Source organism: Arachis stenosperma, chromosome 5 (assembly GCF_014773155.1).
Source record: "Arachis stenosperma cultivar V10309 chromosome 5, arast.V10309.gnm1.PFL2, whole genome shotgun sequence".
NCBI classification, from domain to species: domain Eukaryota; kingdom Viridiplantae; phylum Streptophyta; class Magnoliopsida; order Fabales; family Fabaceae; genus Arachis; species Arachis stenosperma.
In genome coordinates this window covers 127373622-127445710 of record NC_080381.1, presented here as the reverse complement: position 1 = coordinate 127445710, position 72089 = coordinate 127373622, and the positions used below count along the sequence as shown (strand labels likewise).

General features: G+C 32.7%; 2 protein-coding genes across 3 annotated transcripts; one reads left to right on the top strand and one right to left on the bottom strand.

Moving 5' to 3' along the window:
* The first annotated feature begins 43319 nt into the window (after positions 1-43319).
* Positions 43320-48039, top strand: LOC130979063 (uncharacterized). 2 transcript variants are annotated; one of them, XM_057902418.1, is made up of 5 exons: positions 43320-43686; positions 44340-44401; positions 44490-46643; positions 46774-46843; positions 47113-48039. In XM_057902418.1, the coding sequence occupies exons 1-5, from the start codon at positions 43566-43568 to the stop codon at positions 47760-47762; spliced, it is 3057 nt and encodes a 1018-aa protein (XP_057758401.1). In that variant the 5' UTR covers positions 43320-43565; the 3' UTR covers positions 47763-48039. The 2 variants fall into 2 exon arrangements, with proteins under 2 accessions (XP_057758401.1, XP_057758402.1); XM_057902419.1 differs by having other exon boundaries at positions 43448-43686; positions 44501-46643.
* A 1043-nt stretch (positions 48040-49082) lies between these two features.
* LOC130979639 (beta-amylase 1, chloroplastic) lies at positions 49083-53646 on the bottom strand. Its single transcript, XM_057903125.1, has 4 exons — positions 52835-53646; positions 50446-50656; positions 50245-50355; positions 49083-50131 (listed from the first exon to the last, which is right to left on the bottom strand). Exons 1-4 carry the CDS (start codon positions 53461-53463, stop codon positions 49325-49327), a joined length of 1758 nt encoding a protein of 585 aa, XP_057759108.1. The 5' UTR covers positions 53464-53646; the 3' UTR covers positions 49083-49324.
* Between the last annotated feature and the right edge of the window lie 18443 nt (positions 53647-72089).

Sequence of the window (72089 nt, the reverse complement as noted above, 5' to 3'; positions counted from 1 at the left end):
GAAGAAAAAAAATCCAATTTTTTTCAGCAGCAGGAATCAGCAAACAGCTCAATAATCTAATATTTTTCAACAATCTTAGAGTCTAATCTAACCTATTCTAACCTATCCTAACCATCTAAATCTACTAAAACACAAAATTAAACTAACTATACTCTACTAACTACTTAATTAACTTGATATAACCGAATTTGAAATAAACAGAGTTTAAACAAAAAACCTTGAATATAGAACAAGAAAAAATAGAGAAAAGGTATATAGGTATAATGGCGGCAGAAGCTGAAGCGACAAGGGCATTGCAGCAGTGGCGGCAGGGACGTCTGTAGCGGCAGTAGCAGAGGAGGTTGACGGATAGGAGAGATAAGAAGGATAGAGAGAGTGGGAGGGTGAAAGGTTATAGAGAGAGAGTGTGTGTGAATTCAAAATGAAGGAGGAGGGATTTACAGTTCTAATTTAGGGCACGGTAACTATCGGATTTACTGGCGAATATTTTCGACGGTAACATGGTACGGATCACCAAAACGCAACGTTCCATTAAACGTGTCCACCATCGAATTCTTCTGATAGTAACTATATATGACGCTAAAGTTGGCGCCTATTTGTTGTGGTTTTCCACCAAAAGTTACTAGCGATTTTAACATCGGAAGTGATTATCCGCCGATAATTATTTGACATGACGAATTCTTCATCAAACGCATTGCTAAATCTAACTGTAATCGTCGCCGCTAAATCCGACTGTTTTTAGCGTTTTTCTTGTAGTAACAAGTTTGACGATTGGGAAATTACCTCGAAAGAGGAGGAAGATGATAAACTAGAGGAAGAAGATGATGAATCTGAATAAGATTAAGCTAAATATAGTTTAACTAGCTTGTTGTATGTTTAAATCTTATTTTAGTCAGATCATATAATTACAACACACACTAGCCTTAGTTCTATGTTATGTATTTGTTCATTTCTTTCATGTTTTTATACTCTATGTTTGATCTTTCACATCATATATAAATCACTTTTTTTCAGATAAATTACTAATTTATACTTTACTTATTGGGAGTTGACAATCATTTATTAACTTTCGGGGTCCATTATAGATTAAAAAATAAAAAAAATTTTGACGTTTCTGTCTCCGACGATAATGATTTTCCAATTTTTTATTTAAAAAATTAAAGCTATCGTAAAAAAAATTCTATAGTAATTAGACGCAAAATTTCAACGTTTGGCGCCACAGTTACCGTCGAAAAAAATCCAACGGTATGCAGCATCAGATTGCCATTAATTAAACCCTGTACTTCCTTAAAAATTTTGCCGCAACTTACCATTGGATAAAAAATCTGTTGGTAAACATTTACTGGCAAGGTTTATAATAGCGAATACAGTTCGACACAAAACCAACAAATTCAGCGTGTTTCTTGTAGGATATTCTTCCGTCATCTTTATTATTACAGAGATTATTTAGGTAGCACATTTGGGTCATGAGCTGACACGTTCAATGTCATGTTGTCATTGTCAAATTAGTTAAGAACCTATCTGTCCTTAAATTTAAATTAGTCAAAAACCTATTAATTCTTATTCATTTAGACAAAACGCATTGTTTTAAAGTCAAATTAATCAAGTACTTATTTGTCAAGAACTAAATTGTCTTAAACAAAACTTGATGCAATATTTTTTCAAATTAATTTTTTTATTATTAAGATATACATTATATTATTGTTATTTTTAATAAATTATTGCATGGACGGTATAATAAATATAAATTAATTAATAAATTATTTAAATTTAAAAATATTATTTATTATGAAATAAAATAAATAATTTTTAGTGTATTTTATAAATATATAAATAAGTAATTATTCAATCAAGAACAAAGAATATTAATAAAAATAAAAAACTAATTTGAAAATTAATGAATAAATTAGTTGACATATGTGCCATATATAATAATAATTATAATATTTATATTAGACTTTGATATGCACAAAATTTTTTAAGTAATGACAAACTTAATATATCATTTTTTTAAAACTGAATTAATAGTTGTGTTTGATATTTCTGCATTAAAAACACTAATAACTGACTACTAGTATTAAATGAGATAAAGTATAATGATGAATTTTAGTAAACAGCTTAATTAAATTATTTTAAAAAAAATAACTTAAATAATAAATGATTATATTAAAAATAATTTATAAATAAATTATTTTGTATTTGGGTTTTTAGTTTTAAAAGTGTTTGTTTTAAAAGAAATGTGATAAAAAAAATTTATTATGAAAAAAATTATTTTTTTAATTTTTTTATAAATTCTTAAATAACTTTTTAAAAAGTTACAATTTGATTTTAAAAATTATACCAAACATTAATATTACTGAATTTTTATAAATCAAAAGCTCAAAAAAAATTATTTTTAAAGCTTTGCAAAGGGACATAAATTGATAGTGTTCACTCTAACTTTTACATTAATGGGCTAAATTAATATTGACTCGTTAGACTTTTCATATGAATATATATCACTTCACCTGAATCTTGGGGTGTCAAAATTATTTAGAAAAACAAAAGCTGGTACAATACCAGATGATAGACTACATACATGTCATCAATACGATAATTAATGACATCCTCTTTTAATTTTACTGAAACTTTCATATTCAAATCTTTATCTACTATCCGATTCATTTATATTCTCTACCAGCACTTGATTGCTGCGCTAAAGCATTTAATTGCCTTTTGTTTTCTTCCCTGTTTACACGTTAATTTCTCTGCAAGTGATTGTGGGGGTTGAGCTTTATAACTAGCTAGAAAGAAGCTAGCTAGCTGTTTAATTTCATTATATATGGTAGTCATTTACCATCGTGCCACCCAGTGGTGGAGCTTAGTTCAAACAAGGGGGGGCCATGGCCCCAAACTTTTTATAAAAAAATTAGTAATACTTTACTATGACTTAAAGTAATCAATAAGTTCAATAAGCAACACTTTCTCTATCTTTAAGTTCAAATATAAAAAATTAGATATTTTTATTTATTTAATTTAATATTATTTTATATTTTACTATTTATTTAATTTAATTTTTATATGATAAAAATAATAGAATATTCAATAAGTATTAATATTATTGTATTTGTATAAATTGATAAAAAAATTCAATAAATATTATAAATTTAATATTTGTCCTTCTAACTTCTTCTTTACATATTTAGGATATATTCCAATTTTTATATAAATAATAATAAAAATTCAAAAATTGATGATTTTTTAAGAGGAAGGCTAATATTAAGAAGGAGAACATATAACTTTTACAATATCACACATGTAGATAGTTCTTCTACTTTAATGAATCACGAAGAAAGTAAGATACAACCTTCAAAAGTTTAAAAGTTACATCTGATGAGTTTGACCTTAATTTTTTGGAACGAGACATTGAAAAACGGCTTTAAATTTGGCAATATTATCCAAATCAGAGAGATGAAATTAGACGAGTTTATCTTAAATGGAGTTTATATCAAAAGCTTTTTAACAATTATTTTCTATCATGACCCCCCAAAATTTTGTTTCAAGTTCTGCCACTGGTGCCACCATCATGAATCAATGTTTGTTCATGAGGGGAAAACATGGCATAAATCAACAGCTGCGGATTTAAGTTTTGGTGATATTTAAAAAAAAATACTACTAAATTTATTAGGTCGGATTAGTTGAGACTTTGTAGTAATTAATATGACATAGTAAATTGATTGCTTTTTACTAAATAAATATAATAATGTTTTTTTGTTTATGCAAAATTCTTAATTAATAAGCTCTACACCTCTAATAAGTCTAACCCTACTCCAATTATGGTGGTATTAGTATCATTATTCACTTTGCTAAATAAAGCAAACCAATTTCATTAAAGTGTGGATATCATTGCTAAACTCGTGAATTGATTATTATCATTATTATTTTTAAAACTTTATGATGGTAGAATTGGATCCTATGTGTTTGTAATTAACAACTTGGGTGTGTCTGATTTCAAGTTACTCATTTCATTAATTAGGTTATATCTTGTGGTGTGCGCTTGGGGTTTTTATTATTATCTTCGATATGTAACGACATGCATTCTGCAAATGTGGATCATTGCTGTCTTAATATAGTATACTGGGAGAATTAGCACTAGGTACTAGCTTCTAGGCATGAGGTAGAAAATTAATAAGCTTAGAGACTTGGAGTATATTTCTAATAATGAGTACTTTAAAGTTATTGAAATGATCAATTTCTAATAATTAAATTACATTTATAAATTTTTAAAATTTATTCACTATACAAACTATGTACAGAAATTATTTTTAATATGGAAAGCGAGATAGTGTTTTAGTTGAATATTGACATTTGAAGTGTTTTACGGTATTGTAGATATTGTGCAACACGCCTCCCACGTGGTGCAACACGCCCCCCACGTGTTGGCTAAGATGCTGCCACGTGTTGGCCAGAATGCTGCCATGTGTCCAACACGCCCTCCACGTGTTGCAACATGCCCCCACGTATTGACTTCCCACCTAAAAAATTCACTCATCTATAATTACATCAAATACTTCCATTTTTAACAAAAATACCAATATTTTTTCATATAAAAAAAATTAGCCAACTATGTACTGCCCTTTTTTATTTTACATGAAAAACTTATATTACTGCTTTTAGTAATTGATAAATATTTTTAAAACACTTGTTAAGTGTTAACAAATATATTAGTTTATTAAAAACTAGATAAAGCATTTTTTGGTTACCTTTTTGTTTTTCCATGTATTGAAAGAGTTCAAGTTTGACTTTTTGATGAGAATCATTCATTCTCTGTCTCTCTTTCCCCCTCCTCTTTTTCCGTCTTTGTCCGAGTTAATTAAGACATTTAATTATTTATTTAAAGGCAACATTTAAAATTTGATACCACTATTATTGGTTATTGATTTTAGATTTCATATAGGGTTTGTTTATTTATTTTGTATCCTAAGGCATATATTAAATTTATAAATTAAAAAAATTTTAACTAAAAATATAAAAAAATTTAAATTTTTAATATGTTTATATTATATTTATTAAATAAAAATATTTAAAAAATTTTATTAACAATAAATTTATTATATATTTTTTAGAGACATATTAGCTAAATCCTTTTATATATGATACCCAAAAGTTATTAAATGTGACCTTAGAATTATTAATGAAAGAAGATAATTATACATTATGAATAATCCAAAGAGTAAAAGCTTATGAAATGAGCTTCTGTAAAAGTATTTTTATTTAGAAGTAACTACTAATTTAGTATTCGAAAGATTTAGATAGTAATAAAAAAATTATTGAAAAATATTAAATAGCTCCTAATTTTAAAATATGACAAAAGTAATAATTAATAAATATAATATTATTTATAAGTGATAAAAAATTTTGTATTTAGTAAATAACTTATAGATTTAATTTAAATTTATGTGACAATATTTGAATAAATATTTAAAAAATGTATAAAAAAATTTGAAGCAAAATTTGATCTTTAGATTTTTCTTATTTTTCAAAAATATGGGGTCATTCACAATAATTTAAAATAAAAATTCACTTGACATAAATTTATCAATTAAGAATGAAAAGATTTTATTTTTCTAATAATAATTGTAAAAATTTACATCAAAATATGATCTCTAAAGTATGTTTTATAGTATATATTTAATATCTATTTTTTGTCGTATTTTTAAGTCTTTTAAAAACTTATTTGTCGCTAGCATCTTTTGAGATTTTTTTTGTCAACGATGTAAATTTTTTAATACTATTTTAATAGTTTACTCTACTCTTTAATAGTAGTTAAATATTATTTTATAAAAAAATTAACTAACCTCTTATAAATAATATAATAATTTTTATAAAAAAATGTTATGATTATTTTTTTTAAATTTTTTATGATATTTTTCAACTCTAAAGATTAATAATTAATTCATTACAGATATAAATTATATGTAAGAATTTATATTGTTGACCAATAAATTATTAACTAAATAAAATAAAATTTAAATTCTTAATACTTACTTAATTAACTAGATAAATGAACTTATTACTTAATTAACCTAAGTCAGATATGCATAGATAGCATTACTAGTGTTATGACAACCATATGTTAAATAAATGCTTTCTACACGCATTGCCTTTTTCTTTTCATTTTTAATTTTTTTAATTAATGAGTAATTGTGAACTCTCGTCACACATTAACTAGGGTTGCAAGTGAAATAATGACTCAGCGTTACATCATATTCTGAAATCTAATACATTACAAAACGTATTAACTAAAAAATTATTCAAATATTTCTAGGTGCTCGCCTAAATACTTAAGGACCACGTTTCAAAAGCGAGGTGTTAATCATAAAAAATGTGAACTTTTATCAAAGGCCACACTTTGAGTAAAATAAATAGACCAAACTTTTCGGGTGTTGCCATTACGACGACTCATTTTATAGATAATGATAAATTTAACCGTACGATTAGATATCCTTTAAAAGTGATTCTTTATTCTGCAGAAATTAATAAAACTAATTTTAGAAAATAAATAAATAAATAATAACTAAATAAAATGAAAAGTAATAAATAATTTTAGTTTATAACCTTAAAATTTTAATGGTTGAAAAAGAGAAGAATTATATACCTCTAATTGACGGATGGTTCATGGTGCGTGAATTTTGACTTCGCAATATTCGTACAGAAAGACCGACAAGTGCACCGGATCGTCCAAGTAATACCTCATGTGAGTGAGGGTCGATCTCACGGAAATTGTTGGTTTGAACAAGCAATGGTTACCTTGTAGATCTTAGTCAGGCGATTCGAAAAGATGATAGTTGTTGTGAAAAACGCATAAAACAGATAAATAAATAAAACGTTACTAGATAGGTGTGAAATCAGTGATGAGAGAACGGCTGAGGCTTCGGAGATGCTTCTTCCTTCTGGATCAACTTTTCTCACCATCTACTCCAACTTCTGATGATTCATTCCATGGCAGGTGGTGGACGAAATTGTGATTTATACTTTCACACAAATCAAATAATATTCCTCGGTAATGGCTCCAAAAACTTGGTGCACAATACCATGGGTTAAAATCAACTTCACAGTCTCGTTCAACTAACCAGCAAGTGTACTGGGTCGTCCAGTAATAAACCTTACGTGAGTAGGGTCGAATCCACAGAGATGTTGGTATGAAGCAAGCTATGGTCACCTTGTAAATCTCAGTCAGGCAGATTAAAATTGGCTTTTAATAAGTTCGAAAATTAATAATAAAAAGAAAATAATAAAAAGGATAGAATACTTATGCATTCATTGGTAGGAATTTCAGATAAGTGGATGGAGATGCTGTATGACTCAAGGACGCCTGCTTTCCCACTGCTCCTACTCAATCCTTCTTACTCCTTTCCATGGCAAGCTTTGTTTAGGGGTTCACCATCAGCTGTGGCTACTTTCAATCCTCTCGGGGAAATATCCTATGCGGCTGTCACTCGCACAGCTAACCAGTCTGGAGGCATCACCCATGGCTGATGGCTACATCCCATCCTCGCAGTGAAAGCTAATGCTCACGCACTCTGTCACAGTACGGCCAATCACCGGTTGGTTCCCGCTCCTACTGGAATAGAATCCCTCTTTTGCGTCTGTCACTAACGCCCAGCAGGTTACAAGTTTGAAGCACGTCACGGTCATTCATTACCGGAATCCTACTCGGAATACCATAGACAAGGTTTAGACTTTCCGGATCCTCATGAATGCCGCCATCTATCTAACTTATACCACAAAGATTCTGTTGGGGAATCTAAGAGATACACATTCAAGCTCTGTTGCATGTAGAACGGAAGTGGTTGTCAATCACGCGCGTTCATCAGTGAGAATGATGATGAGGGTTATTGACTCATCACATTCATCATGTTCTTGGGTGCGAATGAATATCTTGGAATAAGAATAAATGAAGTTTATAGGATTATAAATAGTAATTGCATTGAAACTTGAAGTACAGCAGAGCTCCACACCCTTAATCTATAGTGTGCAGAAACTCCACTGTTGAAAATACATAAGTGAAAGAAGGTTCAGGCATGGCCGAATGGCCAGCCCTCTCCATGATCAAGTGACCGAATGAATAAAGACTTAGAGTGGTCAAAAGATGTCAAATACATTAGTTAAATGTTCTATTTATAATAAACTAGCTCCTAGGGTTTACATGAGTAAGTAATTGATGCATAAATCCACTTCCGGGGCCCACTTGGTGTATGTTTGGGCTGAGCTTGATCAATCCACGAGCTGAGGCTTCTCTTGGAGTTGAACTCCGAGTTATGACGTGTTTTGGGCGTTCAACTCCGGATCATGACGTTTTTCTGGCGTTTAACTCCAGACAGCAGCATGAACTTGGCGTTCAACGCCAAGTTACGTCGTCAATTTCCGAATAAAGTATGGACTATATATATTGCTGGAAAGCCCTGGATGTCTACTTTCCAACGCCGTTGAGAGCGCGCCAATTGGAGTTCTGTAGCTCCAGAAAATCCATTTCGAGTGCAGGGAGGTCAGATTCCAACAGCATCAGCAGTCCTTTTTGTCAGCCTTCTTCAGAGTTTTGCTCAAGTCCCTCAATTTCAGTCAGAATTTACCTGAAATCACAGAAAAACACACAAACTCATAGTAAAGTCCAGAAATGTGAATTTAACATAAAAACTAATGAAAACATCCCTAAAAGTAGCTTGAACTTACTAAAAACTACCTAAAAACAATGCCAAAAAGCGTATAAATTATCCGCTCATCACAACACCAAACTTAAATTGTTGCTTGTCCCCAAGCAACTGAAAATCAAATAGGATAAAAAGAAGAGAATATACTATAAATTCCAGAATATCAATGAATATTAATTATAATTAAATGAGCGGGACTTGTAGCTTTTTGCTTCTGAACAGTTTTGGCATCTCACTTTTTCCTTTGAGGTTCATAATGATTGGCTTCTCTAGGAACTTAGAATTTCGGATAGTGTTATTGACTTTCTTAGTTAAGCATGTTGATTCTTGAACACAGCTACTTATGAGTCTTGGCCGTGGCCCTAAGCACTTTGTTTTCCAGTATTACCACCGGATACATAAATGCCACAGACACATAACTGGGTGAACCTTTTCAGATTGTGACTTAGCTTTGCTAAAGTCCCCAGTTAGTGGTGTCCAGAGCTCTTAAGCACACTCTTTTGCCTTGGATCACGACTTTAACCACTTAGTCTCAAGCTTTTGCTTGGACCTTCATGACACAAGCACATGGTTAGGGACAGCTTGATTTAGCCGCTTAGGCCTGGATTTTATTTCCTTGGGCCCTCCTATCCATTGATGCTCAAAGCCTTGGATCCTTTTTACCCTTGCCTTTTGGTTTTAAGGGCTATTGGCTTTTTCTACTGCTCCTTCTTTTTCTATATACTCTTTTTTTTTTTTTTTTTTTTTTCGAATGCTTCTTCTTTTTCACTGCTTTTTCTTGCTTCAAGAATCAATTTCATGATTTTTCAGATCCTCAATAACATTTCTCTTTGTTCATCATTCTTTCAAGAGCCAACAATTTTAACATTCATAAACAACAAGATCAAAAGACATATGCACTGTTCAAGCATTCATTCAGAAAACAAAAAGTATTGTCACCACATCAATATAATTAAACTAAATTCAAGAGCTATTTTCGAAATTTATGTACTTCTTGTTCTTTTGAATTAAAACATTTTTCTTTTAAGAGAAGTGAAGGATTAATAGAATTTATTCATAGCTTTAAGGCATGGTTACATACTAATGATCATGAAATAAATAAACATATAAAAAAAAAACGAAAAGTAGGAAAAAGAAAAGAAAAAAAAATTTAGAACAAGGAATGAGTCCACCTGAATGAGGGTGGCGCCTTCTTGAAGATCCAATGGTGCCCTTTTTTTTTTTTTTTGAGCTCCTTTATGTCTCTTCCTTGCTTCTGTTGCATGATTCCTAGTGATTTTGGTGTTTTTATCATTATTTGCTCCCAATAGTTGTGTGGAGGATAATTTATCCCCTGAGGTATCTCAGGGATCTCTTGATTTGTAGCCACATGTTCTACCACTGAGCTATGACGGCTTATATTTAGTCTTTCCATCTCCCATGACTTGGAGGTGGAAGCTTTTTGTCTTTCCTTTTTTTCTTCTTTTTTTTTTTTTTGCAAGCCTTTTTCCTTGTTCCTGCTCATATAGGGAAGAAGAGAACAAGAAAAGAAAGAGGAATCCTCTATGTCACAGTAAAGAGGTTCCTTATTGTTAGTAGAAGAAGAAAGGAATAAAAGTGGAGAATCCAATCACAATGGTGAGGATAGAGGCAGTGATTGGAGATGAAGAGAGGTGAAGAGAAGTGTTAGTAAATAAATAAAATAAATAGAAAGAGATGAAGGGGAGAGAAATTCGAAAATAATTTTGAAAAATGGGTTAGTAATTTTCGAAAATTAAAGATAAGATATAATTAAAATTAAAATTTAAAACAATTAATTAATTAAAAAGAATTTTTGAAAAAGAGGGAGGTATTTTCGAAAATTAGAGAGGGAAAAGTAGTTAGGTGGTTTTGAAAAAGATAAGAAACAAACAAAAAATTAATTAGTTAGTTGAAAAAGATATTAAAATCAAATTTGAAAAGATAAGAGGATAAGAAGTTAGAAAAGATATTTTTAAAATCAAATTTTTGAAAAAGATAAAATTTTGAAAAAAAATATGATATAAAAGATATGATTTAAAAAGATATGGTTTTGAAAAGATAAGATTGAGATTAGTTTTGAAAAAGATTTGAATTTTAAAATCACAATTAATGACTTGACTCACAAGAAATCACAAGATATGATTTTAGAACTTAAAATTTGAATCTTTCTTAACAAGAAAGTAACAAACTTGAAATTTTTGAATCAAAACATTAATTTTTGATGCAATTTTCGAAAATATGATGTAAAGATAAGAAAAAGATTTTGAAAATATTTTGAAAAAGATTTTGAAATTTTCGAAAATGATGAAAAAAATGGAAAAGATATGATTTTGAAAAGATTTTAAAAAGATAAGATTTAAAAAGATAAGATATTTTTTTGATTTTTGAATTTTTTTTTTTTGATGAGAGAGAAAAAACACTAAAAATACTCAATGCATGAAAAATTTGGATCAAAACACATGTTGCATGCAAGAACACTATGAATGTCAAGATGAACACCAAGAACACTTTGAAGATCATGATGAACATCAAGAACATATTTTTGAAAAATTTTCAATGTAAAGAAAACATGCAAGACACCAAACTTAGAAATTTTTCATGTTTAGACTCTATGAATGCAAGAATGCATATGAAAAACACCATACAACACAAAACAAGAAAATATAAAGATCAAACAAGAAAGTTCATCAAGAACAACTTGAAGATCATGATGAACACTATGAATGCATGAATTTTTTGAAAATTTTATGCAAGAAAAAGATGAACATGCAATTGACACCAAACTTATGACTTGACACAAGATTCAAACAAGAAACACAAAATATTTTTGATTTTTATGATTTTCTAATTTTTTTTTTGTATTTTATTTGATTTTTTTTTCGAAAAACATATAAGAAAAAGAAAATAAGAAATTCAAAATTTTAATATGAATTCCAGGAATCATGCAATGTTAGTCTAAAGCTCCGGTCCAAGAATTAGACATGGCTTAATAGCCAGCCAAGCTTTTGTGAAAGCTCCAGTCCAAAACACTAGACATGGCCAATGGCCACCCAAGCCTTAAGTGACAAATCAAGCATACAGCAGTTGATATTTCATCCAACTCTATATACTTATTATTGGAAGCCTCAGTCCAAAAGAATTAGACATGGCTTTACAGCCAGCCAGGCTTCAACATTTTTCATGAAGCTCTAGAATTCATTCTTTAAAAATTTAGAATAAATTTTCGAAAACATATTAGAAAAGATTTGAAAGAATTTTGAAAAATTTTTTTTTTTGAAAAATAAAACAAAAAATAAATTACCTAATCTGAGGAACAAGATGAACCGTCAGTTGTCCATACTCGAACAATCCCCGGCAACGGCGCCAAAAACTTGGTGGACGAAATTGTGATTTATACTTTCACACAAATCAAATAATATTCCTCGGTAATGGCTCCAAAAACTTGGTGCACAATACCATGGGTTAAAATCAACTTCACAGTCTCGTTCAACTAACCAGCAAGTGTACTGGGTCGTCCAAGTAATAAACCTTACGTGAGTAAGGGTCGAATCCACAGAGATTGTTGGTATGAAGCAAGCTATGGTCACCTTGTAAATCTCAGTCAGGCAGATTAAAATTGGCTTTTAATAAGTTCGAAAATTAATAATAAAAAGAAAATAATAAAAAGGATAGAATACTTATGCAGATTCATTGGTAGGAATTTCAGATAAGTAGATGGAGATGCTGTATGACTCAAGGACGCCTGCTTTCCCACTGCTCCTACTCAATCCTTCTTACTCCTTTCCATGGCAAGCTTTGTTTAGGGGTTCACCATCAGCTGTGGCTACTTTCAATCCTCTCGGGGAAATATCCTATGCGGCTGTCACTCGCACAGCTAACCAGTCTGGAGGCATCACCCATGGCTGATGGCTACATCCCATCCTCGCAGTGAAAGCTAATGCTCACGCACTCTGTCACAGTACGGCCAATCACCGGTTGGTTCCCGCTCCTACTGGAATAGAATCCCTCTTTTGCGTCTGTCACTAACGCCCAGCAGGTTACAAGTTTGAAGCACGTCACGGTCATTCATTACCGGAATCCTACTCGGAATACCATAGACAAGGTTTAGACTTTCCGGATCCTCATGAATGCCGCCATCTATCTAACTTATACCACGAAGATTCTGTTGGGGAATCTAAGAGATACACATTCAAGCTCTGTTGCATGTAGAACGGAAGTGGTTGTCAATCACGCGCGTTCATCAGTGAGAATGATGATGAGGGTTATTGACTCATCACATTCATCATGTTCTTGGGTGCGAATGAATATCTTGGAATAAGAATAAATGAAGTTTATAGGATTATAAATAGTAATTGCATTGAAACTTGAGGTACAGCAGAGCTCCACACCCTTAATCTATAGTGTGCAGAAACTCCACTGTTGAAAATACATAAGTGAAAGAAGGTTCAGGCATGGCCGAATGGCCAGCCCTCTCCATGATCAAGTGACCGAATGAATAAAGACTTAGAGTGGTCAAAAGATGTCAAATACATTAGTTAAATGTTCTATTTATAATAAACTAGCTCCTAGGGTTTACATGAGTAAGTAATTGATGCATAAATCCACTTCCGGGGCCCACTTGGTGTATGTTTGGGCTGAGCTTGATCAATCCACGAGCTGAGGCTTCTCTTGGAGTTGAACTCCGAGTTATGACGTGTTTTGGGCGTTCAACTCCGGATCATGACGTTTTTCTGGCGTTTAACTCCAGACAGCAGCATGAACTTGGCGTTCAACGCCAAGTTACGTCGTCAATTTCCGAATAAAGTATGGACTATTATATATTGCTGGAAAGCCATGGATGTCTACTTTCCAACGCCGTTGAGAGCGCGCCAATTGGAGTTCTGTAGCTCCAGAAAATCCATTTCGAGTGCAGGGAGGTCAGATTCCAACAGCATCAGCAGTCCTTTTTGTCAGCCTTCTTCAGAGTTTTGCTCAAGTCCCTCAATTTCAGTCAGAATTTACCTGAAATCACAGAAAAACACACAAACTCATAGTAAAGTCCAGAAATGTGAATTTAACATAAAAACTAATGAAAACATCCCTAAAAGTAGCTTGAACTTACTAAAAACTACCTAAAAACAATGCCAAAAAGCGTATAAATTATCCGCTCATCAGCAGGCTGTAAATGATTAACACTAGGTCAGCGGTCATTAATCTCCTCTGGTTCAGATCAAACGCCAGGTCAGCGGTCATCCAATCTGAATGGGGATGAAGCTCCTGCAGTCCATTTCCTTAGTGATCCTACTCAAAGCTTCACAGACAAGGTCGGATCTTCCGGATCAGAGAATGCTGCATCTTGGTTCTAGCCTATACCACAAAGGCCCTAATCGCCCCATACCTCGGTTGCACTGATGTCTCCAAGTACCCAACGAAGTCGTGGATTAACCGTCTAAGAGATGTATAATTAAGCTTGTGGTTCATTACTATTCCATCAAGGACTCGCACGAACCCATGTGAAATAGGGATGCGGTCAAGTTACACTCCCAACTCATTAGGATGAAGAACGAAGATACATCTTAGAATGGAATCAAGCATAGATTGAATAAAATAGTGATATTATTAATTCATAAGAATCACCAGAGCTCCTAACCTTAACCTAGGAGGTTAGTGACTCATAGTGTACATAGAATAGCATTCGAAAGTAAAAGTGGGAAAAGAAGATCCTAAACAAGGGTGATCTCTTCCTATATATACTAATCTGATAACTAAGAATTACAGAAATAAGATAAACTAGTCTAATAATGCAAAAATCTACTTTCTGGGTCCACTTGGTGAGTGTTTAGGCTGAGCTTGAGTGAAGCCACGAGTTGGTACTCTCTCTGGGACGTTGAACGCCAGCTTTGGACTCCTGAATGGGCGTTGGGTGCCATCTGCTCCCTTCTGGGTGTTGGACACTAGGAATGAGGTTAGTGGCTGGCGTTGAACGCCAGTTTTGGGCCTTCATTTCCAAAGTAAAGTATGGACTATTAGATATTTCTGGAAAGCCCTGGATGTTAGCTTTCCATAGCTGTTGAGAGCGCGCCATTGAACTTCTGTAACTCCAGAAATGCTCTTTCGAGGGCATGGAGGTCAGAATCTGACAGCATCTGCAGTCCTTTCTCTGTCTCTGAATCAGACTTTGCCAAAACTCTTCAATTTCAGCCAGAAAATACTTGAAATAATCATAAAACACAAGAACTCAAAGTAGAATCCAAAAAATATGAATTTTGCACTAAAACCTATGAAAATATAATAAAACTTAAACAAAACATAACAAAAACTATATGAAAATGATGCCAAAAAGCGTATAAAATATCCGCTCATCAGTTCACATTGAAGAGACTCACCTATAAATTGAGTTTTTCTTTAATTCATTTCAATTAAGTCATCCTGATAGAATAACATAATATTTCTTTGAGTAGTTTTCTCCTATATATATAGAGAGAAGTGTGTTCTCCTTTTGTCAAGAGAGAGTGTTATTGTAATCTCCATGTGATAGAGAGAAGTTGTAATTCTCAAAGAAAATTATTCAATTATTTCCATATTTTATACAAATTTCTAATTTTTCATCTCTATATTTTGCTGTGTCATTTGTCTGGTACCTAATAGTGAAATCAGAGCCAAAGGTTATTGATTAATATTTTTTTTCGATGCGAGTTATCGTCTAAAAAAATGGCAGCAAAGTATGAAATTCCAAAATTCAGTGGGAGTAATTTTTCTGTAGGAAAATTGAAGATAAAAGCCATTATGAGAAAAGACTATTGCGTGGCAGCAATTGAAAGTAGACCCAGTGGAATTACAGATAAAAAATAGAAGGAGATGGACAACAATGCTGTTGCAAACTTACACTTGACACTAGCTGACTCAGTTTTATCAAGTGTAGCAGAGAAAAAGACAACAAAGAAAATTTGGGATGCTTTCACCAAATTATATGAATTCAAGTCACTTCACAACAAGATATTCTTGAAGAAAAGACTTTATACTCTTTGAATGAGTGAGTCTACATTGGTAACAGATTACATCAACAATCTAAATATGCTATTTTTTCAACTCTCGTAGTTGGAATATACCATAGCAGAAAATGAACGTGCAGAGCTCTTACTTCAAAGTCTACCAAATTCACATAATCAGCTTATCATTAACTTAACTAATAATGTTTTGACTGATTATCTTTCTTTTGATGACATGGCCACTGCAGTTCTTGAAGAAGAATCTAGGCGCAAGAATAAGGAAGATATATTAGAGAACTCAAAACAAGCAGAGGCTTTATTGATGACAAGAGGAAGATCAATGGAGCGTGGTTCCAGTGGGAGTCAAAGTAGACCAAAGTCACAATGTAAGAAGCAGGTCAAATGCTACAATTATGGTAAGAGAGGGCACTTCAATAAAGATTGTTGGAATAAGAAGAGTATAGAGACGGTTTCAGAAGGATCAAGTTCTCAAGAATGTGTTACGAACACCTCTGATGATGGAAAAATCCTGTATGGCAAAGCAACAATTGGTTCTAAAGGCAGCAAACAGCTTACTGATGTTTGGATTCAGGTACAACATAGCACATGACTTCTCATCATGATTGGTTTTGTACATATGAACCTGTCTTGGAAGGATTGGTGTTTATGGGAAACAATCACGCCTTAGAAATTGTTGGAATGGGTACTATCAAAATAAAAATATTTGATGGTTCTATTCGTTCACTTCAAGGGGTAAGACATGTGAAAGGCTTGAAGAAGAATTTGTTGTCGATTGGGCAACTAGATGAACTTGGTTGCAAGACCCATATTGAAGGTGGGATCTTAAAAGTTGTTAAAAGACCTCTTGTGGTAATAAAAGTAGAAAAGACTGCAGCAAATCTATACATGCTTGTGGGAGATACTTTACAATAGGCAGAGGCATCAGTTACTTCAGCAAGCCAAGAAGAAATAACAATGACATGGCATCGCAAACTGGGCAACATGTCAAAACGAGGCTTGAAGATTCTTGTGGAACGTAATCTCATTCCCGGGCTCAAAATCAGTAAACTTACCATTTTATAAGCACTGTGTTACAAGCAAGTAACATATATTGACATTTGGTAGATCAACTCCTCGAAGCAAGCACATATTGAAGTTGATTCACTCTGATGTATGGGAGTCACCAGAGATGTCTCTAAGAGGAGCAAAATATCTTGTATCATTTATTGATGAATATTCTAGGAGGCTACGGGTGTACCCAATCAAGAAGAAGTCAGACGTGTTTGCGATGTTCAAAGAGTTCAAAGAAAAGTTAGAACTTAAATTTGGAAAGAAGATCAAGTGTTTAAGGACAAATAATGGAGGAGAATATGTCGACGGTGATTTTCTAACATTTTGCAAGCAAGCAGGTATTTAACGACAATTCACAGTTGCATATACACCTCAGCAAAATGGTGTAGTAGAGCGAATGAATAGGACTCTCCTAGAAAGAGCACGAGCTATGTTGCAAACTGCAGGTTTAGCCAAGTCTTTTTGGGCAGAAGCTGTTAAAACCGCTTGTTATGTGATAAATCGGTCACCATCAACTGCAATTGGGTTAAAGACACCAATGAAGATGTGGCAAGGTAAGCCACCTAATTATTCTTCTTTACATATATTTTGTTGTCTTGTGTACATGATGTACAATTCCCAAGAAAGAACAAAGCTGGACCCAAAGTCTAGAAAATGTATATTCTTGGGTTATGTTGACGAAGTTAAGGGGTATCGCCTGTGGGATCCCACTGCCCGCAAAGTAGTTGTCAGTAGAGATATGATATTTACAGAAGATGAATTGCAAAATGAACAAGAAAATTACAGCACTATTAAAGAGATAACCACCGTTCAAATAGATAAAAAATGCAGAGAAGGTGATCTTTCTGAAGCAGAACCACAGAACGAAGAACAAGAAGCAGAGGCCAATGACATAGAAGTTCGTCGATCCACTCGACAAAGAAGAATATCATTATGACACTCAAATTATGTTTTGACAAACCATGATGCATATTGTCTTTTGACAGAAAATCCAACAACTTTTATGGAGGCTATGTGCAATCCAGACGCTTCTATGTGGATGATAGCAATGCAAGAAGAAATTGAGGCATTACATAGGAACCATACCTGGAAACTTGTTGAACTTCCAGCAGGTCAGAAAGCCATTAGTAACAAATGGGTTTACGAGATCAAACAAGATAGTAATGATCAGGTGGAATGATATCGAGCAAGATTGGTTGCCAAAGGATATGCTCAGAAAGAATGTGTTAATTTCAATGAAATATTTTCTTCAGTGGTGAGACTCTATTAGAGTAGTTTTGGCTCTGTGTACTGTATTTGATTTACATCTAGAGCAATTAGATGTAAAGACTGCTTTTCTTCATGGAGAACTTGAAGAAGAGATATATGTGCTCCAACCAGAAGGTTTTGAAGAACAAGAAAAAAAAACTTGGTTTGCAGGTTAACTAAATCCCTGTGCGGTCTAAAGCAGGCGCCAAAGTGTTGGTACAAGAGATTTGATTCTTTCATTATTAGCCTTGGATATAACAGACTTAGTTCAGATCATATACCTATTACAAGAGGTCTGGTGATAATGATTTCATCATTCTGCTGTTGTATGTGGATGACATGTTGGTGGTAGGTCCCAACAAAGATCAAATCCAAGAATTGAAGGCACAGTTGGCTAGGAAATTTGATATGAAAGACTTGGAACTAGCAAACAAGATTTTAGGGATGTAAATTCACCGAGACAAAAAAGATAGGAAGATTTGGCTATCGCAAAAGAATTATTTGAAGAAGATCTTGCAACGTTTCAACATGCAATAATGTAAGCCAATTTCAACCCCACTTCCTATGAATTTTAAATTATCCGCAAGTATGTGCACTAGTAGTGAATCAGAGAGGATGGAAATGTCTCGAGTGCCATATACATCAGCAGTAAGAAGCCTTATGTATGCCATGATCTGTACAAGGCCAGATATTACTCAAGCAGTTGTGGTGGTAAGTCGATTTATGGCAGATCCGGTTAAAGAGCATTGGAATGTTGTTAAGAGGATCTTGAGATACATCAAAGGGACCTCAAATATTGCATTATATTTTGGAGGATCGGAATTCATTGTCAATAGATATGTCGACTTAGACTTTGCAGGTGATCTTGATAAATAAAAATCTACTATAGGCTATGTATTTACACTTGCAGGAAGGCTATGACCTGGCTATCTAAATTACAGACTGTTGTAGCTTTATCTGCTACAGAAGCTGAATATATGGAAACTACACAAGCATGCAAGGAAGTTATTTGGATCCAAGGATTGATAGAAGAACTCGGGCACAAACAACAGAAGATTTCTGTGTATTGTGACAGTCAGAGTGCCTTGCACATTGCAAGGAATCCTGTCTTTCATTCAAGAACAAAACACATTGGAGTACAATATCACTTTGTTCGAAAAGTATTCGGAAAGTAGTAGAAGAAGGAATTGTTGATATGCAAAAGATTCACACTAAAGATAACCTAGCAGATGCCATGACAAAACCAATCAATACAGAAAAATTTGAATGGTGTAGATCCTCAGACGGCCTATGGAATACATGAGCAACATGAATTTTAAAAATTTATCAAAATTAGCTTTAAGTGGGAGATTGTGAAAATTAGTAAAGCTAATTTTAGAAAATAAATAATAACGAAATAAAATGAAAGGTAATAAACAATCTTAGTTTATAACCTTAGAATTTTAATGGTTGAAAAAGAGAAGAATTATATACCTCTAATTGACGGATGATTCATATTAAAGAGAATCGCCTATAAATTGAGTTTTTCTTTAATTCATTTCAATTAAGTCCTCCAGATAGAATAACATAATATTTCTTTGAGTAGTTTTCTCCTATATATATATATATATATCTCTAGAGAGAAGTGTGTTCTCCTTTTGTCAAGAGAGAGTGTTATTGTAATCTCCTTGTGATAGAAAGAAGTTGTCATTCTCAAAGAAATTTATTCAATTGTTTCCATATTTTATATAAATTTCTAATTTTTTATCTCTATATTTTGCTGTATTATTTGTTTAGTATCTAACATATTAAACCTTTTATTACAATAATTAAAAAAAATTAAAACAAATACACCTAAATAGATTTAGTGCCTTTTTAAAATTAAATAGTAAGATACATGTATTGCCTACATTTTGAATTTCGTAGCCCAAAAATAAAATACCCTTTAAATGTGAAATAATCTATTAATATAATTTTATTTGCATAATTTAAAATTGATAGTAAATATTATTACAAGTTTAATTTTGATAGACAGTTAAAATATTTTATACAGTCATATAATTATAGTTATTTTTTTAAATGATCGTTTACATAAATGATAAAAAATAATTATTTTTATTAATATTACGTTATGTGATTGAATACACGTGTAAAACGATTTTACATTGATATTATGTGAAAATTGAATTTATATTGTTACTTCTTCGACAACAGAGGTCCTCTCCATTCACCTAAATAACCTAGCTCCTCCCTCCGATCCGACGGCGTCACTTTTTTCTTCTCAAAATATAATCTCATCTACGCCGCCAACAACATCACCACCACTCTTTTCTTTTCTCTGCAGTTGCGTTAACGGTCCTTCTTCGTGAAGTAGCGCATATATATATATACTCTTTGGAGCCAATTAAGGTTTCAAAATTGTACCTTAATATATATAGTAACTAAATTTTCTATACTTTTGATAAATATTAATTTTTGATAGATGATTATTCATACAAATAAAAATATGAAAAAAATAATTTAGTATATTATATATATTTAAATTAATTTTTTTCTTAAGATAATAATTAATAATAAAAACCATAAATTCCACTGAATTTAAAATATTAAGTTATACTTTTACACTGAAGTTGCAATTCTTTTGTTGCATACTTGCATTATTCAACTTTACAGATAATATTATATGTTTTCATAATCATATATTTAAAATCAAATTCTAACGATCGTAAAATATATTTTCGATAGATATAATAAAAAAAAAGTAACGAAAATAATTTTATGGTTTTACAAAAAATAATATACATGAATGTTTTGAAATTATTATTTAAGAGGACATTTGATTTTTATTAGTTTTCTTTATATATATATATATATATATATATATATATATATATTTATTTTGGTCATAATAAAAATAAATGGATTAAACTATACCTTACCGTACTTCTATAAGAGAAGGGTTAGAAATGAAAAAGTTTTGGAAGTTAATATTACATATTTAATATTACCGTTAATATTTTGTTTATATTCTAGTAAAAATATAGTCAAACTCAAAATAAATAGAAATTCGCTCAAGAGATTCAACTACTATACCTATCCGATTTTATAAAGGTTGGGTGCGAGGACGATAGTTTTGCTCTACTTATTTGAATAAGCTTTTAAGTCATAAGATATCTTCCACTTATCTAGGAGGGAGATCTCAACAACTTCCTTAAAAAAAGAGAACAGTTATCCACCATTAAAAGTGAAACTATTTTAAAAGATGGTTATCAATTCTATTATAAATACACTGAAACCCTCAGGTATATCTAGAATCTAATCTATTAAATACCTTCCTAAAACCCTTACTAACTTAAGTATCGGAGTCCCTTGCAGGTACTACCCTCCACCTCCTCACGAAAAACTCGGACGACGACATCTTGACACAATAGACGTCAGATGTTGCCCGAAAGGAGTCTGGACCTCATGTTCAGGTCCAAAAGCAACCTAGTTTCAAATAACCCATGGAACATTAGCGTCGTTGCCGGGGACCTAGAAATCTACACTCAACCATGGCGGACGATTAGTTTGAAGACGAACACACGGTATCTGAATCAAAATCAAAATCTCGTAATGATGATCGAGCACTCATAATACCTCTACGACATGATAGAACAAGTAAGCCTAGTGGAGAGGGAACATTAAGAAATCTACAACCCCAGCAAATCTATTCAGAAGTACATCCACCTGAGAATGAGGACCCTCCGACCCAACCGAAATTTGACATCATGGTCGCGACTAGAGTAACTCGAACAAGAGATAGAGCGATAAAGAGAAGCCGAAAGATACCTATGAAAGGAAGTACGATGTCAAAGGGAATTAGAAGAAAAGCTTCTGAAATTGGAAGCCGATCTACGAAATTGGAGTAATCATGCAGATCGAGAAAAAAAATCCTTTGGGTGGGAAAGATCCGTTCATAGAAAAGATCATGCAGGCTAAAGTTCCTAAGAACTTTAAAAGCCCCAACATGGACTTCTATGACGAAACGACGACCCAAGACAACACCTCAATAACTCCAAAAGTAGCAATGAAGTGGTTTGATAGCCTACCACCCAGGTCGGTGACTTGTTTTACCGATCTAACAAGAAAGTTTTTCACCCGATTTTTAATTTAGAAGGATAAACTCAAGTATGCTCCAAGTCTCTTTGAGGTTAAATAAGAAGTTGGAGAGACTCTCTGAGCTTATATGGAAACATTCAACAAAGCTTGCTTTGAAATACAAAATTTACCTCCAAAAGCAATAATAATAAGGTTAGTTAATGGCCTCAGAGAATGGTCATTTTTCCAATCCATATCGAAACGACATCCAACTTCTTTGTATAAAGTACAAGAACAGGCAGAGAAGTACATTAACATGAAAAAAAAAATTTTCGACTTAGAGAGATAGTTCCAAGGTAAAACCCTCTCTACCAAGCTCGAGATAAAGATAAGGAAGCAAAGAAAAAAGAGGAATACAGCTCGGAGAAGCCTTGAAGATATCATAACTAGACCCCTATCCGAGTTTCTCTTGTTGACATCTACATGGAATCTGCCACACTGAAAAACTTCCACCTTCTCATCCTATTAGGCACAAAAAAGCTAGAACACAGACGGAATATTGCGAGTATCACAAACTATATAGGCATTCTACTAATGATTGCTATGATCTGAAAAATGTGATAGAGAAGCTGGCCAGAGAAGGGCAATTAAAGAGATATCTTGCCGAAAGGTCGGACAATCCAAGAAAAAGGAAGAGAGGTGATGAAGATGGGGGACGATGAGATCAGCGACCTCAAACCCCTTATAGGCACAAACATATGATAAATGGAGGATTTACATGAGGGGGAGTAATTAAGTCTTCTCGCAAAAGGCATCTCAAGAAAGTCTACCAAGTCAGTGGAGACTGTGACGTTCCTGACTTGTCCACAATTTCATTCACCAAAGAAGATGCTCAAGGCATGACACTTAGTCACGACAATCCCGTTGTGATCACTATGATACTTGCCAATGCAAATCTCCACAGAACTCTGATAGATCAGGGAAGCTCAGCCAATATATTATTGAAATCCGCTTTTAACAAGCTTAGATTATAAGAAAAAGAGCTAAGAACTTATCCAGACAACCTCTTTGAGTTAGGCGACATACCCATCCGACCTCTCGGTTTCATCCTGTTGCATACCACCTTTGGTAAAGGCATGAAATCCAGAACCTTGAGCATTGACTACATTATAGTCGATGTGGCATCGGCCTACAATGTCTTGATAGGTCGGATAACCTTAAAATGACTAGCTGTAGTCGTTTCCACTCCTCATCTCTACGTGAAATTTCTTACTTCAAAAGGAATTGCCGCTATAAGAGGAGATCAAAAGCTTGCAAGAAAATATTATAATGAAACTTGAATCTGCGGAAAAGAATAAAGGGTAAATAAGTCAACACTATTGAGCTTGGTGGTGCCAGAGCAGTAGAAGAACTACGACCACAACCTGGTGAAAAAATTGAAGAGGTTCAAATCGGAGACCAGACAGAGAAAACAACAAGTATAAGAGCCAACCTCGGTAAAGAATTAAAAGCAGGCCTCATTAAGCTCTTACAACAGAACTCCGACCTCTTCTCTTGAAAAGCCTTCAATATGCCCGAAATACACCTCGACCTTATGTGTCACAAGCTCAGTGTTTACCTAGTATCACGAATTGTTCAAAAAAATGACAAAAGCTCAACCCGGAAAGAGCACAAGTCGTAGAAGAACAAGTGCAACCTATATTAGAAGACGGGTTCATAAGAGAGGTAAAATACCCTTTGTAGTTGGCTAATGTGGTACTCGTGAAAAAACAAAATGAAAAGTGGAGGATGTGTGTTGATTATACTGGCCTCAATAAAGCCTACTCTAAAGATCCATACCCACTTCCCAGCATTGATACCTTAGTGGATTAAGCTTCAGAGTATAAAAACTTGTCTTTTATGAATGCATACTCGGGATATAGCCAAATTTCAATGTATAAGTCAGACCAGGAAAAGACCTATTTCATCACTCCAAAAGCCAACTATTGTTATGTGATAATATCTTTTGGATTAAAAAATGATGGAGCCACCTATCAACGGCTAAAGAATAAGGTGTTTTCATCCCATCTTGGTGAGTTGATGGAGGTCTACACCGATTACATGCTCGTTAAAATAAGAGAAGACATTAATCTCTTGTCTGACTTAGCTGAAGTGTTTAACACAGTAAGAAAATATGGAATGAGACTAAATTCCTCAAAGTGCACTTTTACAGTAGAACTCGGGAAGTTCTTAGACTTCATGCTCACTCAAAGGGACATTGAAGTCAATCCAGATAAATGTAAAGCAATATTGGAGATGAAAAGTTTGACTTGTCTCAAAGAAGTCCAATCATTTAATGGAAGGTTAGCATCCTTATCCAGATTCTCAGTAGTATCAACCCTGAAGTCTCTACCCATATTCTCAATACTCAAAAAAGGAAGCCGATTTGAATGGACTCAGTAATGTGAATAAGCTTTTCAAGACTTCAAATATTTTCTGAGTTAACCACCAATCCTCACCTGACCTATCCCAGGGGAAGAGCTCAAATTATACTTGGCAGTTGCGAGTAGGGTCATAGCCTCAGCTCTTGTTCAAGAAGATGAAAATGGATAGCAACCGATTTACCTTGTTAGCAAGGTCGTACAAGGGGTAGAACTAAACTACAAGTTAGAAAAGTTCGCATATGTCCTTGTTATCACTTTCAGAAGGCTCTGACCTTATTTCCAAGCTCATACCATAAAAGTATGAAGTAATCAACCTATGAAACATATCTTACAAAAGACGGATACTGTAGGTTGGATGCTACAATAGGCAATAGAGCTATGCGAGTTTTACTTAAGGTATGAAATTTGGACAGCAATAAAATCCCAATATTTAGTTGACTTTGTGGCCGAGTACACTGAAACTTAGGAAAGTCCTACAGCCTGAAACTTATAGGTAGACAAATTATCTAATAAAGCTGGAAGTGGAGCAGGAGTTATTTTGGAGAATGAAGAAGGAACTCAGATAGAATTTTCATTGAAATTCGAGTTTCCAGCCTCCAATAATCAAACCGAGTATAAAGCTTTACTCACTGGCTTGAAGCTTGCCAAAGAAGTTAGGGCAGTAAAGTTAATTGTGTTTAGTCATTCTCAAGTAATAACCTCTCAAGTTAATGGAACTTATCAGGCTAAAAATCCCAACATGAAGAATACTTAGAAAAAACATAGAAATAATTAGCTCAATTTTCGGAAGCAAAAATTCGACATATAGCTCAAGAATCCAATATTAAAGATGATGTCCTCTCCAAACTGGCCAGCACCAAGCTAGGGGGCAATAATAGAAGCTTGATTCAGGAAACTCTCCACGCACCATCAGTGGCCAAGAAAGTTGACAAGTCAGATACAATGGCTAACTCCAATCTAAGATTAGGTTGGATGACCCCTATTATCGAATATCTTAAATTTGATATCATCCCTAAAGAAGAAAGGGAAGCAAGTATGCTCTTAAGGAAAGCACAAAACTAACCTTGGTTCACAACATTCACTATAGAAGAAGAATGTCTACACCTCTACTAAAGTGCGCCCTGACCTCCAGGACTAATGAAGTCTTAGAATAAGTCCATAGCGGCAAATGCAGAAACCACCTAGGAGCATGATCACTAACTAAGAAAGTGATCCGAGCTGGCTTCTTTTGGCCGACCTTATAAAGGAATGCAGCTGACTTTGTAAAGGAATATCCACCTTACTAGAAGCATGATAACTTCCATGTGGCACCTCCGGAAGAGCTCATTTGCATCACCTCACCTTGGCCAATTGTAAAATGGGGCTTAGATCTCTTCAGTCCGCTCCCACAGGCACCCGAACAAGTAAAGTACCTTATAGTGGGTATTAATTATTTTACTAATTGGATCAAGGCAGAACTTTTAGCAACCATCACAACTCAAAGAAGTCGAAAGTTTATCTACAAGAATATTGTTACCCAGTTTGGAGTCCCATACTCCATTACCACAGACAACGGAACTCAATTTACTGACTCAGCCTTCAGAAGCTTGGTGGCAAGCCTCAAGATTAAGTACCAGTTCACGTCGGTAGAACACCCCCAAGCCAATGGACAAGCAGAAGATATGAATAAAGTCATTTTAGCCGGGTTAAAACAACGATTACAAGAAACAAAGGGAGCATGGGCAGACGAGCTTCCTCAAGTTCTGTGGGCATATCGGACAACCCTCCACTCAAAAACTGGGGAATCTCCTTTCCAACTTGATTATGGCATAGAAGCCATGATACCTATAGAAGTCAATGAAGAATCTCCAAGGATTAAATTCTACGACAAAGTAGGAAACACCCGAGCTCAAAAGGAAGAACTCAATTTCCTTCCAGAAGTCTGAGAACAAGCTCGGGTAAAAGAGGAAGCATTCAAACAAAGAATGGACTTAAGGTACAACAAGAAAGTCATCAAAAGATGCTTCGCCACGAATGACCTCATATTAATCCGAAATTACATCGAAACACAGAAGTCGGGCGCAAGAAAGCTGGCTGCAAACTAGAAGAGACTTTACAAGACACTGAAGTCTTAGAAAAGTGTTACTATAAAGTGTCTGACTTGAAGAGAAATGACCTCCCAAGGTCATGGCACACATGTAACCTAAAAAGATACTATAGTTAGAAAGTGCACCTTGCTCCCCCTGTGTACTTTTTTTTCGACTTCATGATTTTTTTTCGAGAAGGATTTTTCTGGAGGGAGTTTTAACGAGGCACCATAGTAAAGGCTAAAGGTTAATGAAAAACTCTTTATAGCAACAAAACTTATGTAAATAATTTTTTCTTGATGATAATTTATTTTCTCATAAAGTTTTCCATTTAAACGCACTACTTTAAACTAAAAAAACTGCGAAAATCATTGTTTGACCTAGTGGTCGGCAAGATGAAGCGACGACATACAAATTAGGGTAAGAAGTTATATAAGTAGATCATGGTCCGACCTCATTGACACCTAAAGAGTTGGGCCTAAAACGAAATGCAAAAGTAACTTGTTAAAATCGATTACTTAAAGTCGGAGCATAATTAATTAAGGAAAAATAGTATGGACCTTACAAACGAAAGGTTCAAAATAACTGCCGACCTATTTTTTAACCGACATCTTCCACGAAACAGCATAAAAAATTATCAAAGTAAGTTAACGAAAATTTTTACTAAGTCATGAAAGGCTAAAAAAATAGATGTGCTAACAAATAAAGCATGATTGAAGAAACATCCATTCATGAAAAAAGCCAGCACATATCCAAGTAAAGAAAGATTTTTTAAGCGGTAAAAACGTTCAAACTACAGCTATTACAAAATTGAATTGTTCGTAAAGGCCCATCGGGGGGCAATCTGATATTTGGAAACTAAGAACTAAGATAGAGGGATTTGTTCGCTAGAAGTCATGTTAGAAGTATCTTCGGGCTGTGCGGAGGAGGTCAAGAGAATTTCTAGCTGAGAAGTAGTAGGCTCATCGTCCTTAAGAGTCGAAAAGCTCTGAGAAGCTCCCTTAACTCGGACTTCCAAAGTCTTCAGGTCGGGCATAGGAATGTCCTCCTCATCATCAAGTGCAGGGATGATCTTCCCATCAGCCACGACGCTGTTAGGACTAATAAGAGAGAGGTCCACCTTGGGAGCTATAACTTGGAACTGGATTTTTAAATTCTCAACCAACTCGTCCATTTCATGAGCTATAGTCTTCTCTAAATCTGCCTATTTCTCCCTTGACTTGCTGACCTCTCCAGTTTTTCCTTGAAGACCTGGTATAACTCTCCTTAGCTTTCTTTTTCATGCCCTCCACCATGGCACAGGCAGCTTCAGATTACTTAACCCTCTCCTGAGCTTTGGAAAGGTCAAACATTAGGACCTCCTTCTCCCTTTCTAACTCCAACATAGACGCCTGCAAAAATGCCACCTTAGCCTTCAAGTCAGACAAAGATCATTGGATAGCACCTAAGGGAGTCTCCTCGAGTTGCTTTAGTAAACCGGAACACACTCCCGCCGTCCTAATCCCGCCCCGAGCTATGACTTGAAGGTGGTGTTTCATATAAACATCATCCATACTAATAAAATTATTTGGAAAGATGTGTTTTCGTAAAATGCCACTGCGTCAAAGCCTTGTTCGTAAATATCTGCTGATTTATCAGTCCTGCGCTTTTTGCGCTTCAGCTCAGGATTGGGAGGCGAAAGGGGAATTGTTTGATTACCAGAATGGGAAAGAGGACGGGTTAGGTCAGTAATAATCTTTATCAATGTTGAGGCACCTGAGTCTGACTTAGAGGGAGAAGGGAGATCTCTAGATCCACCGACCTCTTTCAGTTGTGTATATTTTTGGCAACGACATTCTTTCTAGCAGAACAAAGAGTTTTCATAGTAGCTGACTTAGGATCCATCTTTTCTGCATGACATTAAAGTCGGGTTATGTCAAGCCACCAAAACAATCAACAAAATTATCTCTTTAAAATGAAAAATAATGTAACCTAGCCCAGATTGGATTTGGCTTGGATTTTCTAAGTATTTCTTAGTGTCTAAATTAGGAGCTCAACCCCGACACTCCTGGAATAAAGCGACTACACTTTTCTCAACCTCATCTAAGTCGTCCAAACCATAATTACTAACTACATGGTGTTCCTCCCAGTACAAACTAAAGAGGGATTCATCCCTTTCATCAAGAAAGAAAAGTCAGACACCATTGACAGCTTGGACTTTAAAGAAGTAGTTTTTAAAATTATGAAAAGATTCATAAAAAATGGCAAAGACTTTTCTCCTTTGAATAGCTCAGAAGAAGACTCAGCCTTGCTTTTTGGAGCTAAAATGTTTGGTAAGAATAAAAAGATAAAAGAAAACCTTAGAAAAAGGAGGGATCTCAAGTTCACGACAAAAAAAGTGGTAAATTTTCAAGAAACTCTAAGAGTTAGGGTAAAGCTAGGAATGAGCAACATTACAAAACTTAAGAATCTCAATTTCAAAGTTGTTAAAAGGAAGGCTAACTTCCAACTTAGTGAAAAAACACTCATACACATGCATAAAATGGTGTTCCGACTTCTCAAGTTGAGAAAAATAAATCCTCTCTTTAGCAACTATAATTTCATACTTCCTCTCATCCTCCTGGTTTACACACAACTTACGGTGCCTATGAAAGGTCTCAGCATACTCATTATCAATAACAGAAACGACAGAAAGAACAGATACATCTACCCAAGTTAAGTTGGACGGGACCTTAAATGACATGTTGAGAATTACTTATCAAGACATAAAAGCTATACCTACAATACAATAAAAGAAGATCATCCCTACAAGTCGGCAGGTCAGGCATAACAGCATAAGCATTTACACAAAATCAAAAAAGGTTTGGTCGTCATCAACTAAGAATGTTACAGTTCTTACAACCCTTCGTATTCTAAACAAACATATAAATACGAAAATGGTGCCATCTTCAACGAAAAACATGCAACCATTTGAGGGCAATATAAAGTAAAACCTCACTCAGTTTCTTAGCGACAATAACAAAAGTTCAAAAAAGAAGCAATTTCTCAAACGAATATGACACAAAACCATCAAATAAACAAAAAATCATTGCCAAATCAACAAAAATGAATTCAAAACCACAAGCACATATCCAGCCAAGAACAAAGGTGAATAAAATAAATGGAAAAGGCGAAGACCAACCTTGAGTGAAAAATGAAACGAAGCACACACAAGCAGCAGAACACGAACGTTCCTCTCAAAAGCATGAACAAAGCCTTCTAGGTCTCAAGATAAAGAAATTTTGAACGCAAGAGTAGTTGTGCGAAAGAAGTTGAAAAGATTGAAAGAGGAAAAAATGTTGAGCGCAAACATTTTAGAAAAGAAGCAAAAAAGAAGAAAGAGAAATGAGTTTGGGTATTTATAAGATACCAGTGGCAAAAGAGTAATTTTGCGACCCCTCATTTATAGCGTACGGTTACCAAAACAGAAATACGAAAATACGTAATGTCTCAAATTTTAAAATACGTCGAGTACCCGACCTAGTCCCAAGGAAGACAGTTTGTCTGGGCTGATGTTTTAATTTGCCGAAGACTAAACTGATCTACAAATGCTCGAGTCCGACGTCGTAAAATTTGGAATCAAGTAGGGGGCACTGTTCATACCCTGACCCAAAAATATACCGAGGTCCAAAATGAATAGAAGCCCACTCAAGATATCCAACTAGTAAACCTACATGAGGTCGAGCACGACAACGGTAGTTCATCTCTACTTATTCAAATAAGTAACTAACTACTAAGATATCTCTCACTTATCTAGAAGGAATATGTCAACAACTTTCATAGAAAAAGGGATCAGTTATCTATCATTAAAGGTGGAACTACTTTAAAAGGTGGTTATCGATTCTACTATAAATATAGTGATACTCTCAGGTATATTTAACATCCAATTTACTAAAAACTTGCCTAAAATCCTTGCTAATTTAAGCATTGGAGTCCTTTGTAGGTACCACCCCCATCTCCTTAGAGGAACTCGAACGGCAGCACACCTTGACATCAGTAGATGTCAGACGCTGTCCCAAAAAAATCTAGACCTCACGTTCATGCCCAAAAACAATCCAATTTCAGGTAACTCATGAAGCATATTTAATATAAAAAAATTAAAATTATTAAAAATAAGAATATCTTAAATATTATAATCTTAGTTGCTATAATAATATTGCTTTTTTTTTGGAAATGGAAAAAGAAGAACATAATAATCTTGATATTTTCATAGGAGAAGATTGTATTATTTTTACTTCACTGAAACAATGAGCAGAAATGATGAAAAATACAAGTTCAAAGAAAGAGAAATTGGGAAGCCTTATGTACCTCAAACTCTCACCGACCTTGCAGTAGTGACCGTGACAGCAGTTGCCAAAATCAATATTTCTTTTTCAATCAAGCTTAAGTAGTAAGGATTTCATTTTCCTTAATTAGTTGACAAAACAGTGTTTTATAAAATTACCAAAATTATAGACAGAATAATTTTTAAATGAGTACTCAATAAAAATATATTTATATAAAGATGATATTAAGATGTAGATATGTATTATATTAATTAATTTAATCAAATTTTAAATATATTAAACTATTTAATAATCCTCAACTATTATTTTTATATAAAAATATTTTACGTGGGTAGTTACCTAATTTTTATTAATTAATTTATTTAAAGCAGTTTTTTATTGTTAACTAATAAAACATAAAAATGTTTATTTACTAGCTAACACTACCAATTTAATTATAGAGATTAATTATTTATTTATAATGGTAATTAGCTATTCATTAAAATAGTTTACTTGTTATTTGAATCTTATTATTATTAGAACATAAAAATGAAACTCTTTAAGAAAATTGCAATTCTAGGTGTGTCTACATCCGTGCCGAATAACTCATTAAGTTCCACATTCATAAGAGAAAATTAGGTTCTCTCAAGTAGAAGGCATTTAATTTTTTTAAAAAAAATATTAGATGAACAATAAAATTTATTATTTTTAGTTAACAGTTAATTATTAATATTTAAAAATATAGACTAAAAATATGTTATTAGATTATTAGACTAAAAAAATTGGATTAATAATTTAAAATAATAAATTCTACAAATTCTTAAATATTATTTTTCTTTTTTATTTCGTTAAATTAAAGACTAATAATATGTTGTAGATTTAAGCTTCATTTGAAGATTTGTTACTGACTAATATATTATTATCGAAAATGCTTGATAACAAAAAAATTAGTCAAAAATAACTATAATTTACCTTATTTAGTATTTATTAATTATTACCACAATTAATGAATGTTAAATAAGATAAGTTTTGAAGTTTATTATATACATATGATAAAATTTATATTTTTAACATTTTTTTAAAAAGAAAACGAGTTGATTACCCAATTAATCTAAGTCGGTATGAAAAAAGCATTTATGATACATGAATAAATTAATTTTGGAGGATTGTTGTAAATGTATTTTAATTTTAAAATTTTGAAGTTTTTTCGTTCCATTCATTTTCATCTTTAAATAATTAAATTGATAGTCACTGTTGTGTATTTGTGTTTTCTATGAGGATTAACATTATTTAACAACAACTTTATCACATGCAAATATGTCTGGAGGAGGAAATTACAGCAAATTAAAGATGTGTTTAGAAATTAGAATACAATGAAATTACAATTGATTTTGATTTTAAAATTAAATTTTTTGTTTAAAATAAATAAGAAATAAAAATTGATTTGATTTGTAAATCCTATAAATTCAGTTTGAATTGAAATGATTTAGTATATTAAAAATATAAAAGTCATTTTTACCTTTTAAAAAAGTTAGAAGAAGAGTTTGGAGGAAAAAAAAAGAGGTGGTAGAAGTTTAACAGCGGTCTCACAGTATTATTAATACTAACGGAATGTAACAAATAAATAATAAAATAAAATATAAAATTAAATATTTATATCAATTTGTAGATCAAATTAAGTCTTATTTTATATATTTATTTCAAATCCAATAATTTTTTATCAATTCAATTCATTTAAAATTAAATTAATTTAAAAAATATCTTATTCTAAACAAATCTCAAAAGAACAATGCAACTACATTATATTAGACAAAAAAAAAAACATAGAATACATAAAAAAGTTAAGAATAAAGACAGAATAATACCATGGAAATTTGAATATATAATTTAGAGTAATGTTACATGTACACTAAAATTAGCTATTAAAGTCAGTCATTAATATAAAATACATATTAAAATATAAATACACATTAAAATAAATTAAATCACATATATTTATACACAAATATATTAGTGGCTGATTTTAGTGTACGAATAATATTTTTGTATAATTTATTGAAAATACAGAATATAAAGATATATTAACTACCATTAGAAAAAGGAAGTTATTGCTGCCACTTTTTGTATACCGCCAAAGATAAATTAAAAGGAATCAGAATGGTAGGGGAATAAAAAAAAGAGATGAAGGTTATTAGGGTTTTCTCAACCATCAATTCTTCTGAGCATCACAGGCAAAGTAGGTGTTGAAGAGTTTTTTTGAAGAAATTATACGTTTTTAAATAAAATAAGCTACTAAGTAAGTTTGTAAACACTTATACATACGCAATTCTTGTAAAATTGAAATGTTAGATTCATCATAAGTCTAAAAGAAATATGATACTAAACATAATAATTCATTATTTTTAGTCTTTTATCTCATTCTTTAAACGATCTATAAATTCATCGTTGCAATTCATTCAGAAACTTACTTGCTTTTTTTATCCATAAATAGTTTAAGTTTTAAAAGTAATTTTAAAATTTAAGTTAATGCCAATTAATTGAATTAAAACCTTGTACAATTTCCTATCACTTGTAACGGACATGCCACGTGGTTAATCGAAGACCAAAAGCAAAGCATTATTGATGAATTTGAAATAGTGATAAGATCCCTTCAACTGTTTAATTAAGCAATAAAAAGAAATTCAACGAGTCATTAAGATACACACAAACATATATATATATATATATATATATATATATATATATATATATATATATAATCAATCTCTGAACCTTTTATGATTAGCTAGATCACATAGATATAACCTGTGCAGCTCCATGTGTTGGTTGTTCATCAAATTCTGATACAATCTCCCAAATTTTCCTTTCAATAATTTGATTTAAAGCAATCAAATAAATGGCATTTAAACAGTTGGTAAAGCAGATTTTCAGCATTAAAACTCTACTATTCATTTATCTTTTATATAGTACTACATATATATCTTTTGACGAGAGGTAATTTTTATTCAAATATATATATATATATATATATATATATATAGAGAGAGAGAGAGAGAGAGAGAGAGAGAGAGATTTATAAGAAATATAATTATTTTAATATTGATTATAGAAAATTAAACTAAGATATATAATTATTCATATATTTTTGTTTAACAAATTTGACTTTTAGAATAAATAAATTTATGACATGATATTAAAATTTATATAATCTAAAAATTTAAAATTTAATTTTTTTTTAAATTCAACGTAAAACAAGTTAAAAAAATATATACAAAAAATATATTATCTACCTTTAATTTTTATATATTTTTTAATTATTATTAACTTAAATATCAAAATCTCTTACAAATATATTATATTATATATATTCCAGGAATATGAGAAGTAGGAAAAAAAAATCTTATATGTTTGTCGCAATGCATGTAACATCTATCACTCTAATCAACTATATATTAATGTTGAGAACCAATTGAGGCTATGATGACCTATCAAAAAAGGATAGATATCCTTTCTTGTGCATGTCTTTGTCTCTTCATATTTATCCACTCTCTCAACTTGCTTTAAAAGCAACAATATAGTAATGGCTATATTAATATCTTAAAAGTTTTGTAAAAACTTTTCAACATGCTTACTATACATGTAGCATCTTCTTCGACTTGCACATTTCTTCTGCTTTCATAATCCTTGAAGATTTTCCTCAAGTTTAATTTGGCCAAATGCTAAGTTATCAAAGCGAAAATTCCGTAATACATACTGCAGTTAACTATATTAATTAATTAATTAACTTCTCAGAATTAATGTAACTTTTAACATGCATAGACATTAAATAGATATCTGATTTTCTTTTTTCTTGGGTGTTTATGACTCGTTTCAATCCAATAACTTAATTATTTGGGTTATATTTTGGTTTGGTTTAACTCAACACACATCACAAATTCTTCAACAGTTGTGTTGAGAAATTAAAATTAAATGTAATGAACATTGTTATTTTTAGTCTTCAATTAATAATTTTATATTACATAAAGATATTTAATATAGTTTGTTTTTTAAAATCCTGCATTGTAAAATATTCTGATTTTACTTTTGAAGTTTTAAACTTCATCATTCACAAGACCTAAATTTAGATTTATCTTTTTCTAAATATTTAGTCGATCTAGACTCTAAAATTTTATTATTATTGGATCAAGTTAAGTAGTTCGAAAGATTGTCCAATCAATTAATTAGGCCAATTTGAATCCAATTATAAGGTTATGTTGCCAAATTTATATTTTTCATAGCTCGTTTCTAGCAGTTGCCAAATTTATATTTTTCATAAGTTAAAAAAAAAAAAAAGAAACTCATTGAATTTTAAGGTTATGTTTGTCAAATGAAAATCAAGAGGTCTAATACAATAATTGGCGCTTTCAAAAAAAAAAAAAAATCAAAGAGTACTCAAACACAAGAGAAATACTATAGATGGACAAAATTATTATTAGTCCACAAAATACCACAGCCGCATGTTAATTAAATACTAAATTATACATAATTATCAATAGATACCCTAACAACAGTCTTAGCTTCAACCTGTTAAAATCAATATGCAAGCATAATCACTTTTAAAATATCTAGTCATGGTTCATATCCAAATTTTGTAACCAATTTAAGTCAGTTTAGTAATTAATTTATTAGTCTATTTAAATAAATGTTGGAGGTTCGAATCTGCTTTTACATATAATAATATATTAACTAACAATAAATTTTTAAGTAGAGTTCAAATTTTCATGAAAATAATTTTTAACCTATCAAATTAAAAAATATTATTAAAAAAATACAACTTGTGTGATACCTACGTATGTCTAATAAAAAGTTTTGGTGCAAAGATATTAATCAATACTATTGACAGTGTCTGTTTATTCCGGATAAGATCCTAGATGTATGTTACTCAAAAAAGATAAACCAATATAATAATAAAAAGTTACAAAAAATATAAATAATTGTGTAAATTAAATTTTCCCATAAAACATTTATTTATTTATGTATTCATGTTATAGGAAATATATAGGATAAGAAATAGAGATGGAATTGGGGGAGCAACCTCTGAGTAGGAAGGTGGGGAAGGTCATTATCAACGTACGTGTGCCTTAAACAACAACATTTCTTTATGGAGTTTGATGGTCCAGCCGGCCAAAATATTATTGCCTTTCTATCTTTCCTATTTCATTTCTGATGCTCAAATTAAAGTCGTTAAAAATCAAATTTTGTTTGAGTAATTGAGTTGACTTGTATTAATATATTGGAGGGGACGTATATTAATTTTATCCCTAGCTAGCTTACTTCTATCTTTAATACATCATGAAGACATGAACTATAAGTAATCCCCAAAGTACAACTTTAGTCCCATACCTATAAGTCTACGTATCGATTATTCTTGACCAATAAAATTTCTACCATTTTTGTATATATTTTTTATTTTTCATTTTTTATCAATTACTTTTACTTATAAAGTAGAAGTGTATAAAAAAGATGTAAGAAAAATAATGTATATATAATGTATTTCATAGTAATCATGAATTCATGATTATGGTGGCTACAAAATTTTAATAACACTTAAAAATTATATCTAAAATTAAATCGGTTACACTTTTTTATTATTTGATAATATTTTTTAATTTTAAGAATATAACTAAATTTAAAAGTCTTATCAAATAATAAAAAAATTATTTTGATTTAAATTTATACTTTTAAGTATGATTAAAATTTTATAATTATCTACTACAACCAATATAAGTATAACTACTGTGTATACTTTTAATTTACACACCATTTTATATATAAATATTGATATAATGACTTTTTCATATAAATAAAATGGTTACAATTATAAAGGAAATTGTTGCAATAGTAACTAACTGCATAACGAAATAATAAAGAAAAAATCTAAAATTAAACAAACTAAATCAAATCATGAACCTAAATTTAAATCATAAAACTTTATTTGTTTTGTATCAATATTTCTTTTGGTATAATTCTCCGTCAACATTTGCCAGAATAAATATAAGTATGCTCCTTTTTCTGTTAAAGTTTTCTATATTTTAAATTAGTAACAAACAAAAAATGTTTGTAATAAGAATCTTGGCAATAAGTTTACTTTTAGTACATTGATTACCAATCTTTTTATTCAATCATAATTTCACATCTTAGATAACATTTAAATAATAAATACAAAAAAATAATAATGACATTTAAAGTATTATTTTAGTCTCCGATGATTAGACTAATATCATCCTAACTAATAAATATCTAGCTACATGATTTATTTTATATTAACAGTATAAATTCTCCTTATTAAAATGTTCTTTCTGTCGCGGATAATATCTATATTAATAAGATTATTTTAAGACACATACTATCATATATATCCTGGGTTTTATCTATTAGGTTTTGTAAACACATATTTTATTATTCTTGTTAAAAATCTCACAACATCCAAAATCCAATAATCATCATGATGATCATGATGCATGTGGCTGAAGAGTATATGTACATTAATTAATCAGTGATGATATGATATACAACACAGCTATGCACACATCTAATAGCATTAGAGCTATAATGTATACGCGTCTGAGAGGAATTAAAATTGTTAGATTGTGTTGGTGGTTTTAATTTTCCAATTGCATGTGCTTTCAATTGTTTCACTATCAAATGAATGTAGTGTATATAGTTGTGTATATACATAACCAGAAACGCGTATCATTCATATATATGTACAACAACAATAGTACACAGCTTTTGCTGCTAGCAGCTACTACACTTAACTCAACTTCCTTTTTATACATTGCACCTGCAAATTGCAACCATATGCTAATAATGTAAATGTTTTCGGAAACTCCAAATACTCCCATCATTCTTTTTTTTTTTATGGGGTGAAATATTACTAAAGTCTTCAAGAGTATGCTATTGGGCCTTATCTGGCCCAAGGCCCATCTGATATTCCTTCATTCTCCTTTTGACAAATCTGGAATACCATTTTGTAGTGTAAAATTTCATGTAAAAACATTTTATAAACTACTTGCCTTCTTTGGCTAGTCTCCCATGGTCGGATCACGCTATGGAGAAAAGATTCCCACGATTTGGAATCCAACCTCCTCATATTCGCTTGCCTAAGTACGATTTTGGTCTTTAAAATATAGGTCGAAATTTTTAAATTTTTTTTTCCATATAAAATCGTCCTTAAAATTTAAAACCAAATTTTAAATTCATACTTTTACTTAAATATTAAAATTTTAGACCAAATTATTCTTAACAAAAAAATTATTAAATAAAAAAAAAAGAAGGAGGAATGAGAGAAGAAGATGTCTGTGATCTACTTCTACTTCCGTGTTCATTATCACCTTTGTACGATTTTTGCCTCTAAAATAAGGACGATTTTAAAATCAAATTAAATCTTAAGGATGGTTTTGTATGAAAAAAAAATTAATAAAAAAAAATTTTGACTTATATCTTAAAAACCAAAATCGTACTTAATCATATTCGTTGCTTAGATATTGAATAAAGAGAATATGAACCTAGTCCAGATCTTAAAACATTTTTTTCTTCCTTAAATGCAACTTACTAAATAATTGCTCACATTTCATGATCCGTTATTAATATCGTGCACATGTGATAATGTGAACATCAATTTTTTCCCCTCTTTTTCCTTTTTTTTTTTTTGGGGTCAGGTTTCCCCCTTTTTCTGAAATAGATAAGAAACTGATATTGATGGGATTGGAATCGGCCCAAAGTACAAAAGAAAGAAAGGCTTGCTGGTGATGTTATCAACAATTTTGGATAGAAACATATGAAGGTTTTTGGCTGGCCTACATATATATCCTTAACCATATTGTGGAAGATTGGAATCAGATGCCCAACCTATAAAATGTTTTTAAAATGAAAAAGCTAATCCAAGTAAAAAACAATAAAAATGAAAAAGTTAATAAAATGAAAAAAAAGATAAGGATGTATATGTAATTACCTTTGAATTAAGGTAACACCTTCTTTATAAAAGTAAAAACTCAGGTGTAGTTAATTTTATGTGAAGTTGATAGTTAAGAACCCTTAAATAATTTGATTGATCTGACTAAATTTTTATCTAACAACTCTCAGTTATCAACTTTATGTAAAGTTAACTGCATATGAATTTTTACCATTTATAAATTTAACGTTAATTAAACTATCACTTTTTCACTTTATCATTTTTTTATTTTAAAATTTTTTTGTTCTAAAGTAGAGAAAAAAAATGAAGGCAAATCGATCGAATAGAATTTGAAAAAAAAAAAAGAAAAGTGAAATAATATTTTTATTATTGAATTGTTGTTGTTTCTTAATTAAAAAGTAAATATTTTTATAAAATGAATGAGGTGTTACAATATGCTTATGAAACTCTCTCTTCAAACTAATTTTTGTTTAACATAACTAGTCTACTTAAATAAGTGTCGAGATTTGAAGTTTGCTTTGGACATATAATAATCCATTAGTTAGCGACAAACCTTTAAATGAAATTCAGTACCGCAATAGATTAATTCTTAACTTGTCGATTGATAAATACGGTAAAAAATGAAAAAAATATATTATAATCAATTAACTATTAGAATTATTTAATTTACTTGGATACTTATTATAAGTTATTACATTTTTATTATCTTAATTCTCTAAATACCTATAAATAGCCTTATATATTATATCATTTTTACCCAACTTAAATACACAAATATTTTTTCTGCCCTCTCTTACATTTTTTAACATGGTATCAGAGTAATGATATCCTCGTTAAAAAGGATAGATTGTTTTTATTCGAGTAAAATCATTGAACTTTTCACATTTTTTCTTTCTCGTTTGTCACTTTTTTTTATGCTCTCACCTCACCGATTAGTTTATCCTCTCTCTCTTGTCCTTCCGAGTTTAATAAGTCAAAACTACTGTTATTTGCCACTTACCTATTTTCATGGAAAAACCAAATTTTTCCGTCACCTTTCAACAGTTTGTTATTTTATGAGAGTTTGCAATATCTTCACAGTTCACTATTCATCATTTTTTTGGCAGTTTGTCATTTTTCTAACAGTTTGTCACCTTTTCGAAAGTTTTCTAATAGTTTGTCATCTATCTAATAGTTCATCATCTTTCAGTAATTTTCTGGCAATTCGTCACTCTTTTGCCAGTTTTGTTTACGTTTTTCTTTCAGTACTTTTGTTTGCACTTTCTTCCAACATTTTTGTTTTTATCTATGCCCATTCCTTCAATTTCTAGCTTTCTACAATTTTTCTTATTTCGGTATTTTAAATAAGTTTTAAATTCAAGTTGTCACCTGAGTTTGACAAAAAATATTAGAATATATTAAGATCAATTAACATTTATTAAAATTATTTAATATATCTAAATATTTATTATAGATTTTATATTTTTATTATTTTGATTCTCTTAACACTAATAAATACCTTATATATGGTATTATAAATTTTTTTTTTCTATTTTCTCTTACCTTTTCTAACAAAAATAGTATTTTTTTTAAGTTATAATATTCTCAAAGTTATGCTTTTTTTGTTTATTTGGGAATAATGCTTCATTTTAGAAGAGAGAAGCAAAAGATAGGCCATATATAATTGTGAAAAAATTAAAATAAAACTGGCATAAACGACAATATTCATTCACTAATAAAAGTTCTTTTTTTTTTTTGTCAGAATTCACTAATAAAAGTTCAAATGGAACACCTATAGAAAAGGACATATTGAAAATAATTAAGCTTAATTGAACAAAAGTTTCCAAATTTTCTATTATGAAAACCCCTAATTTGGATTCTTTGTAATCCTCTATATAAATATACGTACAATTATAAATATAAGTAGTTATTGAATTAACAATCTATCTTAAAGTCTCAACTGAAACTGAAAAATGAGTCTCCTCTCTTATCAAGCTGTAATTTCTCTACTGGAGTTGCTGAAAAAGTAAAGTACCATAAATGAGATAGCTGGTGAGTTTTAGGAAGCGCCGGTCACAATGAGGCGCAGCATTAGCCTGTCCTCTCTGACACAGGTTACTGCTTTGCTAGTGGGTCTTATTCAAAATTTCATTTTGACCTTAGCTAAGAAGACATATTATGTAGTAGTCTTCGATACTTGATATATTTTCATTTTTTCCCTTTTTTTTATGTTAATGGGCCATAAAAGATCCAGGTAAGTAAATAAGTGACGAACACTCATAAAAAGATGGGCCAAAATTTTGCTTAAATATTTGTTAAATTATGAAAAAAATTTTAAAATTTAACTAATAAATTCACACTGGTTAAAGAATAAATATTATTTTATGAAGTAAAAGTCTGGAAAAATTTAATATAAAAAAGAGTCTGAGAAAAGTTACTACTTCTGTAAATGAGTATGGAGAAACCTTAAAATTTTTTGGCTTTGAATAAAATTCTCATTTTACAAGGAGAACCGTATGAAAGGTTAGTTTTTATAAATAAAATTCATCATCCTAATCATTATAATAATTAATTTATCTTTTTAATATTATTTTATGTGTTATTGGTTTTATTTTGATTTTCTTTTACAGAAAAATATTAAGATATTTTTTAAGTATTGGTGTAGACTAATAAAAAATTTTTACCATTTACTTTGAAATTTTAATCTTTCAAATTAAATTCTAAGTAATTATATTTTTCCATATCATTTTAAGAAATTGAATATATCTAATTATTAATTTGGTATTATTTTATGATTTGTTAGTTTTCTAATTAATTCTTTTAAAAAATATATATTCAATATTCATGAAATATTATAATTTTTAATATCTATCATTTTAAGTATAAAATTTTAATTTTTGATTTAATTATTAAATATTTATCAAATTTTTTTAGATAATTTTTTAAATTAAAATGTAAGTTTCATATTGTCAATATATTATTTTATAGAAATTTTTTTACATAAATATAAATATTTTTTAATTATATATAATTTTTAATTAAATATAATTTATTTAAATAAATATAAATATTTTAAAATTAAATTTAACATACATGATAAACGTTAGCTAATAAAAATTTAGAATTAGTTCCATTAACATATGTTAGTGATGTTGATGCTAAGTCCACCACAACTATATCTTTTCTTGAAGATCCAAAAAGAGTAGTGGTTTATCCACATTCTTGTCTTTTATCCACATTCTTTTTTTGTTTTTTTTTTATAGTTTATTCAAATTCACGTTAAATTTTTTAAAATTTTAATAATTATTCAATGAATTCATTTTGAAATTGATATAAAAAAAAATTTCAAAAGTAATTTAACATTAATTTAAATCATCATATAAAAATACATCATTATATAAATTATTATATAAATGTATACCCAAAAATCGTTTATATATATATATATATATATATATACGGTTCCACCAAAATAATAAAAGAAAAAAGACATCTGCCAACCCAACTAGGTTCAGTCTCTTAACAAAAATATATTTATGCACTTGCCATATATAATGTCGAATTTAAATATTCACCCAAGACCATGGAGCAAAATTTTAATACTGAGGAGATTTCATTAACCTGTTGGCCAGTCAAAAATTACACCTCAGACCTACACAATACTGCTAAAAATAACACGTGTCTCATGGAAATTGTGCCAACATCCAAAAAAACACAAGGCGTGTGACACGCCTGATTAAGGCAGGCGCACCCTAAAACTCACCGAGATAGCTAGTGAATCTTTACAGAGACATATCACAGAAAGGGAAAATAAATAAAAGTGATGAAAGAGAGCTATGAGACCGTGAAAGAAGGTGTGTGTATGTGATGTATGCGGTGTTGAAGGGAATGAAAGTGATGAGAGAGGAATGGCTGAAATATGAAAGAAAATGATAACCATACTTCTTTTTGGCACTACGATATTTGCATAAAAATAAGATTGTTATATTTACTTTATTCCGATTTCCAATGTAATATTTCTGTTGTGTCAAATGAATTCAATTAATTAGTTAATAATTAATATATTTATTTGTAAAATCGAAAGCATAATAATTGAAATAGTAAAGATACAAATTATAGTATCAGATCCATTAAAAAGCAAACAGAAAATTCTCCACTTTGAGAGGGTCATAACTCACGATTCACACATTCACATGCATTAATGTGTCATTCAAGGAGACAAAACTCCTTCATGAATGGACAATTGGACATCCACTACCCTCATCACATGCATTCATTCTTCTTCTTCAATTCAAGCACTTTTAATGTTTCCACTTTAAATTTTAAGTTTTCCTGCTTAATTTTTTTCTCCCGACATATCCATAATGAAATATACAAAATATTTATATGGAAAAAAAAAAACTTAGGTAAGAAGCCAATATATAGTGAAATGAATATTGTTTGCTTAGATTACAATAAAAGTTAGATGCAACACATACAGCGAGTGATGAGTGATAGATAGAGAGGGAGCTATAACTTTCACGTCAATCCTTCTCAGTGTTTAAAAGAAATTAAAATTAATAAAAAAAATTTCAAACATACCAATCAATTGCATGATGACAGAACTCACTCCTCACCCAACTCTGATTGTACCCTCTCAACCATTCAAAGAACACAACAACAACAACATTCCCACTTATCTATTGAATTGAAACTAGGATCTTCAGAAAGATAGAAGAAATAAAGAAACCCAAAGGTTGTATGTGGTGTTTTATTGTTGTTATTATTTGTTAATATAACACTGTATATATTGCAGTGTTTTGGTGATTGGAGGGTAGTAAGGGAATTATGGCAAAGAGATCAGATTTTGCACAGAAGCTTTTGGATGATCTTAGGCTAAGGAAGGAAAAAATGGGTGTTCCTGCTGCATCTCATCAGTCTCAGAGGACAAGCCAATCACAGCCTATCGGTAACTTTTTAATTTCTATGGAATATAAATAAATTATATATTTTGCTCTTTTTGTGTGTTAAGCCTGTGAATTAGTACTGTTGTCTTATGAATTATGAAAATGAAGATTCACATCCCAAATATATAATTGAAACAAGAAAATGAGGGAATTTGTAGTTTGATAGGGGATTTTTGTGTGTTTAATTGCTATTGTATTACTTATTACAAATCTGCCACTTTGTTTTCATTATGTTTATTGCTTTTACAGTTTTGTAAAAAGAAAAAAAAACGTATGCCTATGGAAATAAAATAAAATAATTATTATCAATATTTTTTTCACAAAATCCTTAAGTTAGAAAATAAAAAAGTGGCAGTTTGTAAGTGATACTAAATGAAAACAAAAAACATATACTAAAATCAAATATGGTTTTACCTTGACTTGTATTGTGATCAATTAGTAAAAGCATGTAATATAGCAAGCTATTGATCCAACAGCAATTTTTCTTCTCTCTTTCTTCTTATATATTTTTCTTAACAGAAATTGTTTACTGGGTTTTCTTGGAAATCACAATTCAATTTTCTGCAGAGGGATTGTATTTAAAGTACAATTGTATGTTAGCCATGCAAGAAAGTTCTATGTATGAAATCTTATTATGCTAATTCTGTTGAAACAGATGCATATTCTTACTCCAAGCAAACAAGTGTTGGATCAAGGAACAGAAAATCCAATGAAATTGTAAGTCACGACATTGAGTGTATCTATTCTATTCTAAGCACACATAAATTCATATAGCAAATCTTCTGTTATTAAAATTTATTTATAGGTAAGTTCAAGAAATGGAGATATGCTGAATAGGTCTAGCAGAAGCCATAGATCTTCAATCAATGGAGAAGTTTCAAATCAGATAGTTTCATATGGGAGAGGCCAGAGCTCACATAAAATGGATGATGTTTCCTTAGCCATAGCCTTTGCTTTCGAGAATGGCATGGCTAAACCAAGAAGAGCTGATTCGTCTTACTATAGCAATAACAATAATAGTTCAACTTTGGCTTTTCTTCACCAAATCAAGAAGGGGACAATGGAATTTGGCATGATGGATAGACAAGGAAACATGGTTAGGCAACAAGCTTCAACAAACAATTTTCAAGGCCTCTCCCCTATGCAGATAAATGAGATATCGAAAGGTGCACAGAGACTAAACCAGATACTAAGAGCTTGCTCCAATGGTTTCAACATTGATAGATATTCGATTGAAGTTGCGAAGGAGCTGTTCCAAGGAGCTATTGATTTGGAACAGTCACTCAGGATGCTGGTAGAGCTGCAGCAGAATTCAGAGTTCTTGATTGCGCCGCAGAAGAAAAACCGGATCAAGTTATTGGATGAAGACAGTGAAGATGATGATGAAAGCAACAAAATAATTAGAGCATCTGAGAAAAACCAATTGGCGCCACCGATTTTCTCCTTCGACAAGCGATCTAGGCATACTCTTATGCAGGGGAAAATTATTCTTACAAACTCTAAAGAAGGCAGAAACTCAAATACCAAAAACAAAGATGGAAAGATTTCAAGAACTTCTCAGAAGCAAACAAATAGATCTAGTTATGAAATTAAGAATCTCAATGATGTTTTGGAGCAGAAAAGCCACTCTGCCTCGGCGAAATCTGACACAGAGAAGGGAAGGATTCCAAGTGTAGTTGCAAAACTGATGGGGCTAGATAACTTGCCGGAGAAGGCAGAGCCGAAAATCATGCCGCAGAAGGATTCTGGTAATGCACAGAAGATTAGAGGAAATCAAGGAATGACAATGCAGTATACTAGTGAAAAGCAAAGAACAAAGAAGGTTGAAGTGAATAACAACAAAGAAACAGAGAATTTGGTAGCTATGAAGAAACAAAGAGTGATAGAAGCCTTTAACATGGCCGCAACAACTCATGATGAGGAACAATTGTTTGCTGCCAATAAGAATTCACTTGGCGAAAAGGCTGGCCACAGGGTAGTTTCTCAGAATGGAAAACCACTATGGAGTGATCTGTATGGAATAAAACCCCTGGATGGTTTCGAAAAGCCGAAGCATAATATCAGTGCTGCTAACATCACAGAACAGAAAAGCACAGCAAAGGGCAGAATCAATGGCGAACAAGTGACTGAAAGATCACAAGTTAAGCCTTCAATGCAGGAAGAGAAAGAGATCAATGTTAGTAATGTCCAAATGGTGAAAAAAAATACATACAAACAGAACATGAATAATCAGAAGAAACCTGAGAAGAGTCTTGCAGATCAGAAGTCATACATGCTCTCAAAATATGGGCCTCAAGAAGGGAAAAATCATAGCGAACAACGACTCCAGCCGAGGGAAAAACAAATGCCGCAGGCGAGATTACAAGGAGGGAGTGAATTGAATTTGAGAAGTTCAAAAAACCAGAATAGGCTTATTAGTTCTCATAAGAAGCAGAACTCTGTAGAAAATTTGAAAGCTATGAAACTGGAAGGACATTTAGGCAACCGATATGATGATTTCGCCAAACACGAAACGTCCAATGGCACCAATGATAAAGTGAAAGAGATAGTTAACCGGAAGGGGGCAAGTGTCAAAATGATGGTGGATGAAAAAATTGTTCCTAAACTGGCCAATATGAAGGTGAAGAATACCAGAAAGCAAAAGGCTGACATGCCTAGAAAGATTGTTGAAGTGTCTAATGAAGGAAATGGAAGAAAGCTCATCGAGAAAGTGAAACAAAAAATTCATATTTTGCATGATTCTAGACAAGGAGCAATAGATAGATTCAATGGCTTTAAAGATGCTAAGGGAGAAACAGTTGGCATCATCAACTCTAACGAAACAGCAGCTGTGGCTGAATCACCGGATTGGAGTTGCCAACCACTTAAAGAAGCCGATCTGGCTCCTACATCATACAATTCTGATGGTAGAGAACTCCATAGCCTAAAGGGACCAGTTGCTTTAACTACAAATCATTCGGTAAGTTCTTTTACATTATGATCTAAAACAGTCTCATACAATGAAGCAAAATATATAGTAACAGGAGCTTTGTCCAGAAATTGAAGTAGAATAACACAAGGAAACAATGAAACATGTTGATTTGTTGCAGGATCATGCTGCTCCTGTGGTAGCAAATGAAGGATTCAAGCGTGGTGAACTTGCATTAAATACAACAAATGGTGAGCATATAATTACATAAATTACATCTTCTGCTACACCATGTATTGATAAGCCTCACCCTTATTATAAGGAAAAATAGAAAAGATAAGCACTTTAAATCCACAAAAGCAAAAAACAACACTCTTCACCCAAATTTGACATGTGAATTCATTTCTTTCAAGTAAGCTTTGCATGATCTACCCAATGAACTGAAAACTATACATGGAGTAAATCAATTGAAGTATTAGTTTTTACTTTTGACACTTTTGTTTCTTTGTTAATATTACAGGAACTCATGAAGAAAGCATGAGTACTAATAATAACCACTTACGACATAAAAATCAAAATATATATGCAAAGAGAACACAAAAGCCACTAACAGATAGCGAAATCCGCCTGAAGAGGATCTTAGTCGCAAACCGATCATTCCTCAATACTTCAGAAGCTCTTTTCAGGCTCAACATTCCATTCAGCATTCTGCAAGATAGGAGCACCGGCGGCCAGGACAGGGAAGGCGAATGCAAAGAACTCATGTTAGACTGCGGATATGAAGTAATGAAGCGAAAGGGGATACTGTCAGAACTCAGAGCTTATCCATTCTCAAACATATCAATCGATACAATGAGCATAGCATCCCTGGATGACTTGGTTAGGCTTCTGAACAAAGACATTGAGAAGCTAAGATTCTATGGAAGGAACAACAGGAATTTCAATGCCAATGTCGAGGACTACCTGCCGAAAATGCTTGAACTCGACATATTCAGTCGAGAGCAAGACATAGATTGTATGTGGGATTTTGGTTGGAAGAATGAGACATTTGCATTAATTGAAAGATGTGATGTTGTAAAGGATATGGAAAAACATGTCCTGAATGTGCTTTTGGATGAAATCACCAGAGAACTTATGCTTCAAGGAGGACTCAAAATAGCAACCAAATAAAAAATAAGGTTTACTACTTTCATCATTCAGGTGAAAACAGAAGATAAAGAGTTTCTTATTTTTTGCTTTTTTTTTTTGGGGGATTTTTCTTGAGTGGTTTAAGTAGTTGATGAGCACTCTGGTGTGGTGATAGTATATATTGTAAATCATTTGTAATTCATAGTTACAAAGCATTTCATAGACTTTGAACAATGATTTGTATTATTCTTACAAACATGATGAATTTTTTGTACATGTACATCCATATGAACTTTATTATTAAAAGAAAATGCTGTTCGTGTAATGCTATATCTTACTATCAAGTCAAAATATGTTAAGATCCTTTAGGCATGGCAGGAGCTAATGCAAATTGCAAACATTTTTATAAGAAACTGAGAGAAGTGAGCAGCATCACTCTCACCGACCCAAAATTGCAAATGCCGAAAACATTTTTATAGTTACCCAAAATTGCAATTAAAATTAGTCCTTACACCCACCGACCCCTCTAAAGTCTAGAGATAACAGTATTGTGTTTGTTGAATAAGAAAAGGGCATAGTATGAAAGTGTGAGCTTCACAGAAATAGAAATTGTACCAATGTGGTGAAGACAGTAAACAAGCTGATTGATGAAGCAATCGTTTGTTGGCACCATCCCAAAACGTAGAATTTTGTGACTGTAACTTTTAGTGTGCGGGGATGATTCTCCGATAGTTCTGCTTATTTCTAGATTGTTTTTTAATGCATTTCAATGTCAAGTCTGAAACAAACAAAACCCCTCACCGAATTGTACGACTTACACGCACAAGACCTTTTTTAATTTTTATTTTTTCTAAGAATTTATATAAAAAATATTTAATATGAAAAAAACATTTAATTTTTTTAAAAAAATTATTTATATTTAAAATTCATTTCTATAATTTAAAATGACTTAATATATTAATAAAATAATTTTTTTATTATTTTATCTTTGACAAAATTATTTTATTAATTGTAGATAAAAATATTTTTAAAAAATAAAGGGTAGAGAAGAATTTTTTGGCTCAAGAGAAAAGAACGGGGCAGAGAAGATTTTACTGAACTTCAGAAAATTGACGAAGAAAATCTTGCATCTAGATAGTTCTACAGCAAAATGACAAAATCCTTGTTCAACTTTTGTGCACCACGACCGTCTCAATGATTTGTTATTTGTGGTTACTGATGACTTGCATAATCGGTTGCTATATGGTTGGAATTTGGACTCGTGGTTGGTAAAAATTAAAATTGCGCTAGAAAATGAAAAAAATTATCACTAAAATTTCCACCTCCCCTTATTGCTTCTCTCGTTTTCATGGCAAGATAATGGACGAAAAAAAAAACCCTTTGAAATAATATTGATAATAACATAATCTTTCCCCAACAATACATTACGGCATTACGCTACATGAATGGTAATAATAGATGTTTTCGGTAGAATACAACAAAATATAATACAAAATTATACATCTCCAAAGCCAGAGAGATAGGCTGCTGCATAACTAAAACTTTCATAGCCTATCTGTCACTGATTTCCTAAAGCCCAAGACGAAGAAGATCCAAGCAAATTATTATTGACTAAGAGCAACAGCAGCCTCTTGCACAAGTGGCTGCGAGACATGCACAAAATGCTCTGCCTCTCTCTCCACTTGCTCCCAACACTTACGTGCACTCTTCCCTTCTTTCATCTTCTTCACAAATGCCACAAACTTCCTCCAGTTATCTGGCTGGAATAGATGAGGGTTCATCCTCAGGTATGTGAATGCACACATCTCTTTTTCGCCAGAGTCGTCATCCACGTTCAGCTGTGATGCCTTTAAGATCTGTTTGTGTGCATATTCGTCATACCTTGGCAGCGCATTCTCACCGGCAAGGGGAACTTTCGCTTTCTGAGTTGCCAAAGCCACTTGCTTAACGAGCTTCTCCGGTGCGCAGAGAGCATCCTGAGGCTGCTCATGGTCGCGCATCTCAATGCACGTGAAATTGAAGATGGCGCCATGTCGTGCAAGCATCTCGGCGATGGGGAGGTAGCCGTCCCGGAACCTGGTGTTGTAGTAACCTGCTGTGAGCTCTGCAGCATGAGACCTTGTACCATAGTGCCAGTGGATGCCAGCAACTTTTACTGATATCTTGACTCCTGTGTCCTCAAAGATCGACTTAGCTGAGGTGAGGATCCTCTCACCATGGTCTAAGAGCATCTTAGAGTACCAAGTGAGGAAAAATTCGCCATATTCGCTATTCCAGCCTCCTCCTTCTTTGCGGAAGAATGGTGTGTCTTCTGGCCAGTTATTATATTCGCCAGCATCTCTTGGGCCTGTGCTTCCCCATTCTGGCTTACCGGCATCTTCGGCTGCAGCTTTCAAGCTACTCAACATATACTGCACCACAGTAGAATAAAACAATATTAGAAATACAAAGCAAACTACAACCCTTTTGGTAAATTAAAGTAAGAGAGTTCAAAACAGGAAAAAATAAATGAATGTGGCAATACCTTATCATAGCATTGAAAAGCACCAATTCCTGGGAACCTCCATGTGCCATTTTGCTCTGGGTATGAAGGGTAACGCAACTCACCAGCTGGACCCATACCAACTTGTATTTCCTGAATTGTGTCAATTATAGAAGTTAGGTGAAATCTAGCAATGATTTAAACATAAGAGTACTATGGACAAAGGGTCATGTGGATATTTACCACAATAGTGTCACCAAGAAGGTTCTTGAAATTGTCTCTGAAGGCACGCATGAAATCAGCGTAACATTGAACTGGTGTACGGCCCTTGAGTACTGGCAAAGTATCACAACCCAGTGATAGGTATTCGTAGTTTCTTCTTCCCCATTGATCAGTGTATGCAAGATCAGGGTCCTTGTTAATCTCCTCCACTACCCATTTAGGCAAGGGAATACTGTAAGCATAAGAACGATCAATGAGTTCCAACTCACGATTAAGACACCACTTATTCAAACATTGTGACAACAATAGACAACAGTCTACTATTTCACCAATAATCAATCTCTTACACATAATAGGTACATATTTTTCAAACATATATTAAAATATTAAATTAAATACTTGAGGATGCAGTGCCCGAGTCTTTCAGATATATTATTGACTCTAAAAAAGAGAGGATTATCTGGTTGGATCCAGGATCCAAGCTCCAATCAGCAAGCTAATAAAGAATTATGAATCAAACAAATTGAGAAGGGTTGCCATGTCCTAAATGGAACGTAAAGAGCATAACTGTCATATTGACATATGGGGTCCACTACAATTCTAGGCGTATATTCACAAAGGATAATCCACTTTGAAGAAGTGAATCAATCCAACTTCTAACCCTCACGTGGTATCATCATCTGTCACGAAACCGCATCCCCTCTATCGAGTATTTTATCTACGTTCACTATACGCGACAAATAAAATAAAGTTCATTGAGTTATAGCCATAAAAAAAAAACTCGTTGTACCGTAGTGATCACGCCTCATTTTGCAACTTAAGACTCCTATAATTCATAAAAGGTTTCTCGAAAATGGGATTTTATAATTGGAAAATACCAATAGCTTTTGAAAAGGAATATTTGTCACGAATTTGAGCTACACTAACAAAACAACACTCGTGGATCACTGTATCATCTCCCCGCACCTTCGCTCGTGTATTTCGTTTTTCTTAATTTATTTAATTATTTTTTTGTTTTATTGTATTTTATTTTTTGGGGTCTTCGTATATTTCGTTTTTCCATAAAACTCTTTGGCGCCGTGCTCCTCACGCTTCTATTTTGTTATAATTTAATAATTTTTAATCAGTCATAAAAAAATCATTTAACATATTAACTTAATACTTATCCCTAAACACAAAATTATATTTTTAATTCATATCAGCTTTAATTTTTACACTACATTCATATTTGTTACAATCAAGTACCTTATCATCAGAACATCTAAATGAACAGTCTGAAATTGATTAAAGAACAATTACAGCTTCTCGATTCAGAGATAACTGATTCATGCTTATCAAAAAGAATTCGAAATGTTGCTCTAGGAATTTTGACTTCTGGGATAATAAAATGATTAAGACATGAAAATATTACTTCACATGAACAGAATGAAGGGGAAGAAGCAAAGACATGAAAATACAAAATTGAACACAACCAGAAATCAGAATACAAATTTAATAAGATTTAATTATTCTGATAGTTTCATTAAATTTATAATTAAATTTCTATAATTTTTCTTAAAATTAAATTTTTAAATTATTTTTAATTTTAGAATTAAAATTTATGTAACAAAAATAAAATTAATAAAATATTCCTTCTAAAAATATGTTTAAAATTTTAATTAAAAATATTCTATTATCTTTTATATTTTTTAGATTTGTAAAAATTTAATTACAAAATTAAAATAAAAAACAGTATAAAAACTCCATTAAAAAATATAAAAATCACAAATTTAATATAATTATAAACATTATTGAAATAATTAAACCAATTAATAATTCATATGCTAGCCGTTTAAACAAATTGAAAACTTCACCCATTTAATAATTCATATGTATAATAAATGGTTGAAACTCAGCTAAAGTCGACTTTCTATAAAGTTGATATTTGAGAACCGTTAGATTAAAATTTAGTCAAATCAGTCAAATCATCTAACAATTTTCTCAGATATCAACTTCACATAAAATCTACTGCACCTGAGCTTCCACCGTAATAAATTGATAAATTGATTGTCGTAATCAAAGTAAATGATAAATCCACCGACATATCTACTCAAAAATCACAACAGTATCGTAGCTCAAACCAAAATCAGACAAAAATTCACAACTACATCTAGTTCGATAAAATAAGCTCTCCTCTCTTTAAGCATTTTTGGGCCTAAGATCCTACTACCAATAATTCAAAATCACGAGAGCATTAAACAGGGAATTGAATACATACATTTTATGCACTAAATTCTAATTTGATTTTGGCTGTTATAAACCTGATTTTCATAAAAAGATAACACAACACTCTAATTTCATTTCTGTCATGAAGATTTATCACCATGAAAAAAGGTTTGTTGAAGAAATTGAGAGAGAAAGAGAAACTTACGTGCATGAATCACCGACGTTACCCCCGCATTGATGAAACGACATAACCGCCTGGACCTTCAAGCCATGCTTCTTCGCCATTTCCAGAAGCTCCCTATACCCTCCCCAATTATATTCCCCAGGCTTCTCCCTCTCCACAAGCCCCCACCACACGTCCATCATGATGCCCTCCACACCGGCGCTCTTTAGCGCCGCCATCGCCGCGTTCACCGCCTTCTTCCTATTCACTCCGTTCCCCCACGTCACGCTGTCCAACGGCATCATCACGTAAACAGGAACCCCTCCCTCGCCGCTCTTCCCTCCTTTTCCTCCTTCTCTGTACGCTCTCTCAGCCTCTTCCGTTTCCGATGGGTTCGCCACCGCATCCGTCGCGAATGCCTTACAAGTAACCGATAGATCTGGCCGGATTCCCGTAAGCGACGGCGACCTGCACGGCGTCAGTGGAGGAGACAGCGCGTCTGCTCCAGCCGGATCTGGTTTCCTCGCCGCGCATCGGATGTTCGCTGACGGAGACTTCCACACCGCCGCTGCGCTAACCGTTGCCGATGACGAAGACGACTCTCCCGCCGAAGTATCTGGCACCGGCGTACCGGCTAGGCTTCCGATCTGGTGAGTTAAGCTCAATGCCATGTTTTCTTTATTTTCTGTCTTCTATTCGATATACAATTTTCCTGGAAAATCTATCAAAAAGTGGGGTAGAAAAATAAAATATAATCGCCGGGAAAGAACGCGAGAAAATCTTGCTCTGCGGTTCGATTCGGTAATTTAGTGAGTTCAACTACAATTACGGTCTGGATATTTTTTATTTTTTGATGAGTGGAAATGGAGGGAGCTTGAGCGAGTCTTTATAGGGAGCGATATCTTAAGGATAAGATTAAATTAATGTATATTTGACCGCTTAGTTTTTGACACGTGTTAATGTGGGTACGTGGCGGATTTCCAACGGCTGTAGATCTTAACGGGTTGGATCGCTTGATAGGGTGGAAGAAATGGACGACTGGATTTCGATTACGCGTGAAGATACCAGAAAATGCGGTACAAAAAATCCCCTCCCTTGGAGGTCGACACGTGCACGAAAGGGATGGGTCACGTGTCGTGATTGCACTTTCGGTTGTTCATACTTCATGGTTCATACAAACTTTGACAAATCAATTTTTGTGTATTATTTGGTATTCGAGGCCGGGTTGTCGAGTTTATTCTTGTAAGTATTTCTTGTTAGAAAAATAAACATTTTCAAATATACTTTTTTTATTTTTGTTTTTTATAATTTATAATTTAAGATTTAGAATTTAGAATTTAATTCTAAGATTTGGCTTTTAAATTAAAAAAGTTTGCTAATGTTAAAAAAATTAAAGTAAAATAATAATTAAATTTTTAAAAATTTTAACTTTAGATTAACTAATTTAAAAAAAAATATCAATTAGATTTTTTTCAATAATAAACTATAAATATGTTATGTTTTTTTATTTATAAATACTGAAAAGAAATAAAATTGTGTATGTATTTTATTATCTATAATGAACTTGTTATCACATATTAAAAGACATAAAGTGTCATTATTTAATATCGTGTAGAATCTAAATAATATCTTTATTTTTTTAAAAAAATTAATTAATCTGTAGTTAAAAATTGTAAAAACTTAATTTGTAAGTCTTTGCTATAATTTTTGTTACATTACATGATGAAAGAAAAAATAAAAATATATCATCAATCCTATAATCTTATGTTCATCTTACAATGATTTAGTTTGGTGGACATCATTTAATCCATCTGGTAGTTCTTTATATACCAACAAGAGTTCATTAATGGATACCAAATCCAGCAAACTCAAGTTTTTGAGGGATTTAAACTAAATGATAAACACCTAAATTATTAATTTTGAAATTTATAAGGAACAAAAAAAAAAATAGATTATATATATAGGATTAAAACTAGAAACAAAATAATTATTTAAGGGATAGAAGAGGAGGAAGGTCTGCATGAAGGGAGTAGAGGGTAACACTTGTGAGATCGGAAAGGTGGCATGTGGCAAGACACTAGCCAATATGGAAATGGAAAGAGCTATCCGTAGTTTCCTACAAGGGGTGTTTTGATCAGGGTGAGCACGGGTAGCGGGTATTCGATTATCTGTCTAAATTTGAATCGAATTAATTAAATTGGTTCTAAAATCAATAGATAATTGGATCCAATTTGAATTAAATCGATGACTTTTGTTATTGATTAATTTCGATTTTGGGGATGCGAAACTCGAACTAACTCGCAAATCCGATCATATGTTAATTAAATAAAAAAATAAAAAATATATATGACTTTTTTATTAGACAATAATTATTCATTATTAATATGTTTGAATTTTAATAAATTTAATTTTTAATGTATTTGGTATTTAACATATTTGAATTATTTCTATTGATGTTATATGTTTATTGTACTTATTAAATTTTTAAGATAAAAATTTGGTTTTTTTTATAAATTTCAAAATTATCAGATACCCAATTATCTGAACCAAACCAATCCATTTTTAATCGATTTGATTTTATTTGATTCGAATACATATATATAAAAATATAAATTTAAACAAAACCAAACCAATTACATTTTAATCGATTCGATTCTAATTTTACCATAAACTCAAATCAAATCCATTCGTGCTCACCCCTAGTTTTGATCTTTGCATTCCACCATCTTACGTTATTTTATTTTATTATTTTTCCGGTACATTCATGATTTCGTTCTCTCAATAATGATATGACAATCGTACTATACTAGTTTACACGTATGTGATTAACCTTACATGATTTGATTGATTTTCGATAATGATATAGCTTTTTAGTTTTTACACGCAAAACTTGACTCTCACAGTCACATAATCCGTGTTAGGCGAGAAAAGGGTGATTAATGAGATAAAAATACATAGAAAAACAATGGGATAAATGAAAATAACAATGATTGTTATGTTAATCATGTAAAACGAATTATGTGCAAGTGCTATTGTTCGTACCTTTAGCAGGTGATAGAGCTTATGCTTATGAGATCAAGGAATCAGAGATCCTAATTTAGTTGATTGCGAAATATTTCGATTCCTAAGTCAGAGTTTTTTTTAATGTTAAAGATAATTATTTTTTATTTGTTGAGCTTTTTTTATTTTTTTTGGTTAACCGTTTTTTAAGTATTTATTGTTTTTATTGTATATTTTTAATGTTATTATAATCTGACAATTTTATGAATTGACATTTTGGCTAATTTTTTTAAATATGACACCAAATTTAGTGGAATGGAACTTTAGGAAATTTTACACTGTTGTTGTGACGGCATTTAGGTGACAGTAAAAAATTGGACGATCCAATTTATTATAATTGATAGGGGACACAAATTAAACCGTTCAATTTGTGGTTAATGGAGGGCTGTGCAAAAAAATTGGATCCACCAATTTTATGCTTGATGTTTAAATTTCTTTTTTGGCCCAGAGAAATCGAACCTAGTGATTTCTTTACTGGAGGAAAAAAATTTCGTAGGCCATGAAATCGGACCCAGCGATTTCTGGGTTTCCTTCTTTTTTGGGCGGGCCGTTCACTAATCGGACAGTCCGATTTTATTGTTTAAAAAAATTCGAATTAGCATGAAAGCGGTCGGACGGTCCGATTTAAGTTTAATATATATATTTCCAACCCAACGTTGAGCAGCCAACTTCATCTTCTTCTTCTTCCGAGCTCCAAATCTCCGAAGCTCACCTCTGTGTTTCTCTTCTTCTCCATTATCATGGATTAAAAGTGAGATTAAAAGTGTATTATCATGGCCAAATATTATTATAAACATCTGAAGGAGTGAAATTTGTGTGTGAAAATTCATTAGATATTATAATTCCTTTCACACTGTCATATGAAGAATTAAAAGGTGTAATTTATGAGAAGATGGATTTTCAAATATCTAGGAGAGTGTCTGTATTTTGTACAGATATCTTATATCTGTCTTTGGTGGGTTCGTACAATTTCAAACGAAATACGTGACCGATGAAGCGAGCATGCAAAAAATATTTTCACTGTATTTTGAAAGTCGGTCTCGAATATCATTCATTGAACTGTATATCGATTTCGAGCAATCTACAGCGGACCGAGATATTGAATTGGAAGATTACAACAGTGATAGTGAGGAAGATCTTGAAAGTAACTACGAGGTCGTTGATCTGGGTGTAGACGAAGATCAAGCTGACGATGCTATGGTGGCAGATGTGGCGGATGTGACAAATGCACTAGTAAACCAGCAGCTGTTTGTGGAGCCGACTTTCATGCGGTCGTTGGATTTAGAGGCCATGCATGCACCGGAATTTCCTCAATATGTAAATGTAGGTACGTCATAACTTTAAATAATGATTTATTAAATTATGATTTGTGCATATGTTTTGAGTTTGATACAAATATTTAAGACAACAGTAAATAGGCAAAAATATAGTATATAATTAATAATGGTTTAGGGTTTAATTATCAATTAAACATGTATATTGAAAAATTTAATATTTCGCATTCTTGTGTTATTATTAATTTATTAAATATCATTTGATAATGTAGTTGATAATTATGTTAACTTTTGATTGGTTTATTCTTGATTTATGGATCATATATTTTATTAATTCGACATGTATTTATGAATTATTTATTGAAATATAAAATTTGTGACGTGATTGCAGTAGAGCTTCCTGTTATAACGGATGGTGAATTTATCGTGGGAATGGAATTCAGTTCTAGGGAGATAGTAATTAAGGCGATGAAAGATTATACCATCCGTAGATGTGTAGATTATCGGGTGCATGAGTCAGAACCAACGACATTCTATGCTAAATGCACCTAGTATGGCGCAGGCTGTGATTGGTTGATTAGGGTGAGCAAAATGTCGAGGAAGTACTGTTGGTAGATAAAGAGGTACAATGCTAGTCACACCTGTACTAAGGTCACTATTTCTCAAGACCATTCGAAGCTGGAATCCAACACAATTGTAGAAGCAATAAAGCCATTGGTAGAAGTCGACTCGTCCATAAAGGTGAAATCAGTAATTGCGGAAGTACAGTCAAAGTTTAACTACACCATAAGTTATCGGAAAGCATAGTTGGCAAAACAGAAGGCAGTGGAGTCAATTTTTGGAGGTTGAGAAGCTTCGTACGAAGCTTTGCCGATATGGTTTGAGGCCATGTGTCACAAGGAGCCATCCGCAGTTGTTCATTTTGTGACAATGCCTGCGTATCAAGGAGATGACTTGGTTCCTAATATTCGTGTACTATACCGAGTCTTCTGGAGTTATTACCCTTGTATTAGAGCATTCAAACATTGCAAGCTAATAGTGCAGGTAGACGAAACTCATTTGTATGAAAAATATAAAGGTTGTTTGTTGGTTGCAGTTTCACAAAATGGAAATAATAACATGGTGCCTATTACATTTGCGATAGTTGAGGGAGAGACATCTGATGCTTGGTACTTTTTTCTTAGTAACTTGCGACAACATATTGTGACACATGATTGTGTGGGCCTGATCTCCGACTGGCACGATTACATCAGGTTAGCTATTGCTCGTAGTAACGGAACTTGGTCTCCTCCCAAAACGTTCCACATGTTTTATATCAGACACATAGAATCCAACTTCTTGAGGAAGTTCAAGACTCCATATCTATAGAAGCTTATCGTCAATATCGGTATGATAGTTACTATTGCAGTTATTCTTAAACCCAATTATTACAATAAATTTGTTAATAACAATTAATATTAATTATTTTATTTATCATATCTCCATTCTAATTTTAATAACAGTTATTATTATTATTATTATTGCAATTATCCTATTAATAACAATAATTAATTTATTATCATAATGTCCCATAATTCTTCTAAAAAATATTATTACATTAATTCCTAATCTCTAACATTATCATTATAATTTATTATTATTAATCTCTAAAATTATTTTAATTAAATTAAAATATTTAAACATTATTACTACACTAATTTCTAACATTATCACTATGATAAACTACTAATCTCTAACATTATAATTATTATTTTAATTAAAATAAAATTTTTTAAAATAAAAATTTACAAAGTTAGGATGATCAAGATAATTAGCAATGTGAAACTCCGGACGATTGACATTTTTTATTTTTCTTCTTCTTGGCATTGCTAAAAATGAGTGGTCCAATTTTTTTTGTTCAAATGTGGTATTTCATCATCAATGGAGGAGAATAAAAATGAAGTTGGTGGGGTTGGAGGAGGAAATGGTTGCTTCGAAAGTGAAAGGGAAATGGGGCATTGAATAAGGTTTGGAGAGTATACATCCTAGTGGGCTCGCGAACATGCATGCGTGACACGTAATTGGGGCACAAATCGGACGGTCCGATTTGTGTACCTTCCCAGCCCCTAATCAGACTGTCCGATTACTGTCTTCAAATCGGACCGTCTAATTTCTTCATCGCAGCCGTTACACCTGCGTGAAGCGCCATGAACTCCCATAACCCCGTAATACTCCATCTTCATCCCAATATGAAAAATAAAAAGTGTTGACATTTTTAGTAGTTATTATGTCGTGTACGATCTTTTCTAATGTCAAATTCTCATTTAATTATAATTATGAGTATTATTTTTATCTAGATCAGTGCTCTAACTCGGGTACGGTCTCTTGACTTAAAGACTTTGTCACGAGTGCCCGAATTTATGAGATCAAGCCTAAATAAGTTTTTTTTTTTAATTTTTGAAGCCCCAAAGATTTTCAAAAAACTTTTCAATTTTCTTTGTGCAATCATAATTTTTTTCATTTTATGAACCGTCAATTTTGCAATTACAATTTTTCTCTCCATCAATTAATATAGTATTAGTTTTTAATTTAATAACTCTACTTTAACTTCCCTTTTTCATTTTCCTAAAATTTTCTTTCTTTCCAAAAGTTTCTACTAAAACTTCCTTCTTCTTCTCCTTCGCTTTTGCCCTATTAACAGAAAGCTTGGTTTTTGCGGCCATTTTCAAGCACCCATTCAACAATCTGAATTAAGTAAGTTTTATACTTTTGTCACTCGTTTTCTATAATTTATGCATGCTTTATCTATGGGCCTTTCATTCTTTGAAAAAAAATTTCCTTTTCTTCGTTTCTCCCCTCCATTTTATTGTTTCTTCTTTCATGCATTTTTCCATATTTTTAGTCTTGATTTCTGTATTCATAATTGTGATTAGGTTGACATAGTAGGGGTACCACTATTCTAGTTTTCCTTAATCTAATAGCTCGTTCCTTAAATTTCTCGTCTCTCTCTGGTTTTTTTTAGAAATTGGTGCATTTGCTTCTAAATTTCCTAGGTGAATTTTCAAAAAAAAAATCTTTTATAACAAAATAGTGGTGCCCTTATAGGTTTTTCGAGATGTTGAAAAAGAAAGATATTATAGCTCGTGAACGTATTGGGTTGTCCAGATGTCCGAGACCTCGAGCTGACCCTGTGCCTCCCGTTAATCCACCTAGGGACCTTGAAGTAGATATTTATTCATGGATTTCTGACGAAGTGAAGTCGACTCCTTCTTCCATTACACAAGAAGAACTTGGTAACTTACGAGAGGCTAGGGTCATCTTCAATTCCGACCTAAGTAATTTATACGTGTTACCTATGCTAGGACCTGACGATTGCTTATGTCATATAAATGATCATGTGGGAAATGTATATGCTTGGCTGTGGATGTACGAAACCTTGTTCTCCCAACTTAATGTCTAACTTCCATTTTTCGATTTTCAAGTAAATGTATTTTTTCATATTGGATGTGCTCCCTTACAGCTTTACCCTAATAGCTGTGCCATCATTCGTTGTTTTGAACTCTTATGTTCTTTCTTAGATCTTGAACCTTCTATTAGGGTTTCCTTTTATTTCTTTACTCTAACCATGCCTTTTAGTTCCCAAGATCGTGGGTTTATCTCTTTTCGAGGTAACTCAAACAAAAGAATGTTCAATCTTTTTTAGGAATCCTATAATAGGTTTAAAGAGAAATTCTTCAAAATTAAAAGTGTAGAGGATACAATTCCTTTTTTCATAATGTTAGAAGACCAAAAAAAGGTTTAACCTTTATTAGAATTTCAATATTTCATCCCCAAAGATAAGATTGAAGGGGGTCAATAAGTTCAAACTCGTAAGCATCAACATGCTTATGTTACTGTGGAGCGAGCGTCCCCTTAGTTTGAGAGATATTATAGTCGATGAGCATGCTACTCAGAATGCTATTGGTAAATTCTTAAAATTCTAACTTATGACTTGTTTATTTTATTTGCATCTTAACTTCTTTCTATTTCCCAACTTGAGAATATTATGGAATCTTTTTTTCTTATTGAGATTTAACATGGTTGGAGGACTTGCTATTATTGCTGCCATGAAGAAGAGACTGGAGTCTTAATCTGATTTTCTAATCAATCCAAGTGGTGATAGAGAGTCTTCTTCAGCCATAATGAGTAAGTTACAGCCCCCTCCCAGGTTTGAAGGAGGTAGAGAAAATCAAAGTCCCGAGGTTCACAATTTGGAAGAAGATTCTCCCTCCAACTCTCCTTTAAAGAAGAAATCAAAGATTAGAGGTAAGGAACCTTCTGACGTCCTCTCTTTGGATTCTTTTGGTTGTGTTTTGGAAAAGGAGTTTCGTGGCTCCGATTTTATGGATTCTTTCCTTCTGACTGACGTTACCAAATTGGGGTGTGCTAAGATGCCATTGGAAGATACCTTACCTCAAGTTCAGAAAATTCTTCTTCAGTAAACTACTTGTGTTCGAGATGCCGAGGTAGAGATCTCAAATCTTCATGCTGAGTTCGTGGTGAATGACACAGAAATTGCAAATGCCAACACTCAAATTCATAATCTAAACCATTTAGTTACTAACCTTCAAAAGGAGCAAACTACCCTTCAAGACGAGGTTAAGGATTAATGAATCCACATTTCATGGTATTTATTTTTTTTAATTGGGTGAATTTCATTTACTTTTCTTGCATTTATCCATTGAAATAGCATAGTTTCATGATTTCTTCCTAAATTATGCTTGAAAGTAAAAAACATGCTTTTTAGGCCTTATAATTGCTAAATCTAATTCACTTTAATTCTATTTGATACCTTGATGTATTTGTTGAGTGATTTCAGGTTTTTAAGGCAAGTATGGATTGAAGAAATGAGGAAAGAGCATGCAAAAGAAGAGAAATCATGAAAAAAATGGAGTTTGGAAGTTTCTGCATCCATGCGTGCGTACGCACGTTTTGAAGTTATGCAATCATGTGTACGCACGGTTGCATGCATGCATACACATGGATGTAACTCTACGCAACCATGCGTACGCATCGTGGGTTATGTGTACGCACGAGTGCAATTACATGAGCTCATTAATTATAACACACTGGGGGCGATTTTAGGGCTTTCCATGCCCAATCCAACTCATTTCTCAAGTTATTTCAAACCAAATTGAAGAGGGATGAATGGAAGGAGCAATTAGGTTTATGTTTTAACATGCTTTAGCTTAGTTTTTTCTATAGAGAGAAGCTCCCTCTTCTCTCTAGAATTTAGGGCTCTTAGCTTAATTTCTCTTTAATTTTAGTTTTTAATTCTTGTTTTAGTATAGTTTCATTTATGTTTTTATGCTCTCTTGTCTTGATATTAGTTTCTTTTGTTATTTTCTCAAATTTTCCACTTTTAGTTTATGAACACTTGTCAATTTTGGTTTTATTAATACAATTTTAATATTGTATCTTTCTTTAATACTTGTTTGAGTTTTTGTTATTATTCTCATGCAATTGGTAGCATAGATTTTATTTTTATTATAATTTATGATATTTTTCTTTTTATACATGCTAGGTGTTTGATAAAATGTCTCTTATAGTTTTTGTATAGTTTTTACACTCTTGACTTAGAATTGGATAATTAGGTGACCTTGAGTCATGGATGTCCATTCGATATTGTGTTAGGATTGCTAGTTGGTTTGGTTTTCACTAATGCTAGTCTTTCACTAAGTTAATTAGTGAGTTGATTTGGACTTGTGGATTGAGATTAATTATGCCCTTTTGACTTATTCTCGATGTTAGGATAGACTAATTGGGATTAATTCTACGTAATTACCATGTTTACGATTTATGATTATGATAGGAATCCATAATTCACAGCCCTTGCCAAGAGTTCCTTTCTGCCACTTAAACCCCCATTTTTTATTTAGTTACTTTGAGTTTTAATTTCCTTGCATGCTTATTTACTTTCTTATCTTTTAATTTTCTTGTTAATTGCCATCAAACCCCCCTTCCTCATAGCCAATAATTGAGCACTTCATTGCAATTCCTAGGGAGAACCATCAGAGGTTTAATACTCTCGGTTTTTTATATTGGTTTGCTTTATGACAACCTATATTTAAACTTTAATGTTGAAGATTCGATTGCCGGTTTGGACTATGCTATCGACAGAATTGTTTTGTTAAATTTCTGAACCGTCGTTAATCCCAAACACCAAGGATCTAAAGAGGCAAAAGCTTCCTCTGACTTGACGGTAGAGAATTTGAAGAATCAAGTTTTTGTGCTCATGGCAAAGATTGAAGACCTCGATACCACAGTCAAGAATGCTGAGTGTGCTGTCGTGGATGGAGTTTTTTATGCTGAATGGAACATCCTTGACCAAATCAGACTTGTGGCTCCCGACTTGGACGTCTCCAAAGTCAGTACTTTTAAGAAAGTGGTGGATGAAAAAATTGTTCCTATCATGTAACATCTTTTATAATATTTTCTAAGTGTTGTGAACTTGGTAGCTCATAGTATCTTTCCTAGACAAGTACTTCTCTCGTTTTTATCGAGTTTTTAACTAGCTTCTCGCAAACATTTTGTTGAAATTTAATTAGGCAACGTCCTTGTAACCTTCAGAAGTGGGCGATAAGAACCCAATGTTATTGAATTAATTATATTTTAACTGTATTTTATTTCGAGTAACTAATTTTGTTGAATTACTTTGTGCTGGAGAACTTTATATGAGATAACTATTGACTTTAGCAGATAATGCAAGACGTTTGTCAGGGGGTGCGACCACCTCATGATTTGGCTTCGTCTAAACATTAAGAAGGAATTAGACGCCCACTTTAATACTGATGATGGGTTCAAGCATCGCCATTAATGAACAGAACTAACAGGCTAGTATGTAGTTTGCTAATCTTTGTTAATTATTACTTGAATTAATTGTTACTTGATTTATTTTATTACTTGGTTTCAATATGTGTAATCTAAGTTGTTGAAGCATGAGGCGACATTGGCGAAAATCTTTAAGTATACCCATATGTTGAAGGCCAACAAAGAGATATTTGCTGATGAACGGTCTGCGACTCATTATGTGTGAGCTTCAATTAATTCAAAGTTTAAAATTTATTCAGTTTAAAGTAAATTAATTGTCATTCTAATCACAATGTGTGTTATACAAGAGGACTACATGCAGAGATTGGAGGCCGCGACCCAGCAATCTCAGCCTAGTGGGAACGACCCCGGCTCCGATGCCTCAGTCGTTGATCCTGATAGTGTTTGGCGCAAGACCGTCTTAGAGCCCTACAAGAATCACATCTATGAGTTTGGGTCGTTCTTCACCGGTGGCCTCCGCACCTCCACATTAGCGGCTTTATCTGCCTCTACCGTTGCCACCAACCTTATCGATCCCGAAAAAGTTGTCGATTTGAGGGAGGAGGTCTAGAAGCTCACACAGGAGCTTCACCAACAAGCTCAGTAGTCTGAGGAGAGGTAAGGCTACTACCAACTAAGGCCAATAATCAGTACAGTAGCAGGTACAATGACTTGTTGAAATTTAGAAATACTTGTGCAACTTCATGGTTCATTATGGGTTTATGTGTCTATATTTAAATTAGTTAGGAGTTTAAGTGTCTCCTAAAATTTTTTTAGGGAGTTAATTGTTCTATATTACTACAGCATATTGCTGATACGATTACAAAAAAAATACTGAGTACCATCAAATTTAATGTCACAACGTACCGGCGGATTCAACTATGATTTTGTAGTGAGATTCATCATGCCAAAGAGTTACCATCGGAAAGGTTATCCGACGGTAAAGTCGCTGGTAAATATTTGGCGGGAACACTAGTTAAATAGGCGCCAATTGTAGTATTAGAATTGCCGTCGGATTATTCTGTCGGTAGGTAGGATTAAATGAAACGCTGCATTTTGGTTACTCACACCACATTACCGTCGGATGAAGCCGCCAGTAAATCCGACGGTAATCGTGCCCTAAATTCGAACCGCAAACCTTCTTCCCCTTCATTTTGAATTTGTTCTCTCTCTAATATCTCACCTTCCTCTCTCTCTCTCTCTCTCTCTAACCTTTCACCTCTTAGTCTCTCTCTATCCCCTGCCACTGCTGCAAAGGCTACCGTCGATGCTGCTGCTACAACCGTCTCTGCCGCTACTATTGTCGTGCCCTGCCATCGCTGGAAATATCATCGCTGCTGCTGCTCGAAACACACTCTTCTCTCTACTCTGTCCCGCCGTTGCTTCCCTCTTGTCACTAAATAGGCCGCCGGTGCCACTGCTTGAATTGCCCACTTCTGTATTCTCTTTTTTTATTTTTTTGCATTCCAGGTTTGCATTGAATCTGTTTTTCACTATGTTTAATTTTTGCTCAGTTAACCTTAATTTTATTTAGTTAGTTGATTTTTAGTAATTAGTTTAATTAGATTACTTTCTGTTTTAGTTGATTTTAGGTGGTTAGGGATTTGCATTAAATCTGTTTGTCATGCTGTTTAATTTTTGCTTAGTTAATCTTAATTCCATTTTGTTAGTTGATTTTTATATTAGTAATTAGTTTAGTTAGACTAATTTCTGTTTTAGTTTATTTTAGATGGTTATGGGTTGGGTATTTTGTTATTGTATGTTCTAATACAAATGTGGGGGTGCATTTTAAAGTTTATGATTTCAACTGCTGATGAAAGAAGAAAATAAAGAATATAGCAACGGTAACTTCATCATACGTTGGATGTTCTGTTATTGTATGTTCTTATGCATACAATATTCTAAAATTTATAACATTTTTTTCAATGCTCCGTTTTCTATTTGTATAATTTCTTTTTTACTTATTTGGTTTGCTTGTTTCTTATATTTTGTTGCCTTTTTTATTTAAACAATTATTTTATTTATAGGCCTAATGTACAAAAATAAGGAATAAAAATCTGGTTCAAAATGGATTTGACTCAAAGAAAAAAATATGGGTCTTTATGATTAACACGTATCATACTATAATCTAGCTTCTAATACATATTTATATTAATTGTTGCTCTACATTCGTTATCCAATTTATGCTACTATCTCTTTCTTTCCTTTTCTGCTTACTTATTCTTGTTTTTTTTCTGCTTTGCACTGTAAGCTTTTATGTAACTAATATGTTTGCTGTACAAACATGACGACAAGTAGTAGAGGTAGGTCTAGAGATTCTTCATGCGGTCGTGGTAGAACGTGGGCTTCCACCGAATCTCCCAAGACTGTCCAGTCATCATCCTTTACCCCGGCTACTTCGTCCACCTCTGTGATGTCACAGACGGGTCCTTTTTCCCAAACCCGAATTGGGTGCCTCTTACTGCTACGCCCCTACAGATGCAGCAACAACAGAGTCCGCGGGAGGTGATTCCTCCAATGCCCCTGAGCAGGATTTCTCTTCACTATCGACCATCATTCGAATAAGGATTTGGCTCGATGACATGCCGTCGTGAGTTTAATTTTTTAATATTAAGTTTGTTTAACTTAAATTTGTTTATGTAAAGTTTGTTTATCTTATGTGTTTGTTAATGTGAGTTTTTTTCTCTAACAGGTTTGCACGAAACCCCAATGCGTGCACATAGGAGATTACCGAGGCCATTAATTCCATCCATGACCATTTGCGGCCGACCTACACACAGATCCCAGTTGATGTGGGAGAGCGGTAGTTTCAAAAGTGGGCAATAAAAACCCAATTTCGATTGAATTACTTAATTGTATAGGAACTGTATTTCATTTTGACTAACTAATCTTGGTGAATCAGTTTGTACAGTTAAAATTCGTATGGGATGAATAACATCATGATCAGAAAAACTATGACCAACGCACCGCCAACCGGTTTCAGCAGATGATGAGCGACGTTCGTCAGGGGAAGGACCACCTGACGAGGTGGATCCGTCCAAACATCAATTATGACTTGGGGGCTTATTTTAGAGATAACGAGAGGTTCAAGCGTCGCCATCTGACAAACATCGCTAACAAAGCTTCGCCCAGGTCGTGCAGGTGTACGGGTGGGTTGTCAACCTTTATGAAGACGAAGACCAGACTGGTAAGAATTTTGGCATTGTTTAGTGTTTTAGTAGTTACTTGAATTAGTTTCTTACTTTCATTTTTTATTATCAATTTAACTAATTAGTTAGTAGAGTAAATGTTAGTTTAATGTCATTGTATTAGTGGATTTAGGTGGTTAGGATAGGTTAGAATAGGTTAGATTAGGCTCTGAGATTGCTGGAAAATGTTGGATAGAACCCTTCAAGGGGGGTGGCTAAATCCGAACTTTAGGGGAGAATCTGCCGAAATTTTGATAACATTTTCAGTGAAATCAAAAAAATTATAATTATGTTTTCGAAATTACAATTAAGACTTTGGTTCATACTTATATTTGTTGTCATTCATTAATTTGTTCGTTTATTTTATTGGTTGGTTGATATATTAACTTGTAGTCTAAGTCATTGGAGCATAAGGCGCACTAGCGGAGACCTTCAAGTATACCTATACTTTGAAGGCAAACAAAGAGAGATTTGCCAACGAGTGGTCTACGGCCCATTTATGTGAGTTTAAATTAATCCTAAGTTTCAACTTTATTTGGTTTAAAGTCAATTATTTAACTATTATCCTTATCACTACTAACGTGTGTGATACAGGAGGAGTACATGAAGAGGTTGGAGGCCGTGACCCAGCAATCTCAGCCGCCTAGTGGGACCGACAAAGCTAGCTCTGAGACCTCCGTGGTGGATTTTGATAGGATTTGGTACGAGACCGCCTCTGAACCCACAAGAATTGCCACTTCAGGTTGAGGTTGTTCTTTGCCAGTGGCCTCCATTCCTCCATGTTGGCGGCTTCCTCTGCGTCTGCCTTTGCTACCAGCCCTACTAATCCCTAGGAAGTTGTCGACCTGAGGAAGGAGGTGCAGAAGCTAATTGAGTGTTTGCGGTGTGGTTTGGTTCAGTTATTTAATAAAAAGTTATCTGATCCGGTCGTTTATTAAAACTGGGGTTCGCTTTGCTTCAGTTTTTTTTATCAAGACCATCCGAATCAAACCAAACTAATTAAATTCGATTTGGTTTAGTTCGATTTATTCAATTTTTTTTAATTAATTCAAACAAAAACAATGAACAATATGAGCACATAGCTCATCATAATCATAATGATATAAAATAAAAAAAAGGAAAAGTCATATAAAACATATAAAAAAACCTTTAGGATCAGAAGTGGATGCAACTTCTGCAAAACAAGGAACAATCATAACAACTAATATTTATAAAAAACTAGATTAATGAAAAAATGATTCAATCATTCAATTTATTGGTGATCTTATATTTATAGATTTGTTTAGAGGAGCATTACATGTCCACCAGTTTCACCAATTTTGTCCTTCATACTATGATCAGACTATAAAAATATCACAAATACAACATTAAATATCAACATGATAGTAAATCAAAACCAAAAATAGAATAACAATAAATCATTGAATCAATAACAAGTTAAAAGCAAAAAATAGCAGCAACCATCAGACCAATATCGCAAGAAGACTTATCATGTTCATTGTACCCTTTGCACCATATTCGAAGGTTTCAAAAACAGATTTAGAATTATTCCAACCGTGAAAATTTTCACAATAACAACCTCTAATTATTATCAACCTCATCACACCACCAATTCATCAAAACCACACAAATACCACCAAAATCAAGTTTGGAGTTTCCACTTTTTAATTAACAGATTAAAAAATTCAAATTCAAATCCATTAGTAGCATCAATAATAAGAATATGCAATTAACAATAACAACTAACAGTAGTAACATCAATAATAATGATTAATTAACAAATTAAAAATAGATAATAGTAGCAGAAGCTAGCAAAAATTAGAAGAAGATAAAACAGTAAATTAAGAAATAAAAAATCAATAGAAGAACAGAGAAAATCAAGAAGCAAAAAATAGCAAGAGGCTAGATCAGAAGTGGAAGAACCAACTTGAATCAGGCTCCATTCTTGAAGATTTGTTGATGCAGACAGAGTGCCAGAGTGCAGGGAGGACGACGGAGAGAGAGGCACTACAAGGACGACGGCGTGTTATAATTACTACGGCCTTCGTGGAGCTGTGGAGCACGATGGTGTGCTGCGTGGAGCCATGCCGGGGAGGACTACGGAGAGAGAGCGGTGCTACGAAGAAGGGAGAGGAAGAGAACAGGGCCGCAGGACATGAGCCAGGACTGGTGCTGTCCAGCGGTAGGTCGGCAACAATGGCGGAGGCGCAGAGCAGAGGGAGGATGAGGAAGGGAGAGGGAGAGCAAAAGATGCAAAAAGTTGAGAGGATTGGAGGCAAAAGGGCAAGAAGAGTTAGGGTTATGTTTGTTGCTGTGGTTGTTAGGTCATTTAGGGGTTGGTTTAATTTAGCCTTTTTTAAAAAACCAGTTCGGTTAGGACTTTTCTTATTAGAACCGAAGACCGAACCGAACGGAAGAAAAACTATAAAATCTCATTTTTTCGGTTTGTTCAGTTATCGATTTTTTTGGTTCGGTTGGTCAGTTTTATTCGGATTAGATCGGTTTTGAACACCCTTAGAAGCTAACACATGAGCTTCACCAGTAGGCAGAGCAGTCTGAGCAGAGGTGTCCAAAGATTCTTGGACGATATCGTCAACTCCGACCTGACGGAGAAGCTGGAGTACAGCCAGCAGATGTGCGCTGGAGGCAGTGGTGCTACTTCCGGTTCCAACAGTGACACTGCTAGTGGGGCACCGACGGAAGCACCTCCTCCGCTGCCTCAGCAGGATGCCACGACGCCGAAAACTATCGGGATCGTCGGTAGGATTTAGGATTTTACGCATTTTTCTTCGTCTTTACTTCATTGTATTCTACGTTTGTGACATTTTATTTCATTCAAACATTTTATTTTTTAATAAAAGTATTTTTGGATTTCTAGCGACATTAAATTTCTGCTAACAATTGTATTAACAAGAGTCTCCTAATTGTGACTTAACTACGCCAAAAAATTAGGGTTTATAAAGTTAAGATTACTGTCAAATTTAATGTCAGCGATATCCGATGGTAATTTTGGCGCCTAAACACGTGAAATGGCGCCAGCGTTACCCTTGAATGTATCCGATGGTAACCATCAACACAAACTCGACAAACTGTTGAAAAAGACCGACAGTAACTCCGCCAATAATTAGTGTCGGACAAAAAAAATCTGCTGGTATGTTGTTTTTGGCAATGTTTATACCGTCAATCCAAAGACGACAGTAAATTTGACGGTACTCAATGTTTTTTTTGTAGTGCATGGTAGGGAGCGTGTTGTCCCTTGAAATGGTTATTTGACACGTCAACAGCTAACGTGACATGTAAGTAAAATCCGTTAGCTCTAGACGAAGATATTAACGAAAGAGATTGAATGTCTGACAAAATTAATCTTTAGAGACCACAATATTATTTTCCAATGGATGAGTAACGAATGAGAGTTAGCAAAATAATTAACAACCGAGGTGAAATTTTACTCATTATTTTTTCGCTAATACTTGTTTAATTTCTTTTATAAGATTCTTCTTGTTCTTTATAAATTTATAGGTATTGTTTGTTAATGAGAATAATATACTCTAGACATACAATGTATGCTTTAATAGTTTGATTTCTATTAATATGTATTCATTTACTTTAATTTTGATGTTTAATGTTTTTTTTATTGACAATGTAGATCTTTAGCGAAATATGTTTAATTTTCAAATGTAATGGACTAATGTTACAAAAAATTGTATTTATTTTTTCTGCTGCCATATAAACTTAGTATAATATATAAAATTCAATATTTTGAATTTTGACTTCATATAAACCTATTTTGAATACAGATTTTAGACTCAATTTTATCGTGACTTAAAAATAATAACATTTTATTAGATCTAAAATGAGACAAAAATCTAAAAAATAGACCTAATTAATATTTAAGACCGAATGTAAACCTAAACAAATACGATTTTACCAGGCCACAAGCACTCTTGGCCAGCATGATTACAAGAAAAAAATGGCTAACTTATTAGCTACTTTGTTTACTTTGTCGCTTGCTTTGTGTGTGAATTATTGGCAAGTGTGAAATCTGATCTCCTATTCAGTCATGAATGACAATGTGTGAAAATAAGAGTTGTACCAGCATGCATAATATTTTCTGCAATTGCATTTATTAACACTTCTACACAGTTCGATTCTGCTATAATAGCAGAGAGACCAAGGTGAAGAGCCCAATGTCAGGCTAAACTTCGTTGACAGACTTTCAATAATTTTGTGTCTAGCTAAGCCACATGAAATAGGTGCATGCATGTTGTTGCTGCCTTGACTTGTCTTGAGTTGCCTGAGTGACATCAACATTAAGCTTGCATGCGCCAACTGGTGCTGGGTCCCATGTCATGTAGTTGCCGAGCTACCATTGGTTTGGTTAGGTTGTTCATGTTCCAGATCTCTTCTAGTAGCCGCCCCCTTGTATCCCCTAAAGGATGGAGACAAATTTAGATGCCATCAATGCTATTTCATTCGTCTCTTTGAAACTAAACATGTATTATAATTCCTTGCTAGCCATAGGGGCGGCAAGCGGTGAAGTCCGTCCCGCCCCACTAGAAGTCTATTATTTGGCGGGTTGGTTCGCTCCGCCTCATCTAATAAAGCGGTTCCAGAATCTTGATCCGTCCTGTTTAATAGCGGGTTAGCGAGCCGGCGGGCTAAGCCCGCTAAATAATCTTTTTTTATTTTTAATTATTAAATAATATGTATAAAGGCATAAAAAAATATGTCATATACTTTTACTTTTAACTATTATAATTTCTAAAAGTATAAACAAATTATAATTTTTATATTCACAAACATTAAAGTCTTTGTAATTATAAATATCTAATAAATATAATTATAAACCAAGTTTTCATCCAAAACATAATTATAAATATTGTTCCCAAAACAAAATAAACATAATCCAAAACATAATTATAAATATTGTCTCTAAAACAAAATAAA

Bases quoted from the DNA above. Each gene is read 5' to 3' on its own strand.
- LOC130979639 (XM_057903125.1), bottom strand. From the start codon at position 53,463: ATGGCATTGAGCTTAACTCACCAGATCGGAAGCCTAGCCGGTACGCCG. The intron at 50,657-52,834 runs GTAAGTTTCTCT...TTATGCTTACAG, and splicing joins AACGTCGGTGATTCATGCAC to TATTCCCTTGCCTAAATGGG. The intron at 50,356-50,445 runs GTAAATATCCAC...GACACAATTCAG, and splicing joins TTCTTGGTGACACTATTGTG to GAAATACAAGTTGGTATGGG.
- LOC130979063 (XM_057902418.1), top strand. From the start codon at position 43,566: ATGGCAAAGAGATCAGATTTTGCACAGAAGCTTTTGGATGATCTTAGG. The intron at 43,687-44,339 runs GTAACTTTTTAA...CTGTTGAAACAG, and splicing joins AAGCCAATCACAGCCTATCG to ATGCATATTCTTACTCCAAG. The intron at 44,402-44,489 runs GTAAGTCACGAC...ATTTATTTATAG, and splicing joins ACAGAAAATCCAATGAAATT to GTAAGTTCAAGAAATGGAGA.